The sequence below is a fragment of the Dama dama genome, chromosome 24 (genome assembly GCF_033118175.1).
Source record: "Dama dama isolate Ldn47 chromosome 24, ASM3311817v1, whole genome shotgun sequence".
NCBI classification, from domain to species: Eukaryota; Metazoa; Chordata; class Mammalia; order Artiodactyla; family Cervidae; genus Dama; species Dama dama.
This window is the reverse complement of record NC_083704.1, coordinates 63,079,527-63,147,975: the sequence shown is the minus strand read 5'-3', so window position 1 is coordinate 63,147,975 and position 68,449 is coordinate 63,079,527. Positions and strand designations below refer to the sequence as shown.

Sequence of the window (68,449 nt, the reverse complement as noted above, 5' to 3'; positions counted from 1 at the left end):
GTGGGGTGTTTTGGTTTCCTGGGACGAAATGAATAGAGAAGCATCCAGACAGAGGAATGGGAAGAGGGGACAAGGAGGCACAGAGGTGTCGGAGCGGGGACCCGCGTGAGCACGCAGCTCTGGCGGCTCACCGGCAGGTGAGTCTGTGACGCCCTGGTCCCCGGGGGCCACAGGCCCCACGGGTGCTGGGGGCACGGACTCCCGCCCGACCAAGGCCAGCAGGTGCCGACTGCACATCCTTGAAGGCAGCACCAGGGACGGCCGTGAGGACGGATGAGAGGTCACTGCTGGAGCGGCAGCAGGTCAGGTGTGCGCCAGCTGTCACCTGGCCAGAGGCCCGGAGAAGCCAGCCTCCAGGTGGGCCGGTCTCCACTGAGGCTGTGGACATTATGTATGTCTGTGTGTAGAGGGGAGGGCTGTCTTGCGAGAACACCAGCTGCTGTGGGCATCTACACGTGCACGTGTGTGTGTGTGTGTGTGTGTGTGCGTGTGCGCGTGTGTGTAGGCGGCAGGTACGTCTCCTGGCCGGGAGGAGAGGAGCCCAGGCTGCTCTGAGACCCCAGAGCCCGGAGACCGCGGTGGGGGCCGGCGGGACGGCGCCCTCGGCGGCTGCCCCAGGGCGGGGTGTCTGCACGGACCCTCACCGCAGAGCCGCCTCCAGAGCGGCCCTGCACAAGCGACCGCCACCGAGGGTCCAGATCGCCGGCTCTGGGCCAGTGCCTTTCCCAAAGCTGCTCCCTCAGCGGCCTCGCGAGCCCGCGTCGCCCGGGAGGCCCCCAGGCCCTTCCCCCGGCTGGCACCGCTCAGGGTGCGCGCGCTCGCGCGCCGCGCCGCGGGAGGCGCGCGCGGTCTCCATGGAGACGGCCGCGGGGGCGCGCGCCCAACGTCCGCCGGCGGCCCGGTTGGGAGGCGCGCGCGGTCTCCATGGAGACGGCCGCGGGAGCGCGCGCCCAACGCCCGCCGGCGGCCCGCGGCCCAGACGTCCGGCACTGCTGGACGAGGGCGGGCGGGCACGAAGGGCCGGGGGCACTTGGGGAAAACGCGGAGGCTGGGCGCCCGCTCCCTTGCCCCGGGGGCAGAGACGAGCGTCCCCACCCTGGGGACCCTTCCCCTCTGTACCCAGAGGCCTCCGCCGACCGACCCCGGCCGCGGCCGCTATCCTTTCGGGGGGTGAAGACTGTCCTTGCCGAGAACCTCCCCTTTGCCCACACAGAAGGCTGCCCCCAAGTCCTCGGAGCCCCCTTCCCAGGGCTCCAGGCCACAAGCGTCCCGTTGGAAATGCTCCTTCCTCCGCTTGAGCCCAATGCTGGCCCCTCGCAGGCCTAGGGGGGTGTGTGGCAGGGGGAGATGCCGCCTCGCTCTCCACTCTCCAGCAACCAGTCAGTACTGGGGGCCGAGAGGAGAGGCCACGTCTCCCAGCTGCTCCTAGTCAGGGCTCTTTCTCCTCATTCATTCACACAAATTTTTACTGAGCATCTACTGTGTGCCGCCTACGGAGGGTCCGGTGACCCACAAGCCAGAGAAGCAGAAGCTGGGTGGGGAAGAGAGACTTAGGCTACAAATGCAGAAGCTACAGTAGTGACAAGTGCTTTGAAGAAAAAACCTGGAAAAGTGAAAGACGGTGGGCGGTGTATGGTCCTACTTCAGATAGGGAGCTCAGGGAGGGCTTCCTGGATGAGGTGGTATTCACCTGATTGGCAAGAAGGGGAGGTGAAGGAGGGCTCTGCAGCACAAAAGCCCCAAGTGGAGCGGCGGGTGGGGGACACGGTGCAGGGCGGGGCAGCAGGGAGCACGCTTGGATTTTATTCTAAGTGCGATGGGAAACAGCCTGAGGGTTTAAGGAGGGATGGGCAGAATCTGATGGGGTCCAGGGCGGGGGGGGGGGGGGGGGGGGTGCCTCTGAGAAAACGGTGGCTTCTGTGAAGATCTGGCCACAGGGAGACCCACTCGGAGGCTTTCTCGATCTTCTGGGGCTGGTAGTGCCTGGCAGACAGGTCCAGGGTGAGCTCAGAGGCCAGGAGACAGCTCGGGCTCTCCCCCAGGTCCCCTCCCAATGTTCCCAGGCTCTGGGGCCTGGCCCCGGATAGCCTTCTCACCCAGACAAGGCGGGCACATGGCCAACGTCCATCCTCATCCAGGGTCCTGGCCTGGCCTCCCCATCCCTTCCCCATCCCCAGCTAACTGGCCAGATGAGAGGTCAGGAAGGGCAAGAGCACTGGACTGGGAATCAGACTTGGAACACAACCCAGAAGCCCTGGGTGGGATTGGCCCCTTCTCTGCACCTTGCACCTCAGCCTTTTCAGGTCCCAAGGGGGTCCCTTCCCCTGAACCTGTCGAGGACGCTCCCAAAGCATTCAGGGGGCCACCTCCTTCAAGAAGCAGTGGCTGATGAGAGGGGAGGAGCGGAGGGGAGCTCAGTTTTGGAGAGCTGTGTATGTCAGGCTCTCGAGTTAGGAGGAGGTGTTGTCTGGTGCGCTTTGCTGGCCTCATTTTCACAAGTGGGTCCCCATGCACCCATCTTCTGAAATAGCAGTTAGAGCCCCTTCTAGAGTCTCATATTCAAGGCTACACAAGACAGAGGGGCCTTGAGGGCAGATGTTAAAGCAGAAGATAATTTAGCTAGAGAAAACTTAACAGGAGAAGGAATTGGGATGACCAGGCTTGAAGGAGCTGGGGTGGGATGCGGGCTGTGGCAGGGAGGCCGGGTGACCTGGGGATATAAAGTCGAAGAGGTCAGCAGGGCCGGGATGCTGTGGCTGGTGGGGGGGGCCCTGAGTGGGAGAGCAAGAAGCTCCCAGCACTCTCTTCAAAGGCCTCTGGGGGGGGGGGGTGGAGGAAGCGGGGGATGGTGGGCAGGAGGAGGGGCACCCCCAGAAAGCAGCAGTTAGGGAGCTTTCAGGGGTGGCTGGGGTTGGTTCTAGACCAGGAAAGAAAGTCAGGACCCCCAGGACTGGGCAAGCCCAATCGCCCTGAGATGAGCTTCTGTGAGCCTGGCAGGCCCTCATGCTAACCCTAAGCCCGCCCGGCTTTGACTCCCATTTCATTGATTCAACAAATATTTATTGAGGGCCTACTATGTGTCAAGCCATGTGCAGCGTGGCTTGTGAGCATCCCTGCTCGCATGGGGGTGACAGGCACACGACAGGACAATCTCGGAGAGTGATTAATGGTATAAAACCAAGTGCTACTGCTGGGGCGGGGGGTGGTGCCGCTCCTTGAAATGAGGTAAATAGCAATGCTGTGCTATCTTCCCTGGCCGGGGGGACCTTGCCGGTAGGGCGACCCTGGAAGATGATTTCTCTGCTTGTCAGGCTCTGCCCTGGCCCCGGCACCCCTCCCAGAACAGTGTCTGGACGCGACCTTGCCCCAGCCCCTCGGCCTCGACCCCCGGGGCCCCATGGAGAAGAGATGTCAAGCTCTACCACGGCTGAGGCTGGACAACCCATTCCGGCCTTGGCCTCCCTGGCGCGTGGGCCAGCTCGCCCCCCAGGACACCCTGCCGGAGGAGCGAGGCAAATGGGCAAGGGGCCAGCCTCTCCTGGGCCTCCCTGTCCATGGAACATGGCTAGAAGGCCAGTCAGCACCACTGTCCCCTGAGCCTGCCCCCCTCTGCCAGGCAGTGATCCCCCTGCAGGGGAGGCCCCTCGGGGAGGCGGGGGCCAGCCGCTCCTGGGCCGCCCTGCCCACAGATCACGGCTCGAAGGCCACTCAGCCGCACTGTCTTCCCAGAGCCTGCCCACCCCTCCCTGCCCCTGGCCAGGTAGAGATCCCCGCAGGGGAGGCCCCTTGGGGAAGGCAGGGCTGTGGCTGTTTCAGAAGGAAGAAAAGGAGGTGGCGGGGGGGGGGGGTGCGCAGAGCCTGGCTGTGAAGGGGAAGGACGCCAGGCCATCCGAGCCCCCGAAAGGCTGAATTCGATGGGGGAGCCAGGAAGCGCCGAGGAGGCAGCCAGGTCACCGATGGCTGCGCCTGAAATGTGGGGCAGGGAGACACACACACAGGCCAGGCTGGGTGGACTCACAAGGCCCGGGATGGGTGCTCACTGGGACGTGGGTTGGAGGGGCGCACACTTGGAAGCCTGCTGGGTCACAGGGCAACACTTAAGTGGATTTGTAAGAGTGAATCTGGCGGCTCATTCTGGGCTGGTGAACAAAGGACAGTCAGGGAAACATCAGTAACTGCCCGGCCTGCCCCGAGGGCATGACAGGACGGGGCGGGGGGCGCCGAGGCTGCAGAGCACTGGCCCCCGTACACGGACCCGTGTCCAGAGCCCGAGACACGCCGCCGTAGTTTTCACTTCACACAGCCTTGTTCCTCCAGTCGGGTTTTCTACCACGAATAACTTCACTAAGAAAAAGGGACCCAGCTCTTAAAGGGAAAAAACTCTTAAAGTAAAAGGCCTGGAGAAGGTGGCGTGACCGAGAGGGTCCCCAGCTCTGGCAGAACCGGCCGCGGGAAGCTGGGGCGATGCCTCCCAGACACGGCGCCACCTGCCAGGCCCCGCGTCAGCCGTCGGCTCCCGGCGGGGGGAGGGGCTGTCACTTCGTGCTCCCGGTCTTCAGTCCCCCCCGCCCCGGGGAGCCTCCCTCACTGTGACCCCGACACGCAGCGCCCGGCAGCAGGGGGTCCTGCCAGGCTGAGTGGTGCCCGTCCCTTCTTTACACAGTCTTCTAAGCACAGCTGCACTTCGGGGGTGTCTGCAGCGGGGGGAGGCCCCCCAGGGGAAGCGGGGGTGGGTGGGCAGCCGGGGCCTCCGGGCTCACTCCACTGCCCCTGGGGACAGGGCGTGGTGGCCTCTCGATCCCGTGTCCTGCCTCCTCCAAGCCTCAGCAAGAGCCATCCGCTCTCCACGGGCGGCTCACCCGCCGCTGTAGGGGAGGGGGGAGACCAGAGACCTCCAGAGCACCCCGTTCAGGGCTTCACAATACACATTTGCATCTTAAAGGCGACCTTTCTCATACCTGGTGAATTCCATTTCCCCTTAGATACTAAAAAGCACCTAAGGTCTCTTACTTCCATTTTAAACCCCAAAGCGGGCCCAGGCTGGAGCCAGCCTCGCTGTCTAAAACACAGTGTGGGGAGACAGACCCTCCTGCCACCCCCGGAGCCCGCGGGGCCTTTCCCACAGGGGCTGCGACCCCTCAGGCCTGCCTCTTGCCTGGGGCCCCATCCTAGGCTGTCAGAAACTGTGTGTGGGGGCCCGCTCTGTTGGTCCTTTTGTGTGTGGACCCCTACAGAGCCGGCCCAAGGCCCAGGCAGGTGTGGGTCACACGGGGAGTGCATGGGGGAGCAGGGGTCCAGGCCAAACCACGTTTCTGCTGCAGGGTGTTCCCCAGGGAAGCTGGGCCCGTAGGGAACGGGGCCAGTCCAGCTGGCGCTCAGAGGGCCTCCCTTGCCCCCCGACAAATAGGCAGCATAGGGTCAGATAAGGATAAGTGCTATGAGGAAAATAAAGCGGGGCGGCGGGCCTGGAGGCAGCTCTGAATGGATTCTGGAGGAAAAGGGCCAGCCACGTGGCAAGTGCCAAGGCCCCGAGTGGGACTCCCAGGCGTGGTGGAGCCTCGGGCGCAAGGAACAAAAAGGCCAGAGCCAGAGGGTGGGGCGGCTGAGCGGGGAGCAGCCCCTGCTCTCTGCAAGTGTGGGGGAGAGCAGGATTGCAGGAGAAAATAGGAGACACAGAAGAGAGACTTCAGACACCCCGAAGGGAAGGTGGGCGGCTGCTGTCTGCTGCTTGGGAGAGACGTGGGTGTCACCAGTGTATGCACAGAATCTGAACCCTTAAGGTCCTAGGCCCTGGGCCAATTGCAGAGGCCCCTTTCCCCATTTCGTCCTTCTTTCATTGGCCACGGGAGGCCTTCGCCACCTGTCCTGTCCTTACAGGGGCGGCAGGCGGCTCCCCGCGAGTGTGGGGTTTGTGGGCCACGCGTTCCTGAAGGCGTGGGCCCAGTCCTGTTTCCTCATCTGTATGTTGAGGTCAGTGGGAAGAAACCACTCCATCCCACCAGCTTCCGGAGCCCAGAGTCGGTGTCCCCGAACCCCGGGGCCCACTGGGCTGGAGAGGCCTCTGGAGTGTGTCCACCGCATCCTCCCGGTGGTCTGGGCTACGCTGCCCGGCCTGCACGTGTCCACTCTCTGCTCTGAGTCCTATGTTCCTTCTGGTATGGCCAGCCCTCCCGCCCGGCCACAGAGCCTTTCCCCCACTCCCGCTGACCCCCTCCTCACCGACCAGGTGCTGGACATCAGCCCACTGTTACTCACCCCGCTTCTGCCCCGACCCCGGTCCAATCTGCAGATTTTTTAAAAAGTGAAATCTGAAATCTGGACTGCATTTTTGTGTGAAATTGCCTGATTTTTTAATTTCACCTTTTTAAATACACTGGGCTTGAACAGGCAAAGTCCAGGCAGAGTTCCTGAGAAGTCGGAAGCTGGCCAGTCGAGTCAAGTTCAACCAGTTTCCTGAGGGGCTGCCCTGAGCAGACAGGTCCTCTGTTCTAGAAAATCTCTCAACTAGCATGGCCCGGACTGTGCCTGGTCCTCTCCTCTCTGATGGTCCTTCCTCTGTCTCCAGTGGACAGCCGCACTCTCCTGCCAGCCCACACCCTCCTCTTCCGTCTGGTCTGATGTCAGGCCCGGGGGAGAGGGCCTTCACCCAGTCTTGCCTGCTGCTGCAACCAGCTCTAGATTCACATTCTCAGCCCATGCCCCGCCCCCACAGGATGAGCTGGTTTCAGTCTGGGGTCCCTCCGGGGGCCTCACTCTCTGTTCTCCCTTTGACCTGAGTCCCTCTCACCAGTCACCTGGTTGCCCTGGGCCAGCTGTCTCCCGGGTGCCCCTGCTCCCACTCCACCTCCGTGCACCCTGGTCCACCCTGGGAGGGGGACAAGGGCTCTCCCATCTTGCAGCTTCTCGCCCTGCAGACAACCTTGCATCTCTGGAACCCGAGGTCTTCGCTCAAGCCCTGTGTGTCTGCAGGCCCCTGACCACTGCTCCCCATTTCCCCCTGGACTCAGGGCTCCTGGCCGCTGTGCTGGAAGGGGCTCCAGGAGCCCACGCTGAGACCCATCTTCCTTCTCTCTCCTGCTGGGTGTACTCACTGCCCCCTTTTGTGGCTCCCAGTCCCTGACCTCCCCCGTCCCCCTGCAAATCCCACCAGCCTCACATTTCCCTGGCTTAAAGTCCTCCTCCCCTGGGGCTTATTATAACCGCAGCTTGTTGGAGAGCACGCGGGGCAGCGCAAGCGCTGTGGCAGGGGTGCGCACAGACCTCTGAGGGGCCCCGCGGTTCTGCTCTACGCCCCCACTCCGTCCCGCCCGCCCCTCCTCCATGCTTGGGCCTCAGGAGACTGCAGGGCGCAGGATCGGGCCTAAATCACTCATCCTAAAAGGGATCCACCCTCCTCCTGGAGCGTCTCCCCGTGTCTCAGCTTTCCCCAAGTGGGGGCTCCTTTGGCTTGGAGAAAGATGGTCCGACGCCTCCTGCTCACCCTCAGTACTGGACCCAGCGGCAGGGCCACCAACTTGCACAAGCTTCCGCCTGGTACCCAGAGAGTGTGTCCCCGCTCTCAACTGCGCTCCCCACACGAAGTGGGGTGGGGGGAGTGCAGAGAACAAGGAGCCGCTCCCCTCCCCCAGCCTCCTTGGGAAATCCTCCGGGGGCCAGCGCCTCCCCTCGTCCCCGCCGGAGCCGCCTTGTGGCGTTGGGGTAAGGGTAGAAGCTACTCACGCACCATAAAAGTGGGGCACTTGTAGTATCCGCGGCGGCGGTGGGGACTAAGGGAATGTCCCCAAAGAAGCACCTGCAGTCCTCCCCGCCGCCTCCCGCGTGGTGCCCTGGGCCCTCGAGGCCTAAGGAGGCCTCGGGTGCGCAAAGGAAGGCGCCTGCATCCGCCCTCCCCTTGCACTCAGGCGGAGACCCCCCTCGAAGCGTCCCGGCTCCTTCCACACTGCCCCAGCCGACCGCGCGAGGGCGTGCCCTGTGTTAGTTCGGACAAATTAAAGCCCGTCCAGCGGGCAGGCCCGGGGGCCTCTGGACGCGATCTGGGCTTGGGGGCCCGTGGAGCACTCTTGGCTGTCGGCTGCGGAGCTCCGGGCTGCGGGGCCTCCCTGGGGGCCCGCGCTATTCGGCCTCAAACGGGGTGCCCCCCTCCTCTCGCGCTCCCTCAGCCTAGGGTGCGCCCCTCCGTTCCCCTCTAGCGAGCCCTCCCTGGGCGCGGGCCGCCTCTCCATCGCGCCACGGGCTCGGGCCCTGTCCGGGGTGCACAGAGACGGGCACAGCGGCGCCGGGGAGGCCGGGTCTGGGAAGCCAGCGGCCGGAGAAGGGGCTTCAAGAAGCACAAGTTGGCGCCGGCCCCGGACCAGGCTGTTGTTGTTCTCAACGTGGTCCGCCGTGGAGCCATAAAAGGGGAGCGCGGCGCCCTCCCCCGCCAGAGCGCAGCGCGCACGCTCAGCAAGTTCCGGCGTAGGTAGCGGTGGCAGCTCCCTAGGCCGACTTCCCCGCTCCCGGACGATTACTGCTCCGACCATTTCGCGCCGGACTCCTGCGCTCCGATCGCTTCCGCGCCGGCCCCGCTTCCGGTCCCGATTCGGGACCCCCGCTCCGGCCGGCCCGGCCCCCACCCCAGCCCTGCCGCCCGGCCCCAGGCCCGGCCGCGGCCGCTCCCGCCTGGAGCCGCCGCGCGCCCCCAGCCCCCCGGCGCCCCCGCGGCCCCTCGCCTTTCTCTTCCCGGCGCGGCCCCCGGGTTTCCGCGCCCCGCCCGCTACCAACCCGCTCGCCACTATGTCTGTGGAGCTTGAAGAGGCCCTGCCGCTGACGACTGCCGAGGGGGCGGCCAAGAAGGCGGCGAAGGCTGGAGGCTCAACCTCATTGTCCCCATCCAAGAAGAGGAAGAATAGCAAAAAGAAGAATCAGCCGGGCAAGTACAGCCAGCTGGTGGTGGAAACCATCCGCCGGCTGGGCGAGCGCAACGGCTCATCGCTGGCCAAGATCTACGCCGAGGCCAAGAAGGTGGCGTGGTTCGACCAGCAAAACGGGCGCACCTACCTCAAGTACTCCATCAAGGCGTTGGTGCAGAACGACACGCTGCTGCAGGTGAAGGGCACTGGCGCCAACGGCTCGTTCAAGCTCAACCGCAAGAAGCTGGAGGGCGGCGGCGGCGAGCGGCGCGGAGCCCCGGCGCCCGCCTCTGCCTCGGCGCCCGCTGCGCACAAGGCCAAGAAGGCGGCCCCGGCTGCGGCCGCCCCGCGACGCGCGGACAAGAAGCCGGCCAAGGGCCCACAGCCCGAGAAGCGCTCGCACAAGAAGGGCGCCGCTTCCAAGAAGGACAAAGGCAGCAAGGCCAAGAAGGCGGCGGCTGCGGGGGGCAAGAAGGTGAAGAAAGCGGCAAAGCCCAGCGTCCCCAAAGTGCCCAAGGGCCGCAAGTGATCACAGGGCCCCGGCGCCTGCTTTTCCACCCCAGAGTGCACGTAGGTTTTGCGCGGAGCCCGAACCGCCGTGCGCGCCCCGACATCAGTGGGCCCGGGCCGCGCCGGCCTGCCCATCCCCCAACGTGGGAGCGTGTTTTTTTTTTTTTTTATCTTTTTTGCTTTTTGGTTATTTGCTTTAGATTTTTAAAACGGCCCTGGCGACGCCCTTATTGGCTCGCGCCCTTGGCCCGCGCTGTCGCCTTGGTTACCAGCTCCGGGGCGCCAATGGCCGGGCTGCGCCTGCCCGCCCTGGCCCTGTGCGCGAGGACGCCAGGGCGGTGCAGCCCTTCCCGCCCCCGCCCTCCCCGCCTCCGGGCGCGCGCCGGGTAATGACGCGGGAGCGCGCGTGGCTTTTCTCCCTCTGGTCTCCATTTTTGGGGCAAAATAAATTGTTTAAACCTTTCAACCGTTCTTGTTGTCTTCGCGTGGAGTAGGGAAGCGGGGGTTTGAGCTTGGGCTGGATGGGTAGCGGAGGGTCTCCGGCGCGCTAAGTCCGCTAGAGAGCTGGGCGGTGGGTCCCAGAAGGCATGGGTTTACGTGGGTAGAATGGCAGTTTAGTCCGGGGGCTGGGGGAGCAGGGCTTTGCGGGGGTCTGCCCTCGGTCACTGCAGGGTGGGCCTTCACAGCTTAGTTAACTCTAAGAGTTAAGTGAGGCTCCCTGTTGATGTGGTGGACAGCGGACCCAGGTTCCACCCACCGTGATGCAAGAAGTGGTCTGAGCAAGGCTGACCCTCCTGGAGCTTGTAATGTGGAGCATACGTGGGATCCAGAGTTAAGGATAAACTGAGGCCTATTTTAATATGTTCCTATGAAGGGACAACCCTGCAAAACGGGAGAACTCTGGAGCGGTGGAGAAGCCAGCGAACATTCCGGAATAGTGTGTATGTACAGACCAGGCTGAGCAAGTCTGGGCTGGAACTAGATGAGAGCCGCAGAGAATCTCCATTAGAGTCCTGGGCCAGCAAGTTACTTGACCGCTGCCTGGCAGCCACTGCCCTCTGGAACACAGGGAGGGGTGGCAGCATAGACCCTCCATACGGTGGGCAAGCGGCCACCCAGGCCTATTCGACCTCCTGTCCCTGCTGGGGGTCCGCACTGCCTCCTGCTGCAGTGCCAGCTGCCAGTGTTGGCACCCAGCTCAGTCTGGGGCCAAGCCCGCTCAGGTGCCGGCCCTGCCCACGCTTTGCTGGGGGTGGGAGGGAACCACGTCATCTCTGTAAAGTGACCAGGCCGCCATTGGGGCGGAGGAGGAATGCTGGACTTGGCAGTGGCTGTCTGGATTCTTGGGAAAAACACCCACCCTGCCAGCCCAGGTTTTGGCAACGGCTTCATCTCCTTTGCAGCTCTGATTGGGGGGCAGTGTGCCCAGTACCCTGCTGCAGGGCCACCGTGCCAGACCGGGCCAGTCCCAAGCTGTCTGCAGAGCCAGCCAATAGGCCACCAGCAGCTAGCAGCCCTGAGAGGCCTTGGCCTCTCCAGGGCCCAGGGGGTGGTGCTCCTGACCCACTAAAAGTGAGCCCTCAGATTCCATCCTCTCCCTGAGCAAGATGCCACCTGGGCTCACCCCAGCTGTCCAAGTACGCCTCGGGCTGGAGACTGATTCTCTGGCCCTCTCATAGGTGGCCCTGAGGTTGGGTTCGGGTGGGGTGGGCTGCAGGGACGGGGCAGTGATCTTTGCCTCTTCTGGCCAAGCTCTTCACATCAAGCAGCTTCCTCTTGCAGAGCTCCCCCTGACCCAAGCTCCTCCCCTTGCTAACTCCACCCTTTGACGACCACCCTGCAGCTCCACACCCTTAAGTGGCCTTGCAGGTCAGCCCTTCTGCATGGTCTTTCCAGACTTCCCCCCCCAGGTCGGCCCTGTGCTGCTCACCACCCAGTTCCAGTGGCCTCCAGCTCTGAGGCCGCCCCCACCTCTCCTGTCACCCTCTCCCCTCTGCTCTTTGAAGGCTTGGCCCCTGGCTTGTTGCCTTTTCCACGCCTAAGGCCTGTTTCTCCAGGAGCACTGGCGCGCCTCTTCTGATGATAAAAAGTACTTTCATTTTCTCCCAGGGACAAAGTCATGCCCCCTGTTCTCCAGCCACAATGCTCTGGGGTCTGACCCTTCCAGGCCCAAGGATGGTCACGTGACCAGAGACCTGGCTGATGATTCTTTTAACCTGTTGCCTGGCCACAATGATTGGTGAAATGAGTTCTTGACCTCAATGAGTCAATCGAAGTAGTGAGAAAGAGGTGCTCTTCCGCCCAGGACCACTAACGGAAGGGACACTGGGCCAGAGGTGCCGGTGGCCACCCTTGTCAACACATGGAGAGCGCCCAGCTGGAAAAGGAGCCAACACAGAAACAGAAAGCTGAGGATGCTCACGCAAGGCCCAGGTCCGGCTGGGCCTGAAGCTGCTTAGAGCCGGCTGTTTCAGGAGCCGATGCTTGCTTTCTACATAAGCTAGTTTGACTTGAGTTTCTGTCACCTGCAATCCAGTCTCACTTCTTCAGCTCATTTTATCCTCCCATGCCCACTTCCTGGACCTTGTAATCCATTCAAATTGCTCTTCCTGAAAACCACTCACCCAGGACTTCCCTGGTTGTCCAGTGATTAGGAACCCACCTGCCAATGCAGGAGACGCAGGTTCTATCGCTGGTCCAGGAAGATTCCGGGTGCCGTGGAGGAACGAAGCTCGTGGGCCACAGCCGCGGAGCCCGTACTCTGCAACAAGAAGCCGCCGCAGTGAGAACCTGGGCCCCGCACCACAGAGTTGCTCCTGCGAGGCCTCCAGTAAACCCGTGAAAATCGAACACACGCTCTCCCGGGGCCTTCACTCCACCCACAGGCCCCTCCTCAACTCTGCCTGAGTTGCCTTCAGCTGAGTGGCGCCTCTGTGGGTGGGTCCCACACCCTGAAGTTGAAGAAACACCCCTTGTGTGCCTGGCACCCCAAGGAAGGCTGCAGAGACCTCAGCCTCAAGACAGCCCGTGAGGGAGGTGTTCCAACACCCCCCTTACTGGTGTGGGAGGTCTATTTTCTGCTCTGACGCCACACTCAGCTCCTGCACAGAGCAGGGGGCAGGGGTGGAGAAGGGGGATCTACTTACTGTGTCTCTTGGACTTGGCCTCAAGGGCCCCCAATTCCAGATAAACACTGAAGGCACGTGACACCGCGAGGCCCTGGAGGAGGGCTTCCTGGATGAGGTGAGCACACTGCAGTAAGGAGGCAAGCGACCGGGGGCGCGGCCACGGCCCAGGCCTGCGTCCGCCGGGCAGGAGAGGGGCTGGGAGGGGCTGGGAGTGGGGGCCCGCAGTGGCAGGGCAGGGCTCTGGACCTGGCTCCATCACCGTCCGATGTCTGTGGCAAGACTGCTCTCTCCAAGCCTCGGTGTCCTCATCTATAAACAGAGCCGAAAGAGGTATCTTTTGCTCACTCATCTGCTGAGCAGGGCTGTCTGACCCTCTGGACAGGATCTCAGGTTTTCCACCACCTCTGGATGTGCAGTTCTCTCTCTCCTGCGAGGCCCACCTCTTTCCTCTCTCTGGGCTGGGACCTGCCTCTTTGGGAACCTCCTCAGATCTCAGGTCTGCTTCTGTGTTCTGGATCCTGCCTCTTCCTGGGCCCCAGATGGCTCCGCAGATGCTGCAAAGGCCCCTTTCGAGGCCAAACTGCCCGAGCAACCCATAGAATGGGGTCTTGACCCAGTCAACTCTGGCTCAAGCTGTCCTCCACCAGGACAGGGCCTGGTGCTGAGCACAGGACTGAAACCCAAGTACATGTTGCCTCTGACCCTGGCAACAGGGGTGTCCTTGTCCTGCAGAAGCTGAGACTCTTCGTCCAGAGGTGAACATGTCCACATCTGGCCCGGGAATCAGGAACCCTGAGAATCCTGAGAAAGTAGACTGCCAGCTCCTGTGCCGCTTCCCACCGAAGAGGTACGTGGGCAGCCCGGCAACCATGGCGGCGGCTTCCTCCCGAATCCGGCAAGAATCTGCCTGTGGCCACCCCGCAGGGAAACATACAAGTGAGGGTGGCCCCATGCGGCCCAGCCACAGCCGTGCAAAGAGATCGCGATTCTCCACCATCAGGTGGGTGGTTCCAGCCGGGACCAGGCTCTCAAACAGAGGTGCACAGGCCCCAGAGCCCTTCTGATGGGTCTCCAGGCAACAGCGGGGCAGAATGTAGCCAGAGCTCTCTTAGACACTGCAGAAGCACCTGCAAGTTTCTGAGCTGCCCTCTGGAGGCAGGGAGGGGAGTGGGTCATCCAGGGAGCCTGGCAGGAGGGTCCCCCAGCTGCCGGTGGTCCCACACGGGCCTCGGTCATCAGAGGCACCTCCTGAGAAGATTTTATGTGGAGACTATACATTTTGTGTGTGTGCATGTGAAACCTACTTTTAAAATGTGGAATTGAAACTGGAACTTTGTGCATTGATGGTAGGAATGTAAAATGATGCAGCTATTGGAAAACAGTATGGAGGTTACTCAAAAAATAATAGAATTGAGCCATCAATTTTACTTCTGGGGACACACCCAAAAGAATTGAAAATAGTGACTCAGAGATCCACGCAGCTGTGCTCATAGCAGCACTAACCACAACAGCCAATGGGTGGAAGCAACCCAGGGGTCCATCAGTGGCTGCTGGATGAACAAAGTGTGGCCTCAACACACCATGCAATATTATTCAGTCTTAAAAGGAAGGTCTGACACTGGCGACAATATGGATTAACCTGAAAAACAGTGCGCTCAGTCAAACAAGCCAGCCACAGAGGGAAAGGATTGCATGATCCCACTTACATGAGGGCCTACAGGAGTCAAGTTCACAAAGACAGGAAGTAGGATGATGGGTGTCAGAGGCTGGGACAGGGACGGGGTCAGAATCTCAGGTTTGCAAGGTGGAAAGACTTCTGGGGATGGATGCTGGTGATGGCTGCACAACAGTGTGAGCGTTGTTCATAGCAGAGGACTGTGCGCTGAAGAGCGGGTGCGATGGTAACCTCACGTCGTGTGGACTTTACCAAAACAAAATAAATTCTGTAACAAACAAAATCCATAGCAAACAATAAATTCCTAGGCCAAACAAAATCACATGTGATGTGGTGTGGCCTGTGGTCCCCACCTGTGTGATCACTCAGTTTGATCTTCTTTGAGAGTTGGGTGGTTCTGGCTGTTTCACGAGACAAATGGCTTTGGATGGTGGTGTCCTGATGGAGCAGGAGCCAGAGGAAAGCGCCGCGGTGATGACGAGCTCAGCCTGCCGCTGCTGAGCGCCCGCACCCCAGGTGACCACCTCCCCCCGGAGCCCTGCACTGTGCACCTCCGGGTATTGCTTCCCTGTTCTCACCCAACTCCTCTTGCCTCTCCTAAGTGTTCCCTTTCTCCTGGCTGCCTCCATCGGGGGCGAAAAGTTTGGCAGTGGGGCCCTGTCCCAGCCCCCACTCCCCGAACCTCCACTGGGAGTGGTGCCCATGAAGTCTGCAGCATGTCTCTTCCCTGGAGCCTGGGGATCCTTCTCCACAGGAGCAACACCTTGGCAGCGGTAGGTGTCGGCTCCCCAACAACCAGCACCTGTTGCTGTGGGCTCCTGGGAGTTCAACCGTGAGCACCCACTGTCCTGATTCAGAGATGGACAAACCACGTCTCAGGGCAGCTTTGTATGTACTGGGGACCACCCATGCAGCCCAATCCAGATCTCCTTCCGCAAGGACTGAGGCTCTACCCTCCTTCTGGCTGAGGTCAGCCATCACTCTCTGATTCCCATCACCAGCCTACCCTCTGGGCTTTCCCGGTAGAAAGCAGGGTCCTGCCCTCACCCTGCAAGCTGAGACCCAAGCCAGGAGCCCCTCCAACCTGCCCCTGTGGGCCAAGTCCCTCCCCCGCCTGGGTCTGTTCTCCTTGGATGCACAGGGCTTTTCAGGTACACAGCCTTACAGGAAGCGATGGAGCCAGGTGGGCTGCAGACAGGAGTTGGGGAGACATCTGTCCACTGCAACAGAATCTGGAGTCTAGGGGACCCTCTGCTCCCTCTGAGGCTTGGAGCCAAGCCGTGTGCCCACACGGCACGGGAGGGCTCAGAGAGCCCTGTGCAGGGACTGTCCCTCCTGCCGGGAGAATGGCTGGGGCCTGGTCTCCGTGGCCACCGGAGACGGGCAGGAGCAGGCTGCCCTTCTGAGACTTGATTCTTACAAGCAGGAGTAAGGATTGGCAGAGGGGAGAAAACGGCAGTCCAGTGAAAATCTGGGGCGCGACCTGGCAATGCCTAGAAACGCTGAAGCTTCAGACAGGGGTAAAACTGCAGAAGGAAATGCCCATGACGCCGTTAACGTAAACCTGAAAATCACAAAACCATGTTCTGACATGAGAATGCGCCTTTAAACATCACATTTATGTCGAGGTATAAAAACCAGAATGAAAAGCACACAGACTCTGGGAATGAGTGCGGAAAACCAAAGGAATTTCCCTTTTGCTGCTCTACTAAACGAAGTAAATACGACAAAAAAAGTCTTACAGTCGACATTCCTGTATATTCTCTGTATTTGTAAAATCTCTTACTCCAAGCAGAAGAGCACAGAGGAGACGGAAGCTGCAGGAAAGCGCCGCCCCTCCACGGGTCCGGCTCCAGCCCACCCTCCGCGGCCCCGGAAGAGGAACCGGGGAGCCCGGGCTGCGCGGGCCCCGCCCCCCGGCCCCGCCATTGGCAGGAGCAGCGCCGGGCCCCGCTCTGATTGGTGGCGTTGCGATCCCTGATTTGCATAGACCCGGGTCGGGCTGACGGTCCGCAGCTCGGATGCGGAGGCTCCAGTCTGCAGCAGCAGCCGCCGGGATGGCCGTGGGGCGGGGGCGGTCCTGCCCGGGCGGACGTCCTAGAGGCTTGCCCAGGAGCCGGGGACCCCTCCGCCTCGGCGGTCCCCCCAACCAAACGCGGCGCCCGGGTGAGCCTGCAGGGGTGCGCGCATCCTGCCTTCGCGGACGCAGGCATCTGGGCGGGGCGGAAGGACGGCCACAGCCACGCACACGGACATCTGCCTGCAGAGCAAACGCGGGGGCGCCGACCAGGCTGGGCGGGTGGCCGCCTCCCACCCGTGTCCCCGTCCGTGCCCTCCTGACCCCGGGAGCTGCGCACCTGAGCCGGGGCACGGCCTGCGCGCCGGCCCCCGCAGCCCCTCCTGCCCGGCAGGCACTCCGGTTGCTTTAAGTTAGTGGATTCAGACAATTCCCAGGTGTTAAGAGTGAAGAGAGACTCAATAAAGAGCCCCCTGCCAAGTCTTTTTATTGTTTCCAAAAAAGCAGTTTTGCCCGCAAAGACCCCAGTGCCCCCACGCTTGTGACAAAATCATCCCCCGGGACCGTGGCCAGGAGGAAACAGATCAGAGTTCCTCCCACCGGCAGCATTTTCTAAACAGGTTATCAAATACAGTTTATTCAGAGAAAAAGAAAAAGGTTACTCCCAAACACTGAAAGAGCCCACAGGCTGAGCAGAATACAGCGTCTGCTGAGAACCGCCAGCAGGGACGGGCTCTGAGGGAGGGCCCACCTGGCCACCCAGCCACCGGGCGAGGGCTGTGGGCCAGCGCTCCCTCCCCTTTCTCGGAGCTGATGGGGGCTGCCCGCCCATCCCATCCGGCAGTCCCGGTCACAGCCAGCACGCACTGCCTCGGGAGGCGGAAACCCTGAACTAACACTGAGCTATGATGGGAGCCACTCCACCACCAACCTCCCACCCCAAGTGCAACCTGTGATCACAGTAGGATTCAGCGCAGCACCTCTCGCCCTTGGAACTCCCAACACACACGCGTGCACACACACACACACACCCCTCAGCCTTGGAACTCCCAACACACACACCTCAGCCGTGACACACACACACACACACACCCCTCAGCCTTGGAACTCCCCCACCCCCCCCACACACACACACGACCTGTGGTCACGCGGTAGTTAGCACCGAGCACCTCGGCCGTGACACACACACGCGCTCGCGCACACACCCCTCAGCCTTGGAACTCCCCCCCCCCCCCCACACACACACGACCTGTGATCACGCGGTAGTTAGCACCGAGCACCTCGGCCGTGACACACACACACACACACACACACACACACACACGACCTGTGATCACGCGGTAGTTAGCACCGAGCGCCTCGGCCGTGACACACACACACACGCGCGCACACACAAACGCGCGCGCACACACACACACACACACACGACCTGTGATCACGCGGTAGTTAGCACCGAGCGCCTCGGCCGTGACACACACGCGCGCGCACACACACACACACACACACACACACGACCTGTGATCACGCGGTAGTTAGCACCGAGCGCCTCGGCCGTGACACACACACACACACACACACACACACACGACCTGTGGTCGCGCGGTAGTTAGCACCGAGCGCCTCGGCCGTGACACACGCACACACACACACGACCTGTGGTCGCGCGGTAGTTAGCACCGAGCGCCTCGGCTGTGACACACACACACACACGACCTGTGGTCGCGCGGTAGTTAGCACCGAGCGCCTCGGCCGTGACACACACACACACACACACACACACACACGACCTGTGGTCGCGCGGTAGTTAGCACCGAGCGCCTCGGCCGTGACACACACACACACACACACACACACACACACATGACCTGTGGTCGCGCGGTAGTTAGCACCGAGCGCCTCGGCCGTGACACACACACACACACACACACACACACACACGACCTGTGGTCGCGCGGTAGTTAGCACCGAGCGCCTCGGCTGTGACACACACACACACACACACACACACACACACACACACACACACACACACACGACCTGTGGTCACGCGGTAGTTAGCACCGAGCGCCTCGGCCGTGACACACACACACACACACACACACACACACACACACGACCTGTGGTCGCGCGGTAGTTAGCACCGAGCGCCTCGGCCGTGACACACACACACACACACACACACACACACACACACGACCTGTGGTCGCGCGGTAGTTAGCACCGAGCGCCTCGGCCGTGACACACACACACACACACACACACACACACACACACACACACACACACACACGACCTGTGGTCGCGCGGTAGTTAGCAGCGAGCGCCCGGGCCGCGGCCTCGGGAAGGCCGGTGCTACTGCGTGTGAGGCCGCTTGGCCGCAGGCTCTTCCCCCTGACCCCGCTTCAGCCACCGCTCCAGGAGGCCAGCGCTGCCTCGCTTGGGGGTTTGCGGGCTCTTCTGCAGGAACTGGCTGGACCACTGGGGCACATCTGACTCCGCCTTTTGGGGTGTTTTGGGCTCTTCCTTTTTGGGTGACTTCGTGGCCAGCCACTGCAGCATCTTCTGGCTGCTGGCGCTCGCCTTGAGCTCCTAGGAGAAAGCAGTGGCAGCTCAGACCGCCAGCTCGAGCTCCTGGGAAACCAGGGAAGAGGCACTGTGCGAGGGACCGACCTGGGCACGGAGATGTGACCAGGGGCACGAGGAGGGGAGCGGGGTGGGTTCCCAGGGCCGGAAGGGAGAGGGGGCAGCTCGTGCTGGGCGAGACCGGCCAGAGAAGACAGCGGGCAGGCTCTCCAAACCGGGGCAGAGAATGAAGCAAGCTCAGAGGAAGAGCGGCACTCAGCCTGAGCAGGCCGTGCGGGGAGCGACCTGGAGACGCAGCCCTCAGACAGAGGCCGGGCGAGAGGGGCCGGCTGCGCCCTGCACCCGAGCCCAGCACAGGACGCCAGCTCTCCAGAGCGTGAATTCTGCAGAGAAGACCGTGACAGACATGGGGCCATGTCTGGTGCAAAATGAATATCTACAGTTGCATTTTCTTAGAGACAGGTAATGAAAAGTGCTACCAGGGATATAAGGCTTTGAGAGAAACAACAGAAAAAGGATGACGCTGACTGTGAGTGTGAAAACGTAAGAGGCTTTAAGGGAAACGGCACAGGGGCCGTGGTCCCAGCTGTCGCCATCCTCTGGCCACCGAGGAGCAGCTGCCGCCCCCACGCCTCATCCCTGCTATCAGCAGGGCCAACTTCCGCTCTGGGCTTCCTTGTCACCGAGGCCTCTTGTCTGTCCACCTTACTTTCAAAACATACCCCTGTGACCTCCGCCAACTCTAAGAAGCTCGTGTTCCTAGCAGGAATGTTCTCCAGTCTCCTGAAGGAGAGTGAGGACTGAAATGCCCCATCTTGTAGTTGGAAAAGCAGAGAAAAGGGAGAGAAACACGCCTCCCTTTCGGTTGGCAGCAGAGACGGTTCTGGTCAGGGGCCCTCTGTCCTTTCCACAGTCACTCTCCAGATGAGTGCTCAAAGGTGGCTTCTTATCAGACCCACCCGAGCAGCTTCCCAGAGGTACAGAAGGCCCAGCCCAGCCTCAACACTGACAGGCGTGCACTGGGCCGACCCGCAGCCAGCTCTGAGAATCACGGCCCTGGGCCGCCTTGCTGCGCACAAGGAAGAATTGTGGGTGGTTTGGATTCAGTCTCTGGTTGTAAAGGTCCCAGCATGCACTAACAGGCCCTTCGGAGCAGACAGAGCGCCCGGCAGGGCCGGCGGGCGTCCAGGCCCCTACCTTTCCGGTCAGCAGGTGGAGCGGGAGCAGACACTCGGGAGCGTTGTTCCAGGATCTGTTCACCATGGACGACACTGGGTGGAAGGCGATGTTCTCCGTGGGGTGGATCAACTTCAGAGCTTCCTGAGCTGAGACCTCACCAAAGTCCAGCCACTTAGAGACTGCCTCCTCCCCATCCAGTATGGCAGGCATCCTGGGGGGTGAGACAGGGGTCGGGGGCAGCAGGGGGGGTGTCTAGTAAGCTGATGCACAGGCCGTGCCCCTCCACATCTGCGCCCCGCACGCTGTCCCGTGCCCCCGAGGACAACAGCGCACGGAGCTCAGCGTGGAGAGCCATCTCAGAGTGTGGTGGCAAAGACTGTGCCCGGCAGTACAACCGGGTGCCCTCCCGCGCACACGCTAGCGGACTAGTGACCTTTACGGCGCCGGCCTAGACGTCAAGGGGAGACAAAGCCCAGGACACCTGTCTGTCATTAAGACCCCAGCCTTCCCACCCAGGCAGGATTATGTAAAGGAGAGCTATTTATATAACTGTCAACGAGAGGGAACCACGGCTCAGAAAAGCGAAGAGGCCGCCCCAGACAACTCCTGGTACCCAGGAGACGTTAGGAAAAGAGCCCTTGTTTAGCTTCCAATTTTATGTTCTAGGCCAGTGCAAAGCATGTACATACTTCATTGGGGGGTGGTACAGTTGAATTTAGGAGATACATGCATGAATGTTACTTTTAATAATTATTGGTACTTCAACAAATTAAACACATATTAAACATCAAACACATATGTTTGTTATTTTATTCTTTGGCTGCACCACACAGCTTGCAGCATCTTAGTTTCCCAGGGATCAAATTCAGGCCCTCAGCAGTGGAGGCATGGAGTCCTAACCACTGGACTGCCAGGGAATCTTCCCAAGATATATATTTTTTTTTTTTTTGGATCAAGATATATTTTTAAATAGCGTTTTAAAATCTCTGAAATCTAGATTTACAATGAATGGCATCTTTGCACTGTATCACAACTTCATTGGCAGCAGTTTACTTTTCTTAACTGCATAAAACAGTGGAACAAAATCTTAGATTTGATGAAATAGAACTTTAAGGTGAATTAGCAAAACTAGAAATATTATATCCCAGAAAAGCATCATTTCAGACAGAATGCTTAGGACAAAGGGGTTAAAATAGATAATGCAATACGTGCCGTACTGGATTCTTTTCAGCAGAATATCATTGCCGAGGGCATTGAGACCTGGCAAAAATTGTGAGATCTTTACACAAGTACGTCAGTTCTGCTAGTGCTTGTTTTTAAAATGAAAATTTACTCCAGTGTGATTGACTAATAGAGAGAAATTTAAACATAATGCCAATTTTGTGTTTGCTTATACACTGTTTTATCTGTGAGGAAACAATGTGCACACAGCAAACCTCACCCCGCTGAACTGAACCCCGTAAGAGCACACGCAACACGCAGCTCGGACGCCGACGGCTACCTCAGCGCATCGCACGCTAGCCTCCAGAGTGGTGATCTGCTCTCACTTTGCACTTGTAAACTCTTCTGTTCAAAAAACTGCTCACTCAACACCTCAAACGTGTCTAAGCTTCCTGGTTCAGACATTCTAAGCAGTGCACGAAAACGGAAAACGTTTAAGTCTTGGGGAGAAGCTGAAATAATGATAAACCATCTTGAAAGCCAGACTTCCCAGGTGGCGCAGTGGTAAAGAATCCACCTGCCAATGCAGGAAACGTGGGTTCAATCCCTGGGGTGGGAAGATTCCCTGGAGGAGGAAATGGCAACCCACTCTGGTATTCTTGCCTGGGAAATCCCACGGACAGAGGAGCCTGGTGGGCTACAGTCCATGGAGTTGCAAAGAGCCAGACACAACTGAGCGACTAAATGACAATCTTGAAAGCAGAAGAGAACACGCGGACTCTCCTGGGCAACAGACATAAAGGCTCCACAGCAGCAAGGGGGCCGCAGGAAAGGGGCATCCGCGGCCGGGGCAACTGCAAGCAGCCAGGCTTGAAGGGACAGATGCAACAGGAAGACCTCTCAGGATGCTGACCGAAAGCCACACAGTAAAAAAAAGTGGGGGGGGGGGGGCTTTCTCACAAAGAGAACGCGCTGGCCGTACACAAAGACCGCAGACCGGCACGGAGGGGGCTCCATCAGGCTACGATGGCTGTCTGCCTGGCTCCAGGCACGCCGCTGAGGCATTTCCAGGGGTGACACTGAAGTTGGCTGGGGGGGGCGGTCCGTCGCATCAGAACGTCCGGTTCTGATTAAACATGTATCTACTATGAAGGCCAGCCTCGGAGGAACAACATTTCAAAGACAGGAGAACACGTCCCAGGATTTAAGACCGGAAAAGACAATCATTTCGCATCACCTTCCTTCCACCATGTCACAGTAAGTCACAAGCTGCGACCCGGCCAGCACAGGCTGATTTCAGGTCTTTTTAAGGTATGGTACTACATTTACTATAGTTTCTTTGTACTTCTTAGCTAGGGAATGCATGAAACTGTAGTATGGGTTTTATTAGATTCTTATTATTTTTTTAGCTGGGTCACTGACAAAATGTTTAAGTGTTGTCGCCTTATTCCCACTTTTCTGTAAGTTCTCTGGGTTTCACTGTACAGTTTTGCATAGCGTGGTAACTTTTAGGAATGCGTGTCATGTTACAGCCGCGCAGACTGTACCCGTATCTCGTGAAGCAACTGGCTTAGTTTCCGACTCTCTAAATCTGTGCATACAGAAACCCTGAGCTCCGAAAGCTGCTTGTTTGAGCCCAGAGACGACAAAGCCTGCGCTGAGCCCTCTGAACGCAGGCGGGGTGTGACTTGCCTGTTGTGGATGTCGGTCATGACCTTGCAGGAGTCCACCGTGATGATACTGTAGGAATAGAGGCAGTCTCCGCCCTCCGGGGGCTCCCAGCAGTCAAAGATGCCGGCCATCGTCAGCGGCCGCCAGTTGTCCCAGACCTTCTTCCAGTCCTCGGGGCTGGCCACAGCACCCACCTGCTCGGACTGGAAGCAAACCCACGGCAGGTCAGGCACCCCGCGGCAGCCCTGCCCTGCAGGCGGCAGCATGGCCATCATTGCCTGCAGCACAGAGGCCCCGGACGCGCCGTCAGAGGAGCACAGAGGCTGCTCCGCAGACCCTCCCCGAGGCAGATTTACGGCTCCCGAACGCTGTCTCGATACAGGCTAACACCTCCCCTGGGCATTCAGGCCTGCCGGGATCTGGAGCCTCATTCCAGCTTTCACGTACAAGGGAACTTGCCCGCCCAGCTGTCTGTAAACAAAGCCTCCAGTCTCGAGGAAGTAACTTTCCTCTTCTGCCCGAAAGGTCTTTTCTGCCCGCCCTCGACGGGCAAACTCCTACTGCCTTCAAGATTCAGTCCCCAGCTTCTAAAGGCTAGAGAGAGTGTGACCTCCACCCTCCCTCTCGACAAGAACAGGCAGAGACTCTCCATAACCATAACTCTCCTTAAACTCATCAGAGCACTCAGGTCATAGGGCAGCCACTTAGCCTGAACTGTAAAGCCAAGACAGGGTCACCCAAGGGAGAAAAGGCCCTACTGCAGGCTTCCCAGTGGTGGCAGAGGGCAAACGAGGCCTCCTTTATGCAGCAGCTAAGAATTCAGATAAGATGATCGCTGAATTGCCCTCTGCAGAGTGCGGGCTTGCCCAAGAGGGCTGCAGGCGTCCGGACCAGCCTCCACGGGTGCTCCCGAGAGAGACAGGGCCGGGGACGGCGAGAAGCCTCACCCCGCCGTTCTCCTCCGAGGAGCAGAAGGGGCCAGGGGAGAAGGGATAGATCCCGTCACTCCTAAGAGTCAAGGGAGGCCCCGCCGAGGCTGCAGAAGGATGACAGGAACAGCTCTCTGCTCCCCTGGGGAGGAGCAGGCCCACCGAGAAAGCCCGCCAGCCGGGGCTCCGTTCCGCTTAAGACAGGGCTAGACCCGGACAGCAGAGAGCGCGCTGCAGCCTCTGCGGCCAGCAGCCCCGGGTGACGGGCAGCAGCGGGTGCCTATGGAGAGCGTCCCGAGGGCTTCAAAGTGCGGGGAGCAGGGCTCCTCAGGAAAACCCTCTGGAAACCGAGCCCTCACCCTGAACACGGGGCGACACCAGACAAACAGTGAAAAGCGCCTGGTGCACGAGAAGACCCAAGTCCAGCCCAGCTCCTGACAAGATCAACTCAGCCTAAGGGAAGATACACATATCCACGTCCAGACACAAATATTATTGGTCTCAGTCTCTTTCCTACCTTCTATATCTGGCAACCAGTGAAAAAATTTCTAAGATATACAAAACAGCCAGATAACCAAGGAGCTGCTAAGATATGCAGAAATCAACAGGACCAGATTCAAGAGTAAATAAGAGAGAAGAGTGAACTTAAAAACACATCAGTAAAAATGGCCCAGACTGAAACGCAGAGAAAAAGAATGAAGTATATAAGACATCTGGAAGCTATGGGACGACACCACACTGTCTTAAAACATGTATAATGAGGATCCCAGAAAGAAGAGATAATGGCACAGAAGAAGAATCTGAATAGATAATTTATGGCTGAGAAAAAAAAAAAAAACAGGAACACTACCTAACCAAACATCCAAGAAGACCGGAGAGCCAAACAGAGACGGACACGCCACTGCTACTACCTTCTCGGTCTTGATCTGCGGGAAGTAGATGAAGTAGGGCTGCCGGTGGTTCGTGGCCTGACGTCGCTGCCACTCGTAGAATCCGTCCGCTAAGATGACACAGCGTCTCCCCTTAACCAGAGGCACCTGGGGGAAAGCACGGGCGACCTCAGAACGGTAATTCCTCTGCACGTTGCGTTTTATAGGTGTGAAGTCGCACATACACAAGTGTTGGAAAGATTAAATAATGTGCCTAAGAGGAAATAGGTGCTGTGGAGCCTCTCTCCAAAGCTGGCCTCCCCCGCAACGAGCCCCACCCAGAAGGATTCACATGCGATGAGGTCCCCTCTGTCGGTGACCTCGGGCCGGCTCGGAATAAACCAAGGAACACAGCAGAAGCGATGCTTGGGACTTCTGAGGTGGGGCCGTAAAGCCCCGTGGCTGTGCCCGCTCCCTGAAGGGTGCGCAGGGTGCCGCGTGAGATGCCTGACTGCCCCCGCCCACCACGAGACATGTGGGCGGGCCTCCCTCTGTCCCCGCATCCCGGCTGAGGGCGGGACACGTGGGTTAGACGCCACCTGGACGTCCAGCCGTCCTGCGACGCGAGTGCTACATGAGAACCTCTGGCTGGGTGCCACGTGTCCAGCCGGGCCCGGCAGCCCACAGTTGAGTGGGAGAAAAAGACGCCGTGGTCCTGGTGAGACCCGGTCTGTCTCACCGGGGTACGGTGAACAGCACTCTACAGCGGTGAGCGGGACAGCCTGGGGCTATCCGCAGGTGTCCAAGGCGCCAGCAGTTAGACCGGGAACCTGCCCGCGCCCGCGCCTACCTTGAAGGACCGCTTCTCCATTATGGTGTCACTGCGGCAGTTGCTGGTGTTGATCTGCAGCTTGGAAAGATCCGCTTCTTTGAACCAGTAGGGAACCAAGCCCCACCGCATGGGCGCAATGATCCGCTCGGACGAGTCTGCGTCCTGCCAGGGGAAAGGGTAAGGTGCAGTGAGGAGATGGGAAGGAACCTGCAAAACCCTATGGAGGACACGCACCGCACTACTTGGAGGAGGAAATGGCAACCCCTCCCGTGTTCCTGCCTGGAGAATCCCGTGGACAGAGGAGCCCGGCGGGCCACAGTCCAACGGGTCGCAAGAGTCTGACACGACTGAGTGGCTAAACCCCACCACCACCAGTGTCAAAACGCAGAGAGTAGATGATTGTGAAAAGGGAGAGCTCCTGCATGCCAACAGATCTAATGACTTCTCACGATGTGAGTGGTTGGCGTTCTCAGGCAACCGTGTTTATCAGACGGATGACATTCTGCCTGGGGGGTTGGGGGTGCAAAGAGATTTAGCTCCTGTAAACTGTGACTCAGTGCCGGCCACAGAGAGACAGGCTCCGAGGCCCTGCACCTCACAGGGCCTAGCTCTCACCAGGCACGCAGGACAGGCAGTCACCCTACGGAAGGTCCGTGCTACGACCGGGGGACACACGGAAGGACCTGCACCATCCTCGTGAGGCCATACAGACACTGAGCAACATGACGTGATACGATGTAAGTGGCTCGTAAGGCGGGCCGGGAAAGTTCGGCAGACAGTGATCTGTGAGGGGGGCCTGCGGAAGCGATCAGCTCCTTGGGAGGGGCAGAAGGGGGAGCATTGGGTGAGGGGCTTCTCAGATTGGACCCCACAAGAGGAACAGGACTGGGACACAAAAGAGATGGGAGGAGGGACCAAAGGTGAAATCAGAGGCGGTGCCAAGGCTGGGCAGGAAGTGGCTTCGGGCAGCAAGCTACAGCAAGCCTGAGGATGCTGTTTTTAGGAGGGCCTGCTCACAGGGCTGGCGCTCAGGCAGCATCTGAGAACTTGGCTCCTGAGGGCGTGCCCCTGCCCCTAACTGATCGGGATGGCACCCTAGGCCCGCTTCAGGCAGGACGACGTTCTTGCTGAGCGCCGGCTTTCCCTCTGGGCGTCTGGGATGCTGCTGCTTGCTGGGCAGAGTGCCTCCGTGACCAGCCCCCAGCAAACCTGGGCCTGTGTCTGATGGGTTTCTCTGGGCGGAAACACTGCACACGAGTTACTCCCTTTCTCACTGCTGCAGAAAGAACTTGCTTGGTGTGTCCCTCCCAGGGAGGGAGGAGAGACCGTAAGGAAGCCTGGGCACGGATTTCTCCAGATCTCCACTTGCGCCTGCTCCCCTTGCTGACTCCACTGTGCATCCCCTCACTGTAATGAACCGCAGCCACGCTACATGCTGTCTTCTAACCAACCTCCAAACGCGAGGGGAGTTTTGGGGCCCCGCCCTGAACATATGGTTGCTAAACTTTCTTGGGGTACCTGGCCCCTTGAGAATTTGATGAGACCGACAGATTAAAATGCACACACTTTTCTCTCGGTACAGACACTGGGCTGGCAGATTGAGCAGAGTACATTCTGGGCTCTGCTGCAGTGGTACGGTGGGTCTGGTGGGAGCAGTGATAATAAAGGACATCCAAGAGGCAGGAGACCAGAGAACTGGACACAGAAGACGGGGTGACTGGGTTTTCAGGCCGGAAGACTGAAGTACTGATGGCACTACCGAGCAAAAGAGAAACATCCCCAGAGGGGTGTGATTTGGGGAAAGACCACAGGCCGAATTTCAGGTTAACAGTGGGAAGTCTGTGGCAGCTCAGAAGAAGGGGGTCCCCAAGCGTTTGAGACTTCCCCTGTCGAGAGCTGGGGGGTAGGGGAGGTCCATGCTCCATGTCCTTGACTCTGGATGGGTCTGCGACTTGACTGTATCCAACAGAATGTGGCACCGGAGACGCTGTAAGCTCTCTAAGGCCAGGTCACAAGGGGTTTTCAGCCTCCTCTGTGCTGGCCGAGACCCTGCCTTCGCTGCCTCGAGCCACCGTGTAAGAAATCCAGCGATGCTAAGACCACCACGCGTGAGAAAGCCCAGACTTTGGGGACCGGCCACGAGTCTGTGCCCAGGTAGGAGCCAAGAGCCGGCAGCTGAGAGCGGGGAGATGCTCGCAGACTGTTCTCTGAAAGGCTGAATAGTAAGTATTGCAGACTCTGCAGACCCTAGTCTCTGGTATGTTAATAAACACTATTACAGGAACAGAGCAGCCAGAGGCAACAGATAAACGGATGCTGCTCTGTCCCAGAAAATTTCACGTACAGAAATGATCAGAGGACCCTGGCTTTCTGCCTCTGGAGACCCCAGACTCCAGGGAAGAGACAAACTGTACCTGCAAGGCCTTGCCCTAATTCCTCACTGTGAACAAAACAGAAAGGTTTTCTGAGTCACCAGAATGAAATCCGAAGAGAGACGCTTCCTATGTCCCACAAGCATGTGGAGTTTAAACTGAAGAGACAGGCGGCATGGTACGGAGAAGGGGTCAGCACTTTCTCTGTAATGGAGCAGACAGCGGGTGTTTGTGGCTTTCCGGGCCCATGCGGTCTCTGCTGCCACTCAGCTCTGGCACCCTGGGCATGTCAGAGCAGCCGGGGAGCGAGCGAGCAGGGCTGAACTCTAATGAACTGTATTTGTAAACACAGGCAGTCTACCAGACTGGATCTGAAGACCACGGTTTGCCAATCTCCGGAATAAAGGCAAGAATTAGGCCTTCATACGAAGACCCTAGTTAGATGTGTGGCATGGAGGAGGTACACATGTGGTAGTTTAATATTTTTCGAGGTTATGACTAAAAAGAAACCGCAAAGTCTACATAAAGGTGACTGGTGAAGCCATGAGGATGAAATTTCTTAGAAAGTAAATCAACCACAGGATGAAACCTGCTGGAGGTGGGGGGGGGGGGGGAGGGGGGCGGCCAGGGGAGAAAAAAGAAAAAATAAGAAATGAGGGAAAAGTGCAGTTCAAGAAAAAGTATCTAGAGAGGTAAAAGCCGAATGAAAAGAGCTGAGAGCAAAGGATTCCGAGAGCATGGGAAACCGTCAGTGATAGGATCTTGGAAGGGCTTCCCTTTTTTGTTCCAAGCTAATGCATCACTGACTCCATAGACATGAGTTTGAGCAAGCTCTGGGAGTTGGTGATGAACAGCGAGGCCTGGCGTGCTGCAGTCCACGGGGTCGCAGAGTCGGACACGACTGAGAGACTGAATTGAACTGAATGCCTCAACTGTGCTCTTCACAAGAGCCTGTCTCAATTCTTTGCAAACCTTGCCTGTGTTAATGAGCTAACCCTCCCCCACACCACAGAGTCCATGCTTGTTCCACATGCAGTCAGGTTCCGCAAAGTCACTGCACACAGGGGGTTAGGGAAACCCAAGAGCAGCTCTGGGGGAAATACAGAGTTAGGAGGCCAGGCGCCTATAGCCATCTTTTCATTAACTGGTCCATATACAACCATGCCTTCTCTGTGTTTCTGTTCAGCATATTTACTGTTTTATGTTAGACTTTATTTAACATATATTGTCAGTTCATTAATTCATGACCACAGCCACAGTAACTCATGCCCGAGTGAAGCGTCTCTGACACATGCATGTTCTCTGTAAGGCACGTTACCGCCTCCTTGCTTTTAGGAATTCTAGCCTGCGCTTTACCACTACACCTGGGGACAATTTTAAACAGTGAGATCGCCAGCCAAAAGCACAGAAATACAAAAAAAAAAAAAAAAAATTAGCAATAAATAGATCTCAAAAAAGACACTTGTTTATAGTATAAAAGCCGAAACAAGAAGGTGGAGCTTTGATCTCAGCTGGGATGTGTATTTGGGACTCATATTTCACTACTCTGTACGTCCATAAGTGACTCGAAAGCAACATGAGTATTATTTTGGGGGGTTTCAAAGTAGGCCAGTGATGCTGCTAAACATTCCACAGTGCAAAGAGGTCAGCTTCCTGCAACAAATATCTCACTCAAGGTGTCAGCGGTGCCGAGACTGGGAGATCGTCCTCTTACAAGTTCCATGTAGCACGTTTAACTTGAGTGCGTTCACTCGACAACTGTAAACCAAACCCAGGTAAGGGGCTGCCCCATAGCGGGGCATGATAAATAGAAAGTACTTCTAAGCCAAAATACTGAGAATACTGCTCAGTATTACTCATCTTCTCCTCTGCCCTCTCGGACTTGTGATCAGAGCAGCTGGTAGCACTGGGGTTGCATAAGCAGAAGCGGAAGTAGGGTGCAAATCGGTGGTTTCAAATGCAAATATCACAATCTGCACACAGGCGCTGGTCTTGATGATGTGGATGAACGAGCCGAAACGGTTCTGTTTTGGCTTTACAATTTCACAATTTCTCATTTTCAGATAAATGAAAACTCAACTATTTATCAAAATCAGGAAATCCTAGCGATCTTTATAAAATTTGTGAGAGATGTGGAGTCAAAACATTACATCAGCAAATGCACAGCGCTGACAGAGAGGAGGGCTCTGTGTGTTCAGGAGCCCCACCTTCCCATTCCTAGTTCCAGGAAGCATCACCGGAGTGGAAGGGTGGACTGGACCTTGGTACCAGCTGTCCCTCACCGACCGGTAACCTGGGACCACCCACAGTCTTCCTGCACGTCTGTCTTCACACCTGTTTTCTTCCAGCTAACATTCATTCTATAATGAGGTGGTACAAAGAGAAACAGGGCCAAGCACTAAGAAACTGCAGTCAGTCCTCGTCTCCAGATCATGCTTTCCTCTGAAACGTTTTATTTTTTCTTTTCCCAGTCAAGGTTTCCCATAGTATTTATTTTATTTTTATTTTCTGCTCATTAAAAGGCTTTTTTTTTAGTTTGAGTAGGGAAGTATGCACCGACTAAAAATGGCTCAAGTAAACCTTCATGTAAATGGCCTCACTCAACCAAGAGAATCAGTTATCTCGTGCGCCGATTTCAAAATATGATCTTCCTAACGTAAAGATGAATCTTTTGACTACCATATAAACACAACGCTTCTAAAGAGCACGCAACAGGGACTTCCCTGGGGGTCCAGTGGTGAAGACTCTGTGCTTCCACTACCGGGGGCACAGGTTTCAATCCCTGGTGAGCAAACAAGATCCCTACATGCTGCATGGTGGGGCCAAAACTTAAAAAAGAAAAAGTGTGCAACAGGGGTTCAAGCAACTTCATAAAGTGACTCATGCATTACGGACCAAACAGAACAAAAATCCAAGATGGACACAATCAAGATTTTAAAAAACATATCGAAAATATTTAAAATATCTAAGACATGGAGAAACTATTATTCTCTGGAATGAAGCATTTTTTACTACACTGCATGTATACATACACTCCCCCCCTCTCTCTTTCAGGAGATAAAGCAAGGAAGCAAAACATTATAAATTATTGACCACTCCAACACTACAGAGGTAGATTCTATAAACACAAAGAAAGCAATTAAACTTTAGAATACCACACCAAACACCTCTGTTCCTAGCTTCAATTAAAGATAAAACAAGCAGAAAGGGTAGAAACTGCAGCGTTCAAGAAACATCAGAGGTGTTGCAGACTAGTTTTAACCCTGCCCTAAGCCTAGAGATTCTGATAAGCTGGACTCCTAAGGGGCAGAGCGATTCCCCCGCCCCTCTTTTCTTTAAGATGCCCAAATGACCCAGGTCAGGTCGGCGCTCACCTTCTCCAGGTGCAGCCGGGACAGGAGCACCGGGCTGCTGGACCGCGGGCTCTTGTTGTACGAGGGTAAGTACCGGTCGGGGTCCCTCCACTCCGGGAGCCGCTGGCGGCCCTGCCGGTCCCGGTAGGCGCAGGCCCGGGCCAGGACCTCCACAGGCAGGTGGCAGGACGTCCGGCCGCACATCCTCGGCGCCCAGACCGCTGGCCCTGCGCGCGGGGACGGGGGGAGTCGGACTCGGGCCTCGCCCCACGCGGCCCGCCCCTCCCCAGCCCCAACCCCCGCCCGCGCGCCCGGCTCCCGGGGACGCCGCCCGCCTCGCGGCCCGGCCCGGCCCGGCCCGGGGACGGAAGGGACCCTCCCCGTCTGGGCCGCCTCCCGCCCCGCCGCCCGCAGCCCCGCTCCGCCCGCTTCAGGACCGCTGACCCAGAGGGCCGAGCCCCGCCGCTGCCCGCGCCCGCCGCGTCTCACCCGCAGCTCACCCGTCACTCTCTGCGCGCCAGCGGGCACCGCGCCGGACCCCGCCCCTCGGGCCAGGCCCCGCCCCCAGAGGCCGCATGGCCCCACCCACACAAGGCCCCGCCCCCAGCGCCCGCCTGGCCCCGCCCCGTGACAGGCCTCGCCCCCAGCGCGCCGGCTGTTCGGCCCGGGCCCGCGCTGCACCCACTCCCGCAGGGTGCCCAGGGACTACCCGGGAACGTAGCTCTCCCGGGGAGAACGTTCTCCCCGGGAACGTAGGGCCCGACAAGGAGACGGACAGCCTAGGGGTCCACGTCCTCCGTGTTGGCCGTGCCCCTGCGGGGTGAGCTGCCCCCATGGCTAACCTCGGGCAGGGGCCGGGAAGGGCCCGAGGGTCCAGGCTGTCCTTGAGAGGCCAGCGATGCCACCCAGGGGCCTGCGGGCCCTGCTCCGCACAGCGGGAACCAGGGCTCCAGGTCATTGTGGGGGTGAAATCAGAAAACATTGTCTTTACTTGGCAGTCATACTAACTGCCCACGGTTTGGGGCAAGACTTGAAAAACCATCAGGAAAATTCCACGAACCACAGGTCACTCGAACTTCAGTGGGCACCAGAACACTTCCCAAGGCCCCCACCTTCCCCCCAAGCCCCAGTACGAATCTTTAACGGTTGACGCCAATGTTTTTAACAGTAGGCAAGACAGATGTATTGGCAAAACCGCCAGGCCTGGGTTTAAAAGTCCAGCTGCAGAAACCAGGGGCTTCTGCTCCGTGGGGCTGTTCCTCCAGCAGCAGGAGTGCACCCCCACCTCAGACCCAGCACTAGGCCTGGTGACCCACCCAGACCCCCAGACCTCACTGATCTCCTACAGAAGGAGGGTGGTTTTGCCCGCCCGCTGCTGTCATCCCCTCAGCAAAGGGTGAGGGACCGGGGCAGAGGCCCGTGAGAGGGTCCTGCCTCCTGTAGGTACAGTGGCAGTGAAGCCGGACCCCTAAGCTCGAGTCTGCAAAAGTAGCAGTCGTTCAATAAATACATGCTGATTTATTTGTAGGGATAAGATGATGGTTCCGAAGGGGATAAACTCAGGTGGTGCAAGCACTTTATTCATTTGCAATGCCCCTTCCCTGGCAGGCAAGGCAGCAAGTTCTAGGACGAGCTAAAATCATGCCAGGTTTAGAGAGTCACTGTCAGCAGGGGGGTTTGGGGCAGGGGGTCAATTTAAGAAAACAAAAAATACAACAAAAAACCCTCAGTGATTCCTAATTGCTTTTCAATACAAGGCTTGGAAAGGAGCTTCCACTGGGTTCAGGAGGAAGGCGCAACTCTTGCGTAGTGTTCGGGGAAAGGGGAGGATGTGGCCCGATGCAAGCTGGCCTCTTAGCCCACAGACGCCAAGACGATGTCCACGGGCAGCTCCTCCGAACTTCTGGCTGTCACCTGCATAGTGACCGTGTCCAAAAGCAGCAGCCGGGAGCGCACCAGGATGTCATGGCCGCCCCGGAACACACCTGCAAGGGAGAGAAGGCAGGCGCGTAAGACCGAAGCAGGCTGCGGGGCTGGGCTGAGGGGGGCGTGCCACAGCCGGCAGAGGCAGCTCTGGGGGGAGACGGGAGCCGCGGGAGGCGCTGGGCACGTCGCTGCACCTCTCTGCGCTGCAGCATCATCAGTGACCTCGGCAGAGGTCAGCCTGCACGTCACGCTGCTGCCGACCCAGATGAATTACTGGACATGTATGGTTCTGTCTGACATCACCGGGGCTCTCACACGCCCTGACCGCATCAAAGCACAAAGAGCGAGGGACAGCCCCACCGTGGCAAGACTGCAGTGCAGGTGTCTGCAAGCCCAGGGGACAGCGCTGCCTCGCTGTGGCCTGGGTGCGGCCAGCTGTGAGCAGGGCACTGAAGCAGAGCCACTTCCTAACTCTGTTTATAAACACTCAGAAAAAAGAATTTCCCTCCGTTCATTGTTTCAGGTGCGATACGCCTATTGGATCATGAGCTTTTAGAGAACCAACGGATCAGAAACATTTACATGTGAAATGTCTATGTATGGAGTTTGCTCTAAAATAATCTGGGGGTGGAGAACGCATCTGGGTAGAGATGCTCGTTGCTACAGTTGGAGGAGTACATGGGGGTTCCGTGTGTTTACGTTTGAAAATTTCCCGAAGTGCTTAAAAATCCCATTCCTAGTAGAAAAGAATAACCAACCCAGTGGGAAAATATATATGATATAAATAAAACTACATGAAATGTTTCATATCAAAGGATATGAAAACGATTCACAGGAAATGGAATGCAAATGGCACTCTGCATTTGAGGAGATGCTGAATGTCATTGAGTACATAAGAAATGTAAAGTGAAACCACATGAGACACCATTAAGACGCCTGGCAAAGACCATACAGATTGAGAACACGCTGTTTGGTCGGAAGTGTGGGACAGAAGGCATACGATTCCTATGGCAGGCAACTGGAAATATTTACTGAGATGAAAAATGCACTTTGACCTGGTAGAGCCTTGAGAATCTTACCCTACAAATACCCGAGTGCACACATCCAAAGTAAAGTGCCTAAGTGTACATGTATGTATGGGATTATTCCTTGCAGCACGCTCTGTAATAGCAGAACATTAGAACAATCCAGGTGTTCATCAGTACATGTACTGGTTCTGTGAGACAGTGGTCAGCCACAAGAAACTATGAAAGCTCAGTCTGGGATGAGGAGAAAGTTCTGGAGGTGGTTGGTGGTGATAGCTGCAAAACAGCAGGAATGTACTTAATGCCTCTGAACTGAACATCTAAAAACTGCTACACTGGTAAATTTCATGTTGTTAAAAAAAAAAAAGAAAAAGAGGAAGCTCTTCAAGATGTACTGTCAAGTGCAAACCCAAGTGCAGAGCAACGTACCCACCACCTGTACACAAATGTTTGCGTCTGCAAAGGGCAATGTGTATGCTAGCTCTCACGTCCTGTGGTCACAGGGAGGTGCGTGGTGTCCTGCGCAGTAGCTTACTGGCTGCCCGTGGGAGGGGACACTGAGAGACTGGCAGCAGGCGCTGGGGGAAGACGTCTCTGGCAGGTCTTCTTACGCCTTGTGATGTTTGGCGCTGCGAGCTCTGGGTGCCCGGGCCCCCCAGCGGCACCCAGGCCCTTCCCACGAGAAAGGCCACTTACCGGCCAGGAGCAGCGTGTGCGTATTCTTGTTGTCCGGCACTTTGTCAGACCGCTCACAAGGGTGCATTCCTAAGAACCTGACGATGTTGCCCACAGCCTCTGCGGGGAGAAGTCCCGGAGTTATTAACCCACTTATCCCACCTCCGATTTGAGCCATCACCACTCCCCCAGCCCCAAATCCCACTGTGCACAGCTTTTAATGAAGCAGCATCTGAACTTTCCTTGGTGGCCCAGCTGGTAAAGAATCCACCTGCAATGTGGGAGACCTAGGTCTGATCCCTGGGTTGGGAAGACCCACTGGAGAAGGGAAAGGCTACCCACTCCAGTATTCTGATCTGGAGAATTCCATGGACTCTCATTCATGGGGTTGTAAAGAGTTGGACACAACTGAGCGACTCTTTTTTATTATTTTATGTATCTGAACTGTGTGTCCTGGATCTTTGGGGGATGGGGGCGGGGACAGTGGCCAAGGGTCTTGAAAGGCAGGCAAACCAGAACTGGCACCCCCAGCGCTTACCTTCAAGGGTCTTGATGGTAGACAAGGTGAATGTTTCCTCCTTCTCAAACTCATCCCCCACCTCGTCCCAGGCTGCCTCGAAGTTTACCTTCATGACCTTCTGGATGTGATCTGCTATCGTGACTTCCAGATCCTCCAGCTGGGGGAGGCAGGGGGGCCTGAGTTACAGCTCCAGGGACAGGCGGCCGAGAGCCTCTGCTGCGCTCTGCCCACCTGCCCCCTCCTGCCGTGCAGGCTCCGAGTGCCGCGCTCCGGGGCCGGGCCCCACTGGACCAGCGGCCTGTCCTCAGCTGCTCACGGCCAGGTGGTGGCCCCTCAGCGGGACGCGCCCTCAGACACCGAACTCCTGGAGGCTCCAGTCCTTTATGTAAAGCAGTGCCGTATCTGTGTTTAAGCTACACACGTTTTCCTTACACTCTGCGCTACCTCTCGATTATTTATAATACCTGATACGATGTAAATATTGCAGAAACAGTTGTAAATACAGTGCAAACACTATGTAAACAGTTGCCTCGTGTAACAAGCTCAAGTTGTGCTTCTGGGAATTTTCTGGAACCCACTCTGATTATTTGCATCTGTCGGTTGGATGCATGGAGGCAGAACCCACAGATGTGGAGGGCCCGCCGTCCTCTCTCGGGGTGTCGGCTGTGAGAGCGCACCCTCCGAAGCCGCCAGTGCCTGAGTGGACGGGGCAGGGGGCGAGGGCTGCTCAGAGTCCGCCTCCTGTGACTCGGCCAGGCCGCTCTGGGCACCCACCCACTCGTTTGCCAGCAGCTCTCCGCTGAGCCCCTGCTCCCGTGCACAGGAAGGGTGTTCACAGGTCAGACGCAGCCCCTGTGGCAGAAGCCGGGCCTCATACGCAGCCTCCTGTCCATGGCTTAGCTCACTGCTGGCTCCACCGTGGGCCCGGGAGGACACATGTGCCCATTGGCTGTGTTCCAGCGGCTGCCCCTCTGTCCACGAGGGCTCTGGCAGTCTCTATCCCAGGCTGCCTATCCGGGTCTGCACTCAGATGGCATGGAGCCACAGCGCCCTGGGCAAAGCGAGAATGACCCTGCCCTCGGGTTCTAGGCTAGCCCACGAGCTGGAGCCGGAAGGGCCACCGCACTGCATCAGAGGCTTGCCAGCAGATACAAACTGACCCCGCTTCTCTAGAAAGCAACTGACAGCATGAACCAACAAGCCTTAAAATTGTCCTGAGTCTTTGACCCAATTATCCTACTTATAGAAAATAATTGTTTAAAAAAATTCTTTTTTAAATTATTCTACTTCTAGTCCCAAGAAGATAGATCTGAAACACAGATTTATACTGAAAGGGGTGTTTAATGTAGCGCTTAAAAATAGTAGAACTTGGAATCACAAATGCCCAGTGTTAACGGAATACAAACTGAAGTGAATTAGGATATATCAACAGAAGAGAGTATTTTAAAGTCATTAAAAATTGTGTTTATGAAGTATTTGTACTGACGGGAAATTATACCCCGGTTCTGAGTAAACCCAACAAGATCTGTAACGTACATAATAACCTCAGTCATACGATTCCTCTCCCCCCAGCCATTCCCAAGGACTATGGTTAACGTTTTCCTGTCTGTGTGTACTTTGTTTTTGTATTTCCCAGGTTTTCTTGTTACACTTGAACATGTATTTCTTTTTTAAGTTAAAAACAAAAATTCTTGCATGATGGCTAAACGGAAACCAGCGAGCACACGCATGCAGACTGGCTGTGAGCCCCGCGGGCCCCGGCTGCCGCTTACCACGTACTCATCCTCGTAGCCCTCCTCATCCGCCTCCCCGGTGGTGGGGTCGCAGTCCTTGACGGTGAACTTCATCATGCAGCTGAACGTGCAGGCCACTGCGGGAGGGAAGGCGCGCCGTCAGGGCAGGCGCTCTGCGTGTGGGCGTCCACAGCCTGCCCTCCAGGCCTCGGCTGCGCCAGCGGCCCGTGCCAGCCTGCCCACGAGTCGGGACCGAGGGCATGGGCGTGGGGAGGCAGGAGCGCCCGCTTGCAGCCTGAGGAGCTGCCCTCACGAGGAAAGAGAAGCAAGGCGGGCAGAGATGCTTCAGGTGGCCACGTCCACGTGCCGTCCGGGCCCACCATCCCAGGCCTGGAAAAGCCCGCTTCTTTGGGAGGAGTGGACTTGGATGGTCATGTGTGTGCCTCTCTGGCTCCTTCACGGTCAAGACAGAATCCTGCCTGAGGACCCGGGCTCGGCCTCTCACCAGCCTCGTGAATTCAGGCATGCTGTTTACCCCGATCTCGGGTACCCTCTCGGACAGACAGCAGTGCTGCCCCGAAGGGTGTGTGAGGAGGAAATGAGCTGCTGTGTGCAAAGCTCCAGGGCAGGCTGGGCTTCCTCTCTGGACCGACCTCCAGGAGCTGAAGCTCTGACCGGAGACAGACGGCTGGTGCACAGGCTGCCCGCCCCCACCCGACCCAGGGGCTCCCAGGAGGCCGGAGGGCTCACCCGCTGTGGGGTCTTCCTTGGGCAGGGCCACCAGCGTGTAGCAGGTCCCGGGCTGGTTGTAGGGCAGGCTGCGGGCGGGCACGTAACCCAGCACCTCGTAGGCCTCTGTGGGCTCCATCTGCACCGTGACGTTCTCCAGGGTCTGGTCGTTGAGTGTGTTCGTGCAGTCAAACTGGACCAGGGAGCAGAGGGGCTGAGATGCTGAGCTGGGGGGTGGGGAGGCCCGAGCTGCAGAGGCGGCGTCGGGAACCCCGCCTCTCACCCCACGGCCACCCCTACTCCCGACCCAGGCCCCCTGCCCAGGCCCCCCATCTCCATGTGGGCAATTGGGAGCCACACAGGCCCCGAGTCAAGGACTGAACACACAGCAGAGGGAGGCAGGGCTGGCATCGAGCTGGGCTCCAGCCACTTGGCTGAGGGCGCCCGGCCCCCCGGGAGGCCCTCGGCTTGTCTGGAAGACCATGTGCTCAGTGGGGGCGCCCGGCCCCCCGGGAGGCCCTCAGCTCGCCTGGAAGACCATGTGCTCAGTGGGGGCGCCCGGCCCCCCGGGAGGCCCCCGGCTCACCTGGAAGACCATGTGCTCAGTGAAGGTGTGCTTCGTACAGCGGATGACGTACTCCGTCTCCGACTCAGTGAGGGCCACGGGCTCAGGCGAGGACTTGAAGAGGGGCCCCAGCCCCTGGAACTCGGGCACGGCCGCCAGCTGCTCTGAAACCCACAGGCCGCGCATTCACCCGGCGGCTCAGCGAGGTCTCTGATCAGGCCTCAGGCTGCGGGCCCTCAGGGCTCCCCGAATGAAGGGCTCACAGCCGATTCCCGACACCCCTGAGCACGCCCTCCCGCCTTCACGCTGCTCGGCTGGTGCCACTCCGTGAAGCCGCCTCCCCGCCGTCCCACACGGGACGCCAGACCAACCATGGACGTCAGGCCCACGGCCTGGCCTCGTCCATCCAGAGACCCCCTTCAATCTCAGAAGCTCAGCAAGGGTGCTCAGAAGAGGGAGACGGGGAAAGACAAGGAGACGATCGCGCTGCTGGCCACTGAATCAGGCAGGACAGGCTGCTCTCAGACATGTGGCTGTCGGGACAAGTGGCCCCAGAGGAGAGGGAGCAGATTCTGAATGTTACAGAAAGCCCAGCTCAGAGAGGCCGGTGGGCGTCTGGTGCAGGCCAGCTTCACGTGCCCGGGAGAACGGGGCACTGAGCAGCTGGTAGTGCTCCCCGAGCTGTGCTCAGGAGTCACCGCGCCAGAAACACCCGGGGGTGCGGGCATGGCAACAGTGCAGATCCTCAGGCCTCCCCAGACCTGCCCGTCAGAGACTCCGCAGCAAGAGCCCCCATCCTGCATCTAGAACAAGCTTCCCCTCGTGACTGACGCACACCGATGTCTGAGGACCACTAGTCAAGATCCGTCGCTGGTCTTCCCGGTTACACTGACCTCCACGTGGAAAAGAACTCTGCCCGAGGCAGTAGGATATGCTGCCCTACACTTAGCAGGATTTCGGGGACAGGGAGAGAAGGCAGGCAGTATTATTATTCTGCTCTTCCCCCCATAAAGAGGCTGAACTCAGACCTCAGGACAAGAGGTGAAGCAGTGTTGAGTGAAACCACTAAGTTCGTGCTGAGCTCTGCCGGCAGCAAGAGGGAAGGAACACACAGGGAAAACCTGCGGTGAGAGCGACGCCAGCCAGCTCAGGGTTCCGGTTCAGCCACATCTGAGAGACGGCATGTTGGTGGAAGACAGGTTCAGGAGTGGAATGGAAAAGGTGGACTTGAATCCAACAGTTATCGGGAGCCTGCTATGAGGAAGGCAAGCACTGGTGCAGTGACGGACAGAAAACAGAGAAGACAGAAGCCATGCAGAGCACGCAGGATGACAGAAGACGAGTCGGGGAGTCGGCATGGCAGTCACCCAGGATGAGAGGCAAGTGCTGGGCCTCGAAGGCAGGGATCTAGTGGACAATGTGGTCTGCCAACTAGACACACAGCCTCTCCCCTTAGAAATGCAGGAGCAGGGGGACAGACAGGCTCCTCACCAGACCCTGCCAGACAAGGTGGAAGGAGCAGAGGTGGAGCCGAGACACGGGCCCGCGTCGTGTCCTCGACTCTGCTGAGAGGCGTCAGACACCCTGAACCGACTGGGCCCAGGGCCTGCAGTGCTGAGAACAAGGCCTGGGCGGCTCTGGGCCAGCTGGAGCTGTCTTTAATTCTGGCCGCCCTCCCCTTGGTGCTGTGCAAACTGGGCAAATCACCGAGTCTCTCTGAACATCCAAATCCTCAGATACCAAATGGATGCGACAACCTCCACCTGAGGGTCAAGCATGCTGTCTAAACACTCTCAGAGCCAGCACGCAGGGGAGACCTGATCTCGGCTCCTGGGGGAAGAGCTGCCACCCCAGCCATGGCCCGAGAGCCCCATGAGCCCCCTCACTCACCCTGGAAGATCTCCTGCCGGGTGGCGGCCACCTTCTCGGGCTGCTTGGCGGCAGTGACTGGGGTGTTCTCTGCAGAACAAGCACGCATGGTGACCCACAGCTCAGAGACAGCCGGGCACGTCGACCTCAGCGCTGTTACTCAGGAAGTGTAACTTCCACCCCTCAGTGTGAAGTTCGGAGCACGGGAGACAGCATGCGACTGTCTGTGTGAAGGTGGCTTCCTCCCCCAGGGCCAGAGGCAGGCGGGCTAACTCCCTCCGCCCAGCATGGCGCCTTCCACCCTGGGCAGCTGTGGTGGCCTTTCGGGCAAGGCAGACCCTCCAGAGGAGGCCTAGACCCAAGGGCCGCTGAAGGACACAGGTGTGCCTCACCTGTCCTCTGCTCTGCCATGGGCGCGGTGGCCAGGGGCACAGACTTGAGGTCAAAGGGCTTCTCCGACGGCTCCAGAGTGTACTGCTGCAGCGCCCTCTCCAGACCCGGGATGGACACCGTCAGACCTAGAGACCAGAGCGAGATGCGGGTCCGGGGGTCAAGGCTGTAGGACCCTGGGAAAACCAGCGCGGCCGCCGAACCCCCACTTCTCAGGACACCCTCCTCTGCAGGACTGCTGCAAAGAGCAGACGGGCGCAGGAAGGGGCTTGGATAGAGTGGGAGGACTCGGCATGTGGAGGTCAGCTCTCTGGGCTGCTAGATGACAGAGAAGCCCTGCAGTTGCGAGGGGAGTCCAGCGGAGGGCGCCCCGCCCGGGAAGGCCACAGCTCGGGGAGGGCCTAGGGCGGTGGCCGGGCGGGGAGGACTCACCGTTCAGGATATAGCCTGCGTTGAGGGCCTTCTGCTTCTGCTCCAGGACGTTGAGATAGAAGGTGGCCCGGTCTCTGACCTCGTTGTCGTCGTCCATCACACACCTGTGGCCAGAACACAGGGCGCTCCTGACGGGGCCGCGGGGCGCAGGCGGCGCTGCGGGGCTCCTGCGCCCCGATCACTAGATGCGGTGCCCGGGTGTCAGAGGCACAGGGGCGGCGGTATTCACTCTCCTGGGACCCTCGCCCAGAGCCCACCCAGGGAGGGAGCCGCGCGCCTGTATCCTGCAGCACACGTCACAAAGGACTCGAACATGACTCCGCAATCCCGCTCCTGGGCGCACACCCAAGAGAGCTGAACGCACAGAGACTCGTGCAAGAACATTCACAGCAGCGCGAGTCACGCCAGCCGCGGACCGGGAGCGGGCCAAACGCCCACCGACTGAACGGGTTATCAAACGAGGGCCCTTCACGCCACGCAGGAGTATCTGCCCATAGAAAGGCACGAAGCGCTGGCACGTGTGACTGCACGGGCGAAGCCTGGAAACCCGTGAAGGAGCCACACACGTGAGAGGCGACACGCTGAACGCCAGCGGTCGCATGGCAGGTCCGGACAGGCAGACCCGGAGCCGAAGGCGGGGGCGGGGCTCGTGGGGCGGGGGCGGGGCTCGCGGGGACTACTCGCTAACAGGGCTTCTCTGGAGTGGTAGAACTGTTTTCGAGAATTCCCTGGTGGTCCAGTGGCTAGGACTCTGCGCTTCCACTGCAGAGGGTCCAGGTTCGATCCCTGGTCAGGGAACTAAGATCCCAGAAGCCGCACAGCGCGGTGAAGAGAAAAGTTTCAACTTAGATGGGGGTGATGGGTAAACAACTCTGAATGTAACAAACCCGCTGTATCATGCATTGAAGATGGGGACACTGTGTGGGTTGCGAGTTCTCTCTCGATAAAGCTGTTTTTAAAACAGAGAACACCACGGTGACAGCCAGGCGGAGGGTTTTTGTGCGCACAGCGTCACGCTTTGCTGTGCTTCCACTGTTTCAACAGCTGTGCATCTTTCTCCCCCTTCCCAGCTACAGAGACGAGGAGCAGCCGCCGGCCGCGGGGACGCCACACGCACCTCTTCAGCAGCACCAGGATACTGGGCAGCATCTCTTCGTTCTGCGCCCCGAACTTGGCCAGAGCACTCACGGCGCCTGCGTGCACGAGGCAAACACGACTCTTGAGCACCAGGGCTCAGAGCGGGCCGGCCGCAGCCCAGCGGCCCCGAGCCGCAGGCCCAACCCGACACCCCATGACAAGCAGCGTCCAGGCCTCGCTTCCCCAGGGGGAGGCGGCCCTGTCCTCGGGCCCAGCAGCCCTTCTCAGCTCGAACTGCAAAGGGGCCACGAGAGCTGCCCTCAATTTCTGTATCCTAAGGGCCTCAGGTGCAGTGAAGCCTTACCTAACGGTAAGTGAGAGAAAATGAACTACAACTGAGGAAGTAATCGCTACTTGGGGAGCGTCTGTCCAGAGCAGGCGCGAGCGGGAAACGGCAGTAAGTCAAAGAAAAGTGCAGACTAGGGTGGCTGTATATGGAAGCGCACACTCATTTAAGAGAGTATGCTATGTGAATTATATCTCAAGAAAGCTATTGTTAAAAAGAAAAACCTAAACACCACGAAGAAAGAAAGGAGAAAGGTGAAAAAAGGAGAAAGGAAAACGACTACATACAGTGAAACAGAAAAACTGCTGAGGTGAGCGTTCACCGAGCGACGCCCACGCCCCTGGGCCGCCGGGAGCCCGGGTGCCCACGCCCCTGGGCCGTCCTCCGGCCGCTGGGAGCCCGGGTGCCCCGCCCCTGGGCCGTCCTCAGGCCGCTGGGAGCCCGGGTGCCCCGCCCCTGGGCCGCCGGGAGCCCGGTGCCCCGCCCCTGGGCCGTCCTCAGGCCCCCGGGAGCCCGGTGCCCCGCCCCTGGGCCGTCCTCAGGCCGCCGGGAGCCCGGTGCCCCGCCCCTGGGCCGTCCTCAGGCCCCCGGGAGCCCGGTGCCCCGCCCCTGGGCCGTCCTCAGGCCCCCGGGAGCCCGGGTGCCTACGCCCCTGGGCCGCCGGGAGCCCGGTGCCCCGCCCCTGGGCCGTCCTCCCGCCGCTGGGAGCCCGGGTGCCCCGCCCCTGGGCCGTCCTCAGGCCGCCGGGAGCCCGGTGCCCCGCCCCTGGGCCGTCCTCAGGCCCCCGGGAGCCCGGGTGCCCACGCCCCTGGGCCGCCGGGAGCCCGGTGCCCCGCCCCTGGGCCGTCCTCCCGCCGCTGGGGGCCCGGGTGCCCCGCCCCTGGGCCGTCCTCAGGCCGCCGGGAGCCCGGTGCCCCGCCCCTGGGCCGTCCTCAGGCCCCCGGGAGCCCGGTGCCCCGCCCCTGGGCCGTCCTCAGGCCGCCGGGAGCCCGGTGCCCCGCCCCTGGGCCGTCCTCAGGCCGCCGGGAGCCCGGTGCCCCGCCCCTGGGCCGTCCTCAGGCCCCCGGGAGCCCGGTGCCCCGCCCGTGGGCCGTCCTCAGGCCCCGGGAGCCCGGTGCCCCGCCCCGGCGCAGCCCCCGCCCCAGCGCACCTGCGCGGACCTCTGCGTGCTCCAGCACCACGCGGTTGTAGATGAAGCGGATGTACTTGGAGGGGTTGCTGGTCCTGGGCCCCTCCTGGCCCAGCAGGTGCAGGATGCGGGTGGCCAGCACGGTGAACTCGCAGTCCTCGATGAACTCGCACAGGTGGGACAGCCCCGTCTCCTTGCTCTCCGCGTTCTCCTCGATGATGCTGATGATGCAGTCCACGATGGCCCGCTTGTACTCGAAGCCGCCCTGCGGGCCAGCGCGACGGGAGCTGAGCCCCAGCTGGCTCTGCGCAGCCCAGCTGCAGCCTGGCCCCGCGGCCCAGCCGGAGCCCTCAGGCGAGGGCCTGGCTCCCCCGCCTCGACCTCCCTTTTGTGTAAAAACCAAAGGCTCAGGCTGAATGCTCGCCGGGGCCGTTCCCAGTCTAACCGCAGATGCTTTAATAGAAACATCTGGGACTTGATTTTCTTCCCACCTTTGAGACAAAGGCAGAATGGGTGGTGTAGAGGCCGGAGGGGTGTCAAGTAGGGGATTATCGTTAAATGGGAACAGAGTTCAGTTTTGCAGGATGAGAAAGTTCTGGAGATTAACTGCACTCCTATGTGAAGGTATTTAACAATATTGAACAATATAGACTTACAAACAGTTAAAGTGATGAACTCTGGTGTGAAAGTCGCTTAGTCTTTGCGACCCCATGGACTATACCATCTGTGGAATTCTCCAAACCAGAATACTGGAGTGGGAGCCTTTCCCTTCTCCAGGGGATCTTCCCAACCCAGGGCTCGAATCCAGGTCTCCTTCATCAGAGGCAGATTCTTTACTGGGGAAGCCCTCGATGAATTCTGTGTCATGTCTATTTTATGACAGCGGTCTCCAACCTTTTCGGCATCAGGGACCGATTTTTCTGGGAGAAAATTTTTCTATGAAAAACTGCAATGGCTAGAATATTTCTATACCAGATAATACTAGACAGACCGTGAGCCATCTTCTGCTTAAGCATTGCCTTGGGGCATCTGCTGGGTCTTTATGGCCAGGGTGGCACTTTGTCAGTTACGACTGTAACCACAGTGACTGGGGCGTGTTTGCACGGCCTGCGCACGAGGAGCCGAAAGGGAAGCCAGCCAGCTAACAGGTGGATCCAGGCCCGCCCGCCCGGGAGCCAGCAGCCAGGCCACCCGCTCTTACCTCTTCCCGCAGCATGGAGAACAGGAAGTTCATGAGCACGGCGTGCTTGCGGGGGTACTTCTGACACAGCGCGCTGATGGCCTGCACAACCACCACCTGTGCCAGGGACAGGCGTGAGCCGCGGCCCGGCCCCGCGGGCGGCTCCTTCAGTCCCCGGGGCCAGCAGAGCCCCTCCTCGGGTGAGGCCGGGCCGAGGCGTGGCAGGCCGACCCTCTGGGCAGGGCAGCAAGCACAGTGGTCCAAGGCCCCTATCCACACTGCAAGTCCCCCCAGGCTGCTCTTCTACTCAGACCTCAAGGCAAGCGCACAAGCGCTCCTACTGGCCCTTCCCAGGTCCTTCCTGGGCGGCTCCCCCAGGAACTGCTACCCTGAGGGTTTCCTCACTGCACCAGTGTGTGGAATGATCCCGTCCACACAAGTGTTGGCTTCCATCTTCCCACCCCAAAAAGCGAGCTCTGAGGGCAAGACGGCGTGTATACTGCTCCCCTCTCTCCGGACTCTGCCCAGCACAGGACACAGCGCCCACAGAAACACTTAAGGGCTTAACCGGCCAGCCTGGAAGCGCCCGGCCTTGCTGACAAAGGCCAGATGCAGCGCCTCGCACATCTCCACCAGCAAGGTCCCCCGTCCGCCCCCCAGCCCACCCCGCTCCGGGCGCAGACTATGGACCTTGAACTCGTCCGAGATCTCGGACATGAAGGAGGAGATCTGCTTCATGAGGCGGTCGATGCTGCCCTCACTGCCCGTCTTGAGCAGGGTGGTGATGGCCAGCGTGGCGATGCTGCGGTTAGAGTCCGTCACCAGGTTCTCCAGGTCCAGGTTACAGGCTGTCACCGCGGATGGGTGCTTCATGGCCACCTGTCCGGGAGCAAAGAGATGAGGACAGGGACGGGCCATAGAAGGCCTCCTGCCGTTCTGCTGGCCCTTCAGGTGGGCTCACGCCAGCACCTGGAGGACAGAGACCAGCCAGAGCTGCACCTCCTGCCGTGGGGGACCAGACGGGTCCCCTGGGCCCAGGCCCCCTCCCCCAGCCCTGTAGGAAGGCCAGCCCCAGTCCCTCCACCGCAAACTCACCTTGTTGAGGGTGCGGACCGCAGCATAACGGAGGGCGGCCTTGGGGGAGCTGCAGAAAAGCTGGAGCACTGTGAGGAGACAGACGCTGGTGACGGGCTGCCCTCTTTGGGGCAGCCAGGAAACCCAGGGGCCCCTGGGAGGGGCAGGGACAGGGCACAGGGCACAGTTGTGGGGCAAGGGCTCGGAGACTGTTCAGACCCAAAGCCCCCGCTCAGCTATTCCCCAACCAGCACGGCCACCCCCACCGAGGAGCCGTGCACCTGCCCACCGCCGGGCAGGGCCTCGCCCCGGGAGACCCAGCTGCAGGGGGCTGGCGGGGGGGCGGGGCCTGAGCAGCTGAGCCCGCGGGGGGCGGGGCCTGGGCACCTGAGACGGCGGGGGCCAGCTCCTTGGCGCTGCACCCGGGCAGGTTGACGATGGCTGAGGCGGCCTCGTACACCACCATCTCGTGCTTGTTGCGCAGGCAGCTCTCGATGAAGTCGAACAGCGGGCTGTCGCGGCTGCAACGAAACAGGCAACAGGCGGCAAGAGGACGCTGAGGGGCCGCCCCGGGGCCGGGCGAGGGCTGGGGGGGCGCGGCAGGGTGCGGTGCCGCTACCTGCCGTCCTCGTCCTCCAGCTGCCGGCTGGCCACGCGGATCATCATGCAGTAGGCGAAGGGGGACTTGAGGCCGTGCCGCGTGAACTTGCTGATCATCTTGCTGACGGCCAGGCGGTCGTTCTTCCGCACGTGGTACAGAAGCCCCAGCGCGTGGTACTGGGAGGGTGGGGCGGGCACAGAGCAGGGCGAGTGAGGCCTGAGGCCACGCGGCCGCTCCTGCCTCTGGGGTGGGCACCATGGGCGCTTCCGGAGCCCAGGTGTGGGCCACGCCGGCCAAGCCACCGGGACTCTGCAGGCCTCCTTCCCCCGACCCCGCCAGGCGCCACCCAGATGGAGGAACTGGAGACCAGGTGTCTCCAACCAGAAAGAGGAAGCCAGAGCCGGCCTGGTTTGAGGACACGTGTCGTCAGGGGCCGTGCAGACTGGCGCCCTCACAGCAGACCCTCGGCCCGGCCCCGCCCCAGGATGCATGGCTGCTGCTGCAAAGCCAGCAGGGGGAGGGGAGGCAAACAGACCATCCCCGTCCCCTCTGCCCTCCAGAGTCCTCACTAGGGCGGCGCTCAGGGCTTTCTACGTGGGAAGAAGCCCCTGTGATCCTGGAGGGTTTGAGGGGCCAGAGCGGGCCCTGGAAACGAGACCAAGCACTAAGACACGGGGCGGGAGAGGGAACAGCTGTCCACATGGGGGGCCTGCAGGTCTGGGCAGGAGGGCAGAGGCTCCCACTGAACCCTCACCAGGAACCAGGCAGATGGCATCACACACCCAAAGCAATACTCGCTGGTTATCAAAACTATCAAATATTTTAGCATGAGCCCATCAAGTCTGTAAGCCAACTCCCCCTGCAAGAGGTGCCCTAGATTCTTTTCCCCAAATCCCCAAGCCTCCCCACCACGAGAAAAGAGTTAAAGACTGCTTCAGCCAGGGGCCGCCAGGACCTCCGTGGTGCAAGTCCATCCTGCTGGCCAGCGCTTGAGCATTTTCAGCATCCCTGCCCCCATTCACGGCTCACCTGGACCATGATGTTGTCACTGGACGCTGCCTCCTGGGCCTCATTCACCCAGCGCTTGACCACGTCGAAGCTGCACTTGAGCAGGTGCTGCGGGGCACAGGGCATGATGCTGAGCGGGGCGGGCAGGACGCCCTGCCGTCAGGGTCCTCCGAGAGGGTGCAGACTCGGCACGGCTCCCACCCTCGCTCCCCTTGCCCTGGCGGACTTCCTGCCAGGCTCAAATCCCCAAAACCTGTCACCCCAGGGCATGGGTCAAGGCCACCAACCCGGCCCTCAACCCACCCAGAGTCCCCTGGGCGCTTTTCACCGAGCAGGGGTGGGACTCTCAGAACCGGGGCCACACAGCTTTGGTTTTCCTTTGGAAAGCCATCTTTGATGCTTCCTCAGTCTCCCGACCAGCCCCAGCCCCGGCCCCAGCCCGGGTCCCGGCCAAGGCCACACACCAGCGAAGACACGAGGGCGGAGCTGGAGACGCTGGGCACCTTGTCCACGATGGCCTGCTTCATGTAGCGCTCGATGGCCTGTAGCATGGTGCTCTGTGGGGCGCAGGTGGGGAGCAGTGAGGACCGGAGGGGCGCAGGCGTGAGCCCCGGGGCCCCGCGCCCCTCCCCAGAGCGGGGCACTCACATCGGTGATCTGGCAGAGGGCGCGCACGGCCGGGCCCCGGTAGCTGTCCTCCTTGCCGGTCATGTCCTTGGTCAGGCTGCGGGGACAAGGCGTGGGTCTCACGCAGGGCCGGGCCTGCTCCCACGCCCCACTCACCCCACCCGGGTCAGCAGGCCCGTCTCCTGACGGGTGTCCGCTCTGGGCTCTTAACCCTTCATCAAGGGGTCTCCGTGAAACTCCACACTGCCCGGGTCACTGCCCTGCTCTGACGGCAATCTTCCTGGGCAGGGCTTCCTGCTGCCGTCCCTGTTGAGTGCTTGTGGAGAAGTCCCCGGACTCCCCCCAGGTCCTGGCAGCTGTGCTCCACCCACCCCACCTCTGTCCTGCTCTGCCCACCTCGCCCCGCAGGACTCCACTCCCCCTGTTCCAGGAGGCCTTTCCTGACCCAGATTCAAGCCAGCAGTCCTCCTGGCCTGCTCTCACAGCCGCCACACCCCCCTAATGCCTGTCTGTGGGGTTACCTCCCTGGAAGCTCTGGGGCTGCAGACGCCGTGTCTGCCACATTCTCTAAGTGAACCTATACATGCGTGTGTGGCAGCCCCCCAAACCGCGTCAAGAAGTACAAGAGTGGAGCCCAGGGATGACGCCAGAGCTGAACGCTTCCTGAGTACGTCCTCCATGGGCCAGTCTGCCTGTGGGTGAGTCTGCCTGTGGCCTTCGTGCACCCCACCACCCCCCATCCCGGTCGCTTCTTCCCAGGCTCTCCTGGCAAGAGCTGGAGTCGCTGTGGAAGCTCCAGGCTGCCTCAGCGGACCAAGAGGAAGCAGGGAAGAGAGAAGGCTTGTGCCTAAGCCCAGACCAGAGAATTACAAGAGGAACTGCCCACCCTGGAGGCTGCCATGGCTGGGCAGAGTAACTGAAGGGGAGGGGGAGTGGAGAGGAGAGGCCACGAGGGCGCTGGCAACACGTGACCAAGGAGGACTGAGGGGTGGGAGCTCGGGAGAAGACGGGAGAGAGAAGACAGGCTGGGCGTGGGTGCGGCCATCAGGGGCCCAGGACTCGCCTGCTGGTCACGATGATGACGTCCTCTGCGATGCAGGACATCTCCTTGATGGTCAAGTAGCACATCCGACGGAGGGTGGGCTGGGCAGGAGAGGCGAAAAGCCCTGTGACCCCTGGCTCAGCCTGACACAGGGGCAGCCACGCACGGGGGCCCTCCCACCACCCGGAGGAGGGCTGGGGTGGCGGCACTTACGTCATTGGACTGAAAGAGTTTGGTCATGGCAAAGAAGGCCTCGGTCGCTTCCGTGGTCCCCAGGTGCTCCCCCTGTTTCAGTTAAGAAGGAAGCCTCAGCTTGGGACAGAAAGGCCGGAAGGCTCTGCCTGCTATGTCAGCCCAGGTCGGAGCCTCAGACCCGCAGAGGCTGCATCAAGGACGACACCTCAGAGTGGGACCCTGAGGGCACCCAGAGATGGGCCGCTGGCTGCCACCACCCAGGGGCTGTGCCCCTGCCCCCAGCACACCCCAGTACCGTTTTCCACACCCCCAAGCCTCACCCTGTTACCTGGTTTATGAGGTAAAGGATCTTGGTGAGGATGTGGGCACATTTCCGAGGGTTGATGGGCGTTTCGTTAAACACACGGGCCTGAGAAGAAGCAACCAAGGATATTTACCTTCTGGCTGAGTTTATTTCCCTTCCATGACTGTCCTCAAGCACATCAGAGATCTGAGAAGGCTCAAGGTAAAGAAATACACTTGTCCTACTTTATTTTCACATGGAAGGAACTTTGTTTTCCTTTTTTTAAAGTTCATCTATTAGCAACTCCTGAAATCCTCCCTAAATATTACCTGGAGATGTGCTGACTTAGAGACTAATGAATACTTAGTAAAGGCTCTTTTTTGGGGGGGGGGGGGGAGCCACACTGCGTGGCCTGCATGCCGGATCTTAGTTCCGCAACCAAGGCTGGAGCCAGTGTCCCCTGCAGTGCAAGCGCAGAGCCCTACCCACTGGACCACCAGAGAAACCCTCAAAGCTTATTAATTAAATGGAAGGAGAAACAAAGACGAAGAAAAGGATCAGCATAATGAATTCCCCGTCTTTCCAAGAACAGATTCCTCCCCTAATGTCGTATAAACCAGCACTTTGAATCTGCCAGCGTTTTGATCACACTGACTGTGAACATTCTCCATGGAAGACCTAGGGGAGCAAATGACACTTGCCTCCTGCAGCACCGCACTCTTCTCGAGGTGCTGGAACGGGTTGGAGCTTCCACCTTCCGTGAGAGAAGAGAAGGGACTGAGCACAGGTTGTGACCCTGAATTTCAAAACTCTCCCAGATGTAGACAATGGAGAAAGACATCCCGATGGCCCGGAGATTCAAACTCCAACTCCTTTCAACGGCACTCAGAGCTCTACAGGCTGCCAATAGGCCCAGCCACCCGCCTCCAGGGAGCTCCCCTGACCCCAAACCACTAACTCGCAGTCACCCAGCAGCCCTGGTACAGTCCTCGTGTGCCTCTTAGAGTGTCATGTCTTTCATTCATTTATGCAACTGGTACCTAACTGAGCTCCTACTGCGTGAGGGACCACCATTTCCAGTGACTGTGGTTTCTGCACATAGCAGAAGTCACACTCGTAATTAATGACACACCTATGTGACTGATGTCTATTGCCTCCACTCCGCTGCGACCAGTCTTATATTCCTAGCTTGCTCACGAGCAAGTCTCACTAGCTCTGCTGCAGAGTCTGGGAGCAGTGCAACCTGGCATGCACCGGGCGCTCGATACGTTTGCCGGATAAATGAATCGGAGTCAGGGTTCTCAACCACCGATCCGGGCACCACCGCCTAGGACTCCCCAGCACGGGCGCAGCCCCGGCGAATCCCCAGAGGACCACCGGGTCTGGCCCCCTCCGCTGACAGGCGGGGAAGCAGAGGCCCGGAGGCGCAGACCCGCTCAAGGTCACCCAGCGAATCGCGGCCCGAGCTGCCGGGTGAGGGGCAGCAGAGCCCGCTCGGGCTCTCCGGGGCCGGCCGCGGATGGGCGCCGCACCTTCGCGCAAGTCCCCGGGGCCTCCCGAGGCCTCGCATCCAGACGGAGGTCCGGTAGGAGGCCTCAAAGGGAGGGCGCGGAGGGCTAGCGCGGGGATCTGGCCTCCCCCAAGGCCTCGGCCCTCTCACCCGATTCCTCGTCCTTCTTGTCGAATTTCTTCAGCATGGCGATGTCCCTGCGGGAGCCAAGCTGCAGCCAAGGATGGACGCAGCGGCCGGCGGCGGCGGTTCCGCACTGCCCACTTCCGGCCGGCCACGTCGCCCGGCACTGTGCGCAGGCGCACTGCGCGCTCTGCGCAGGCGCACAGCCGGGCCGCGCCGCCGCGTCAGGCGTCAACCCGGTCCCGGCTCCGGGCGGCCGGACCTCCGCTTCCAAGCCCCACGCCCTCCTGTCAGTGCCGACGTCCCCGCCTCGCTGACTCCCGGCGGGAGTCTAAGCGGGCGTTTCGGAGGCGAGGCAGAATGTGGCACGCTGGCCCGCGCAAGCGCGCGCTTCCCAGTGCCCCCTGTTCTGATCAGCCCCTCCGGGAGGCCCGCCGGCCTTCCCTGCCCGCTGGAGGCGCCCCTGACACCTGTCACACACACTCACTACCGCGGTGACTGTCTCTCATTTCCCGCGCCGGACACTGTCGGCATACAGTAGGCGCTCTATACGCGGCTGCGTGACCGGACTCCTGCCGCTCGCCTCAGCCCGGCCGCCTCACGGCCGCGCCCGGCGCGCGAACAATGTCGGGGGCGCGGTTCACTGGCGGGGACCTGTCTGAAGTGACTGAAGGCCGGCGTGGCTGCGGCAGCCGGCTCTTTAAACCCGCGGGCACTGGCCAAGCGCCCACTGCATGCGCCGCCGGGCGCTGGGGGCGGGCAGGGACGCGAAGGGGAGACAGGCGTCGCCCAGGGCCATCCCCGCGGAGCCGGGAGGACACCGCGAGGCTGAGGCGAGGACGCGCGCTGGCCAGAGGGCGGGAGCCCAGGTGAGTCCGGGCGCCGGCAGGGCCCCAGGGGCGGCGGGGGCGTGGCCCGCGGGCGCGGGGACCGGGGAAAGCGCGAGGCCGCGCCCCCGGGGGCTGGCTCTGCGGAGGCTGAGGCCGCAGTCGGGGGCCGCAGGGAACCCGGGCCGTGGGTCTTGCGCCGTCGGGAAATAAGTCAGGAGTCAGATGCGCAAAGTCTTTAACCAGTAACTCCACCCCTTGCCAGGAGGAAATCATCCAAAAGAAGAAATTAAGTTGCTCGCTGCAGTAGTTTGCCGCAAGAAAATTGGAAACATGGAAACATCCTAAACGTCCAGCAATAAGGGGATGGTTAACGGAATTATGGTCCATCCATCGGATGAAAGATTCCACATCCCTATATAAAGGGATATTTCTGATGGCTTGGGAGTCAGTAATCCAAACTTCTTAAAATGAGACATTAACAGGGAGAAACAGACTGTAAAAGTCTCCTTAATTCAGTTGAAATAAGTACGCCTCTTGGTTAAAAACCAGGAAAGAACCCCAGAGATTTGCATTGTTGGGTTAAGACCGTGAAATACAGATAAGTTATGTTGAGTAAAATGCAAACAAATATTAAATACCATTTTAGTTATTATATTAATTCTATAGAATTATATACCAAGGGTAAATTTTATAACACCTCATTTTTACAATGAGAATCGTGGGTTGTGACTCCGAGTATGAGGTCGTATATAATTGTGGGAGTTTTACTGCTTTAAACAGTAATGTACATTCTTTGGATACTTGCTAAATCCTTTATAGAAACACAGGGTATGGGGAAGTACAGGGGACATTAGGGAAATCTGAGTAAGATTTGTAGATTGAACCAATATCAATGTTATCCTGGTTGTGGTATTCTCTCTCTCTTTTTTTAATTTATTATTTATTAATTAATAATAATTTTGCTAGTTTTAAAAAATTTAGATATAATCCACATGCCTTAAAATTCATTCTTTTGGGACTTCCATGGTGGTCCAGTGACCAAGACTCCCAGCTCCCAATGCAGGGGGCCCAGATTTGATCCCTGATCAGGGAACTAGATCCCACGTGCTGAAGCTAGGAATTCGCACATTGCAACTAAAAGACTGCATGCTGCAGTGAAGATGGAAGATCCTGCATGCTTCAGCTACGAGTCACGAAGCAAAATAAATAAACATAAACATTTAAAAAAAAAAACAATTCACTCTTCTGTAAGTGTACAATTTGATGGGTTGTAATATATTTTTAAAAATTGTGCCTCCATTACCACTAATTCCAGAACATTCTCATCATCCCTAAAAGAAATCGATCTCCAATAGCAGTCATTCTCCATTTCTCATTCCCTTCTCCCCAACCATTACTCTCCTTTCTGTTTCTGTGGATTTGCATGTCTGGATATTTCATGTAAATAGAATCATACAACATGTGGCCTTTTGTGTGTCTGGCTTCTTAGCATAATATTTTCAAGGTTCATGTCATAGCATGAATCAATATTTCATTCTTGTTTATTGCTGAATAATAGTCCATTTAGGGATACACACACATATACATTTTGTTTATTTAACTTTTACCAGTTAGTGAACACTTGGGTTGTTTGCACTTTTTGGCTCCTCGATAATGCTGCTGTGAAGGTTTCTGTACAAGTCTTTGTGTGACATATGTTTCCATTTCTCTTGAGTACAAATGCTGTGGAGCAACTGTAACATTTTCCCTAACTGCCTGATTTCCAAAGTATTTGCTCCCCTGTATTTTCCCGCCAGCAATGTACTAAAGGTTTCAATTTCTCCACATCCTTACTAACACTTACTATCTTTTTTATTAATAGTCACCTTAGTGAATGTGAACTGGTATCTCATTGTGGTTTTTATTTGCATTTCCCTGATGTTTAATGATGTTAAGCATCACTTCAGGTACTTTTGGCTGTTTATACATCTTCTTTGAACAAATGTCTATTCAAATACCTTGTCCATTTTTAAGTTGAGTTTTTAAATCTCATTTTTAAGTCTATCTTTTTATCATAGACTTATGAGTTCTTTATAACCCTAGTTAGACTCTTATCAGGTATATGACTGACAAATACTTTCTTTCATTCTGTGGGTTGTCTTTTCACTGTCTTTATAGTGTACTTGAAAGCACAAAAATTTTTACTGTGATGAGATCCAATTTATTCATTTGTTGCTGTTGCTTACGTTTTTACTGTCTTTCTTATATATAAGAAATCATTGCTTGATCCAAGGTCATGAAGATTTACCCATATGCTGTCTTTTAAGAATTTTATAGTTTTACCTCTTGCAATTATGTCTTTGACCCATTTTGAGTTAGTTTGTGTATAAGGTGTAAGGCTCATACACCTTATGAGGCGTCCGACCTCATTCTTTTGCATGCGACCATCCAGATGTCCCAGCACCATTTGTTGAAGATCATTATTTCTCCCATTGACTTGTGTTGGCACTTTTGTCACAAAACAATTGACCACAAATGTATGGATTTATTTCTGGACTCTCATTTCTATTCAATTGATCTTTGTTTTGCAAGGTCTAACCATTGGGGGAAATTGGGCAAAGGGTATGAAAGATCTTTCTGTATTATTTCTTACAACTGCCCGTGAGCATACAATTATCTTAACAAAAATTTACTTTAAAAAGTCAGATATTATTTTAATAATACCTTCTCACAAGCACCACCACCCTAACACCGCACCCCACCCCAAATAAAATAACTTTTGTGTTAAGAATTTCCCTAGCCTTCCTCTGTGGTCCCTGTTCTTTACCGCTAGGTGGCGCCAACTTTCTCTTTTCTCAGAAGCTGCTGCAGGAAGCAGCTGTTCCAGGACTTCTTGCGAAGAGCAGCGCCCCTTGCCAGGCCCTGGCTGCCACCATCATGATTCAGGGCAGAGTCCTGGCCACCCTGACTGTGCCAAGATAACAGGGAGACTCAAGGCTGCCTTTGCTTTAGGGACTGCTTGTAGCCTCGCTCCACGTCTCCTCTGCTCAGGCTTTGAGAGCATTCCTTCATTCACTCGTTTGTCGTTGCTGGGTCGGTCACTCATGTCCAGCTCTTTGCAACACCGTGGACTGCAGTATGCCAGGCTTCCCTGTCCTTGACTGTGTCCCAGAGTTTGCTCAAACTCATGTCCACCCACGATTACCTAATGTTTATAAACACAGCTGGTGCTCTATCCAGGTAAGTCATTATTAGTAATAAAAATTAGACATTTGGGGAATTTCCTGAGAGTCCAGTGGTTAAGACTTGGCAAAATCACTGCTGAGGGCCCAGGTTCAATTCCTGGTCGGGAGACTAAGGTCCCACAAGCTTCGTGGTGTGGGGGAAAAAAGAAAAGCTCCAAAATAACTTTAAAATATTGGACTTTTAAAAGATGTGATAAAGAAAAAACCACCCCACACACCTTTGCAGACTATAAGGGACTACTCTTTAATAAGCTGTGATCATTACTGGGGCTGGGAGATCCCAAAGAAAGTTCAAAGTAAGTATCATTGTGCCTTTATGGTCATAAAAACAAATCTCATAAAAATATTGAAGAGAAAAAAAAAAAAAAAAACGAATCTCAGAGAGGATTGTGTACAGGACTGAAGTTCACGGTAAAGAATCCCCCTGCAGTGCAGGAGACCCTGGTTTGATCCCTGGTTTGGAAGATCCCCTGGAGGAGGCATGGCAAACCACTCCAGTATTCTTGCCTGGAGAATCCCATGGACAGAGGAGCCTGGCGAGCTATTGTTCATGGGGTCTCAAAGAGTTGGGCAACTGAGCAACTAACATATAGGACATCTGGAGGTTATGTGGCTGTAGTTCCTCATTTCCACTGCTATATAATACCCCGTTGTGAATAAACCAGAGCATACCTATCTGTTTTCTTATTGCTGGGCATTTACATTGTTTCCACCTTTTTTTTCCCCTAATCATCAAAAAAAAAAAAAAAAAACACCACTACTGTGAACATTCTTGTGCCTGTCTTCTGATGCCTATGTTTACAGGAATGCCTCTTGCATAGACACATCCAGGAGAGGAATAGCCTTGTAGGGGCATTCAACCTTATAAAATAGTGCCAATTGCTGCCCAGAGTCCTTGTACCAATTGACCCCTCCCACCGTGGAGCCACACCTTCTCCAGCTCAGTGTTATTAAATCCACTTTCTGCCAACCCAGCGGGTATAGATGGAATCTCACTGAGATCTAATCTGCTTTCCCCTGAAGTTCTAAACCTTCTACTTGCTTATTGAACAGCCATGATCTTCTCTGAAACACCCGTTCGTTTCTTTTGGGGACCAGAATGTAGGAGTTCTCTGTATAGTGTGGGCGCTGTTCTCTGTCAATTGTGTTTATTGCAGTTCTCTTCTCCCAGTCTGTGACTGGTGTTTTCATTTTCTTTATGGTGCATTTGATCAAGGTAAGCTTAAGAATTTAATATTTTTAAATGATCAGTGTTTTCTTTTGTTTAAAGTGTATAGTGTGTCTTTTATTTTTTATTTTGAATTGGCGTGTAATTGATTACCAATGTTAATTTCAGGTATCAGCACAGTGATTCAGTTATACACAGACATGTATCTATTCTGTTGTGAATTCTTTTCCAATTTAGGTTGTCACAGAACATTGAGTGGAGTCCCCTGTGCTTGGCAGTCGGTCCTCGTTGATTATTGTATATAGTATGAGTGTGTACATCAGCCCCAAACTCCCAACTTACCCCTCCCCCACCTCTCCCCTTTGGTGACCACTAGTCTGTATTTGAAGTCTGTGAATCTGTTCCTGTTTTGTAAATAAATTCATTTGTGTAATTTTTATTTATATTCTATGTAAATGATACCCTATGATATTTGTCTTTATTTGACTTAGTTCACTTAGTATGATAATCTCTAGGTCAGTCATGTTGCTGCAAATGGCATGATTTTGTTCTTCTAGTGACTGAGTAATATTCCATTGTATGTATGTATGGACCACACCTTTTCTATCCCTTCACCTGTTGACGGACAGTTAGGTTGCTTCTGTGTTTTGGCTGTTGTAAACAGTCCTGCTGTGAACATTGGTGCATGTATCTTTTTGAAGAAGAGTTTTCATCTTTTCCTGATATATACCCAGGAGTGGGATTGCTGGATCATATGGTAGTTGTATTTTTTGTTTTTCCTTTTCCTCAGGAACCTGCATACTGTTCTCTATAATGGCCATATCAATCTCCATTCCCACCAACAGCGTTAGGAGGGTTCCTTTTGCTCCACACCCTCTCCGGCATTCATTATTTGTAAACTTTGTGGTGATGGACATTCTGACTGGTATAAAGTGATGCCTCGCTGTAGTTTTAACTTGCGTTTCTCTAAGGATTAGTGACTTTGAGCATCTTTTCAGGTACCTGTTGGTCATCCAGGCGTCTTCTTTGGAGAATGTCTGTTTAGACCTTCTGCCCATATTTTGATTGAGTTGTCTGGGTTTGTTGTTGTTACGCTGTATTGAACAACACAGTTTTATGTTTTCTTCCAAAGATTTTAAATTTTGCGTTTCACATTTACCTTCTGACTTCATCGTAAGTTTTTTATGGTGTGAGGTAAGGAGTTGATTTCATTTTTTTCCCACTTGGATAGTCAGTTGCCCAGCACAGTTCATTGAATAGTCCTTTCCTTCCACACTGACTTGCGATGCCATTTCTACCCCATATCAGACTCCCATCTATAGTCTGTGCAGTCCATGGTCTGTTTCTGAGCTCCCCACACTGTATCATTGTCAGTGTGTCTATCCCTCTGTCGGTTTTGCACTGTCTTAATCATCAGAGTCTTAGGGTAAGTGTTCACATTAGTATCTTGGAGGGTGAGTCCTTCCATCTTATTTTTGGAGCATGGCTTGCCTTTTTTTTTTTTTTTTTTTGCCTTTATTCCTCCATAGAAATCCTCCAAATAAAGCTTATTTCATAGACAAACCTGTGGGATTTTAATTAGAGTTGAATTAAATCTGTAGATCAGCTTAAACAATTTTTAGCCTAACCATTGCTATATGCACATGTATATAACTTTCTACTTTTTTAAAGTTACCCTTGGCACTTGTGTGTCCTCCCGGTGGCTCTGATGGGTATCAGGTAGTTATAGTCTGCACAAGCTGTCTAATTTAATTCTCACAGTCCCCATTTCCCGAGTTCACCAAGCCTTGCGGGATTTGATGATTTGCCAAAACTTGCCTGGGGGAGGCAGCGGAAGAGCCAGAGTTTGAGCCCAAGTCTATCTGACCCCACAGCTCTGGCTTTACCGCTCAGGATTTAACTGGCTCCAGTCTCTTCACGTGTAGACAGCACATGATGAGTGTCTCTGGTATACATTTTGCCCCTGTTCCCAGAAAGTTCATGTCAGTTTTACTTGCCCAGCTTGTTCCAGCATCCATATTTACAGTCGGAACCCACAGTGAACAGCAAGCCAGAGAAAGTGACATTTCCTCGGCCGCTTCTTACCACCAGACCAAGCACTAAGCCATTCCCTCCTGTTATCTCATCTGGTCCTCACAGCACCGCCAGGAAACCGGAGCGCAGAGAGGCACGTTCACCCGCTCAAGGCCACACAGCAGACTGGGGACACAGAGGGGCCGAGGGGCAGCATCTTCTTAAGAGCTTCCAGAGGATGCCCCTCGCCTGGGAATAAAATGCACAGTCCTCCCTGTAGCCTGTGAGGCCCCAGCACCCTGCATCCTGCCTCCCTCCTGCCTCCCTGGGATTCTCCGTTTCTCCAGCTCTCTGTGACCCTGCCCTGCGGGAAGGCCTCTGCCCAGCCAGCGCCCACAGCGTCTAAGTGGCTGTGCTCTCCTGCTGCAGTCAGCTGAGAGGGCGCCTCTTCAGAGAGGCGTTCCTAACCCTTACAGCTGAAGTCCCGTCTCCTCTCTTTTCCATGGTCTTGTCCTGTTTCCTTCATGGCAACTTATCACTGTCTGGATTGATCATTTGTAGTAAAAGTTCTCCAAAAAGGTTGAAATGATAGGATTTGTTAGTGTGTGTGTGTGTATGGACAGAGAGGGAGGTTGAGATTTATTGTACGGAATTGGCTCATGCAGTTATGGGAGTGGGCGGGTCCCAAGACCTGAAAGGTGCTCAGCAGTCTGGAGCCCCAGGGGAGCCGATGACTTAGTTCCAGCCCAAGTCCAAAGGTCTGAGGAGCAGGGGAGCTGATGGTGTGGTTTCTGTCTGAACACTGGCAGCCTCAAGACTCAGGAAGAGCTGACATTTCAGTTTAAGGACAAAGGCAGAAAAAAAGCCGATATCTTAGTTTGAAAGGCCATCAGGCTGGTGTAGCTCCCTCTTATTCAGTGAATTTTTTTTTTTTTTTTTTTTAAACACAGCCTTCAACTGATTGGGCGAGGTCCACCCACATTGAGGAGAGCAACCTGCTTTACCCAATCTAGTATTAAATGTAATCTCATCCAAAGCACCATCACAGACACACCAAGGATAACGAGTGAGCAGATATCCAGGTGCCCCATGGCCAATCAAGTTGACATATAAAGTTAACCATCACACTTGTTGACTGTATCTCTCTACCTTCAGCTGCTAAGGCAAGTCTGGCATGTTTCTGGCACATAGTAGGGGCTCAGTAAATAGCAGTGAAATGAATGAATGACAGAGCCCAGATTCCAGCCCCTCTCTGAGCAACTCTGTGTTGATTCTTTCTCTGCAATAAGACACTCCTTCAGACTGATCACTTGGTTGACTGAAAAGAAAAAAAAAATAACATCTGAAGTCAAATGAATGTCCATGTGCAAATGCTTGGTATTCGTTTTATGTGATGAAAGCGCCCAGGACTGGGAGTGTCAGGCAGTTCAGCTTCTCCTGGACCTTGGTGCCCAGGAAAACAGAATTAACACCCACCCTGCTTTTCTCTGGATGCGTGGCTGTAAGCCTGAGAGGCCTACATCATGGCTTCAGGCTTCCCGAGAGACAGTTTTCCTGTCACTGCAAGGTAGGAGGAGAAGCAGCCCTCTGCAGGCTCACCCTCGTGGAGGGGCGGCAGGGCTGGGTTGTTCTGTGACTCACCAGGAGCTGGTGACAGTGCCTTTGCGTGAACTGCTCAAACAGTCACGTGTGGTATCCTGGAGTGTATACAAGTCACATTTGTGCACAGGGATTCAGTGCAGGCACCTCTTTGGAGGGTGACCCTACTGCGGCTTGTGAAGGGCCTGGGACTTGGAAACCCCAGGAAGTTCAGCCACTGGGGCTGCTGTGTCTTCCTAACCGTCGTTAGGGAGCTGCTAGACATTGTGCTCTGCTCAAAAAAGACGTGACCAAAGGCTGGTGGCCGAGGAGGAAGGGCCTGGGCTGGATCGCCTGGGACACGGACAGCTGCCCCAGGCCTGCTGCAGAGCCACAGTGACTTCCGCATGACCGATGCTTTCCCACGCTAAACACGCGAAGGGAGTGCGCCCTCCCTGGACCACTCTTCCCAACATGTCTCTCTGCTCCAGGGAAGAACATAGACAACCTACAGAAAGCGCACGGTGACGCCAATTGGAAAGATTATAGACAACCTACAGAAAGCGCACGGTGACTCCAACTGGGGAGAATATAGACAACCTACAGAAAGCGCACAGTGACTCCAACTGGGGAGAACATAAACAACCTACGGAAAGCGCACGGTGACTCCAACTGGGGAGATTATAGACAACCTACAGAAAGCGCACGGTGACTCCAACTGGGGAGATTATAGACAACCTACAGAAAGCGCACGGTGACTCCAACTGGGGAGATTATAGACAACCTACAGAAAGCGCACGGTGACTCCAACTGGGGAGATTATAGACAACCTACAGAAAGCGCACGGTGACTCCTTACAGACTTGCCCTTGCTCCGGTCTCCACCTCTTTGCCGCCAGCCTTGCCACTGCTCCCCTTTCACAGGGTCTTGTTCTGCCCGTGGTCCCCAGCTTTGGCTCTCTGATGACCCGAGGACCCTTGTGTTTCAGTCTTTCAACACCACTAGAAACCAATAACCAGTCTGTTCTTGGAAATCACAAAATGAGATGGTGTATTACTTAACACTACACAAAAGTCACCCCAAAACTTAGCTGCCTAAAATAACACAATTTAATGAGATACCAGCTCATGCCCTTACGATGACCAATATCGAAAGAATAAAACAACTAGCATTGGTGAGGATGTGGAGAAATTGGAACCCTTGTGCTCCTTTGGTGGAAATATGAGAAGGAAGACATACAGAGGTTCCCCCAAAATTCAACATAGAATCACCATATGATCCAGCAATTCCATCTCTAGGTTACACTGAGAAGAATGGAAAAGCAGGGTCTCAGAGATGTTTGGAGATGGGTCAAATTCTTGTCCATTGAGTTGGTGATGCCATCCAGCCATCTCATGCTTTGTTGCCCCCTTCTCTTCCTACCCTCAATCTTTCCCAGCATCAGGCAATATTACTCAGCCTTAAAAAGGAGGAAATTCTGATACACCCTGCCACTTGGATAAGCCTGGAGGACCTCTCACTCACTGAAATGAAGCAGTCTGAAAGGACGTCTGATTCCACATCCATAGGCACCTAAAGCCATCACAGTCACTGAGACACAAAATGGGACAGTGTGTTTCTTCAGGGTCTGGGGAGAGGTGGGAGGGAGTTACTGTTCAGTGTTTGTAGGATTCCAGTTGCAAAAAGACGACGTCCCAGGCAGCTGTCATGTAGCACTGAGCCAGTAGTTACCAGTGCTGAACAGGACGCGTCAGATAGCTAGGATGGTCCATCTTGTGCTACGTACTTTTTACCACAATAATCTTTTTTTAAATCCCTTTCCTATCTCACAGTTTCTGTGGCTAGGAATCCGGACCTAGCTCAGCCGGCTCCTCTGCCTCAGGGTTTCTGACGAGGCTGCACAGGGGCAGGGGTCTCATCTGAAGGCTGAGGAAAGGTCTTTATTGCCAGAATTCAGTCCGTCATCTGCTGTTGGCTCGAGGGTGTCCGTCACTCGTTGGCTTTGGCCAGAGGCTGCCCTCAGCCCCTTGCCACACGGGCCTCTCCATGTGTCGGCACGCTTCTTCAGAGTGTGCACACGAGGAGGGCAGTGTAGCAAGATGGCTCGTGAGGCGGAAGTCAGAATGTGTATAACCCGACGACAGATGGGACGTTACCTCGCCTCGTCATGTCCTACTAGGGAGGATCGAGTAAGCAGGTCCAGCCCACATTCAGAGTGTTTGCACAGCAGCTGGCCCGGCCGACCTCTGCTCCTGTGTTTATCACTCGTGCGTTCATGCTAAGTCGCTTCAGTTCTGTTGGACTCTGCGACCCTGTGGACTTGTAGCCCACCAGGCTCCTCTGTCCATGGGATTCTCCAGGCAAGAATACTGGAGTGGGTTGCCTTGCCATGCCCTTCTCCAGGGAGTCTTCCCGACCCAGGGATCCTGCCTGCTTCTCCTATGTCACCTGCGCTGGCCGGCGGGTTCTTTACCACTGGCACCACCCCGGAAGCCCTACCTCTGTCCATGGTACCACCCAGTTGCATCACCTAGAGACCGAGATCCAGCCTTGATTCCTTCCTTCTCCTTCTCCACACCCAGGCTCTCTGCAGGCTTCTGTTCTCTCCAGCAAATACACCAGAGCTCCTGTTTATGGGCCGGACTGCATGCCTGGCTTCTGGCTCAGCAATAACCCAGACAGGCTCCCTGCCCTCCTCATGCCCCAGGCTTGTCAAGGCAGTAGTTTTAAACTTGTTTCCTTAGCTGTAAAGTCAGAATTGTGTAAATGATCACCAGGTGAGCCAATATGAAGTCACACGCTTTGAGCAGCGTCTTAGCACACAGTAAGTGCCCAACAAGTCTTAGCTGTGATTGTCGGAGAAAGTGGGGAAACCTGTAAATGAGAACAAAGGCGGACGCCATGGAAGGGGACAACGAGGCGGGTGGCCTCCTCTCCTTAGGCTGGCGGGGAAGGCTTCTCTGAGGAGCACGTCTTACATGAAACTGGAGGGAGTGGAGGCGACCGGCAGGCGAGCGCCCAGGCGAGCACGAGCGGTGCAGGGGCAAAGGTGGCGCTGGGGTGGGCTTGGGCGGGCCAGGTGGGCAGAGGAAAGAGGGCCTTCGCAGATGGATTTCGGAAGCAGACTTGGGTAAAGAATTCACCTGCCAGTGCAGGAGACACAAGAGACTCGGGTTCAACCCCTGTGGAGGGAAGATCCCCTGGAGGAGGAAATGGCAGCCCACTCCAGTATCGCTGCCTGGAGAAGCCCATGGACAGAGGAGCCTGGCGGGCTGCAAACCATGGGGTCAAGCAGAGTTGGACCTGGCTGAGCGACTGGGTGCACACACTTGGCCATGGGGGGTGAAGCAAGGGGAAGGAAGGAACCGGAGGATGCTATGTTTCTGGCTCCAATTAGCTCAGTTGGTAAAGAATCCACCTGCAACATGGGACACCCCGGTTTGATGCCTGGGTCAGGAAGATCTGCTGGAGAAGGGATAGGCTACCTACTCCAGAATTCTTGGGCTTCCCTGTGGCTCAGCTGGTAAAGAATCCACCTACAATGTGGGAGGTTTGATCTCTGGGTTGGGAAGATCCCCTGGAGAGAGAAAGGCTACCCACTCCAGTATTCTGGCCTGCAGAATTCCATGGACTGTATAGTCAGTGGGGTTGCAGAGAGTCAGACACGGCTGAGCGACTTTCACTTTCACTTTTCACCACTGACATGTGGAAGCCAGGACACACCCGATCTGGGCGAGATGCCCAGTGAAGATGCTACCAGCTTCTTGCTGTGTGGTTGGTCAGTCAACCCTGTCCATCGCTCCTGGTCTCCCTCTCTCTGCAGGAGAGTGGCTTCACCCCCAGCAGCCCTCTCCAGTCCCTCCCTGGCATGCAAGTGGTTGCCTAGTCAAAGAGGCCGGAGATCAGTAGATGCCTGTTGACGCAGGGAGCCACGAGGGGCCCCAGCAGGCCCTACTCTGGCTCCTCGTCAAGCAGTCTTCCTGCGTCCACGCCTCTCACCCTGCTCTTCCTTACAAGAGGCAGTCCATGGTGCGTGGTGATGGGGGCCAGGCCTTTGGAGTCAGGTGGAACCTGCATCCAGTTCAGATACGTTACTTAAGTTCTTGGACCCTAGACACTTTGTGGGAAAAATGTTTCCTGTTTATTTGGTGTGTTGGAGGTCTCCAGGACTACCCTCAGCTTCCGTGACTTGGTAGAAGGACTCATAATTCAGGAAAGCTGTTCAACTCATGGTTGCAGTTCACTCCATGGAAGAATAGAGATTAAAATCAGGAGAGGAGAGAGTGTACAGAGCGGAGCGCAGGAGCTCCCAGGTGTGAGTGTCCGGCGTCCCAACCACAGGAGACCTGCAGACGGCGCTTAGTTCTCCCGGAGACCGCGTGTGACAGCACGCACAGGTGCGGCCAGCCAGGGCTCTCGTCGGTCCGCAGTGTTCAGGGCCTGTGTGGGAGGGCAGCCTCGTAAGCAGAGAGCACCCCATGGCTGACCACAGATATACGGGCTCCACTGCGTGCATGCGTGCTAAATCGCTTCAGACGTGTATGACTGCGACTGTGGCCCGCCAGGCTCCTCTGTCCATGGAATTCTCCAGGCAAGAATATTGGAATGGGTTGCTGTGCCTCCTCCAGGGGATCTTCTCAAACCAGGGATTGGACCCAGGCCTCCTGCATCTCCTGCATTGCAGGCGGGTTCTTTGCCGCTGAGCCACCACGGTCTCCATTACCATCCCCCAACCTCGGCCCCAGGCAGGTAAAAATAGGCATTTACCATACATGATATGGTTAGCATCAGCTGTCTGGGGTGGCTCCAGGCCCCAGGTGCACAAAGGCACTCTTACCATGTGGGACATTGCGAGGGTCTGCATGTTACCTCCCAGGAGCCAGTCAGGGGCCAGTCCTCGCAGTGGGGTGTGCAGGGGTTGGACCTCCCAAGGCTGCTGAGTTCTCCCTCTACTGCACACTTGATCTGAACACTTAACACATGTGCCCGCCAGGGTCCAGCCAGGAAAACTGAAACCACTGTAGGTATTTAGAACAGACAGAATTTAATACAAGGAGGTTGTCTCACAGGTGATTGAAGAGCTGGAAAGTGACGCAGGAGGCAGGGAGCCCAGGAACCATCAGCGGCAACCGCAGGCCTCTGCCGCCCAGGGACAAGGGGTGGTGTGGCTGAGCCCGCAGACTGACCCAGGCCTGGGGCTGCCTGGTGGGCCCTGGGGCACGCAGGGAGAGCTGTCGGCTCACACCGCCCCCCCAGCAGAGGGAGAGGGGGAAAAGAACCCAGGTTCTCCCTCCTCCTGCCTACCCCGCCCACTGGCACCTCCCAGGGCGGAGGCTCCCCAGGAAATGACTCAGACTCCATTTACTTAGGGCCTGTTTCAAGATGCCTGACAGCGCGCCAGCCACGGTCACCCACCCCACCCCGGGTGGCCCTGCCCGAGAGCTGCCCTGCAAGCAGATACCGCCTCTGCTTTATAAGGATGACAGTGATGAGGGGCAGATAAAGAAAAAGTCTGTCAGGGGAGACGCAGCCAGGGGGTGGAGGAAAGGAGGCAGGGTTGCAGGGACGGCAGAGAGATTATGCAAAAGCCTCCCTGGCCAGGAAGTGTCTGCAGCCAGCAGAGGTGGGGACTGCGGGGTGCTCCTTCAGCACACTGGATCCATCCAGGAATTCCCTGCCTGAGCCCCACTTCCTGTCTCAGTCCAGCTGTCCCCACCCACACCGCCCCCTGGGAAGGCCTGGGTTCCTTCACAGCAGAAGTTGTTTGCACTGAATCTTTTGTTTCCCCCTCTTGCTTGACTTGTGGCTACAGTTTGTTTCGTCTCTCAAAGACCTGCTCGATTCTCAAAGACCTGCTCTATTCGGTTTTTCACGCTGTTTCCACGCTGCTGAGGGGCACGTCGGCCTGGGGCTTGCTCACGCACAGGCAGTCCGTCACTGGCGCTCAGAATCCAGGAGCCAGGGCGCTCCCATAAATGGTTTTAAACCCGATGCTGAGGCCCAGCAGCTCCATGCCTTTGCCTGGCCTCGGGGATCAGAAAGCCCTCCCGTCCCCTCCTCCCACACTTGGCCTCGCACCCTGCCAACTATCCTGTGCTCCCAGATAAGTGCAAAGGCGTGCTCTCTTTCCCCCAAGTCCCATGTTCGAAGGCTGTGTCTCATGATGGTTGGTTTTTTAGGTGTGACAGCGCTGTGGTGGTTGGGTAGGAGAACCGAAACTACCTCCAAATCTTTGAGGAAACACACACATTCACATATAAAGTGAATGTGGCAACTTAACAATTATTAGATCTTTTTAGTCTGTGTATTTGACTTTTTTAATAATGAAAAGAATCCCCCTTCCTTCCTTAAAAAATTTTAATGTATTCATTTTTAACTGTACAATTAATCGACTTTTTTTGCTTTCAAACCACCAAACATAACTTCTAATCTAACTGAGATAAACTGTTGTCAATTTGGATTCTTAATTCTGTCCATAAGGGAAAATTAAGGGAAGAAATAAGGCTTTCTACTTAAACGTAGGTTTAAGGCAGTAGAGAGTAGGGTTTGTCTCTTGTCTTTTTTTTTTTCTGTCTCTTGTCTTTTAAGACGTGAGTGAACGTCAAGGTTAGGCAGACCTACCCTTTTCTCTTGCTCTGTCTCCTAGAGAGCAGCTGGTGCCGAGGGAAAGGTCTGGGAGGGAAGGCCCAGGGAGAGGGCAGTGTCCTGGCTGCAGCGTCTGCGGGAAGCTCACCCCTGCAGGCCCAGCTGCCCAGCCCTGCACAAGCTGCGGTGGGGAACAGGGCGTGCAATGGGCCCGCTGACACCTCTGCATGACCTTAGAGATCGTGCAGAAAATGACCGGCACCCTCTCCATCACACACATATGAGATCAGCAGGGAGAGTTCAATAAACTGCTCAACGAACTATTGAGTAACTTGTGTGGGATGCGGGGCAAAGTGCAAAAGCAAAGCTAACCGTGTTGCAGCCCTTTGCCACCTCGGTTTCTGAGTTGTGGACTCACACAGCCATTCAAAATGGAAAGTAAACTGGTGTTTCAGCTACTTATTGCTGAAGTCAGCATGTCAAACTTATTTAAAACGTGACTTCATGTTTCCCCTGGCTTTGCAGTCTGGGCTGGGCTCAGCTGGGTGGTTCTTCCACCCTGCCAGGTGTCTCCTGGGGTGGAAGTTTCTGAAGAGCATCTTCACTCAGATTTCTAGGGCTTCAGCTGAGGTGGCTGGAACAGGGGAATGACCAGAACACCTGTGCCTCCATGTCGTCACAGTAGCTGGACCTCTTTACAGAGCAACTCAGGACTTCAAGAGACAGCATCCCAAGAGGACAGACCCCAGCATTCAAATCTTTATTAAGGCTGTGTGCCCAGCACACCTGCTACCATCCCATTGGCCAAAGCAAGTGATATGTCCAATCCCGGAATTTACGTGTGAGGAAGAGGGCTGATGGTCAGCAGAGACCACTGATGCATGGACCCACCACAACCAGGAAAAGCCTTGCATACAGCAGTCAATAAGCTGCCACGGATCACCCAGGATGAAGTGCTCCTTTCAGTTAGGGAGACGCCGTGAAGGATCTCAGTCATTCATTCATTTAACAAGTATTTCTCGAGAGTGCAGATGCTGGGGATTTGGTATGGACGAGACAGCTGAGCTCTTGCTTCTGAGGGCTATCATAGTCCATATGCAGATAAGACAGTTTCAGATGATGACCAGCACTATAAGGAAAACCAAACAACCCAACAGGGCAGAGAGTCAGTAGGGGTTGGGTACTTTAGATACAGGGATCAGGAGAGGCCTTCCTTGAATCAGGAAGCTTAGCTGAGACTTAGCAGAGGGCACCAACCTCACGTGGAGATCCAGTTGCAAATGTTCTAGGAGGAGGGAACCGACGGTGGAGGAAGAGGGCAGGAATGCACCTTGACCAAATCTCAGCTCGACGTGTTTCAGGGACAGTAGACTGAAACTGTCTAGACTAGGGCGTCTGGAGTATCGGAAAAAGGAGGAAAGGTCCGAGGGAGCAGGCCGGGCCTCGCTGCGCCTCTGAATGCGCCTGGAAGTATGACGCGCCTTGGGAGCCGTGACCTGTAGTTCCTTGCCCATCGTCCTGCCCCTTCTCGGCCCTCCTCTGCATTTCCAGAACCATTCTGAGAAGCTGTCAAGTTCTGGGGGCTGTCAAAAGGTGGGGCGCGGGGCTCAGAAGGAAGTTAAAAAATATCCTAGTGTTGGAGGCTAACTCCCCTGCGCTGGACATTGGGAGGCAGTGCGCAAACCTCCCACCGCCACCATCTTAAACACAGACAAGCCGTCTTGACACGGACTCCAGGGCGCTGTTGCCCATTTCTAATTATAGCCAACATTTGTTTTCACATACATCATCCCACATAATCCCCTCGTCCAGCCAGGGAGAGTCC

The 68,449-nt window shown here is 56.8% G+C and overlaps 3 protein-coding genes and 1 non-coding gene across 22 annotated transcripts; 2 read left to right on the top strand and 2 right to left on the bottom strand.

The window, feature by feature from the left end:
- The first annotated feature begins 8,413 nt into the window (after positions 1-8,413).
- Positions 8,414-9,864, top strand: LOC133046101 (histone H1.10). Its single transcript, XM_061129012.1, has one exon. It carries the CDS (start codon positions 8,773-8,775, stop codon positions 9,415-9,417), a length of 645 nt encoding a protein of 214 aa, XP_060984995.1. The 5' UTR covers positions 8,414-8,772; the 3' UTR covers positions 9,418-9,864.
- Positions 9,865-16,658: 6,794 nt separating this feature from the next.
- HMCES (5-hydroxymethylcytosine binding, ES cell specific) lies at positions 16,659-31,701 on the bottom strand. 19 transcript variants are annotated; one of them, XM_061129011.1, is made up of 10 exons: positions 31,657-31,701; positions 31,189-31,394; positions 25,461-25,604; positions 24,653-24,778; positions 22,834-23,015; positions 19,999-20,191; positions 17,872-18,807; positions 17,457-17,807; positions 17,344-17,425; positions 16,659-17,312 (listed from the first exon to the last, which is right to left on the bottom strand). In XM_061129011.1, exons 2-7 carry the CDS (start codon positions 31,369-31,371, stop codon positions 18,571-18,573), a joined length of 1,065 nt encoding a protein of 354 aa, XP_060984994.1. In that variant the 5' UTR covers positions 31,372-31,394; positions 31,657-31,701; the 3' UTR covers positions 16,659-17,312; positions 17,344-17,425; positions 17,457-17,807; positions 17,872-18,570. The 19 variants fall into 19 exon arrangements, with proteins under 19 accessions (XP_060984994.1, XP_060984988.1, XP_060984993.1 ...); XM_061129005.1 differs by having other exon boundaries at positions 17,457-17,931; positions 18,160-18,807; XM_061129010.1 differs by having other exon boundaries at positions 17,457-17,871; positions 18,160-18,807.
- A 964-nt stretch (positions 31,702-32,665) lies between these two features.
- On the bottom strand, positions 32,666-51,406 carry COPG1 (COPI coat complex subunit gamma 1). The gene is made up of 24 exons (XM_061128991.1): positions 51,254-51,406; positions 50,295-50,347; positions 49,639-49,719; positions 49,329-49,400; positions 49,137-49,216; positions 48,095-48,170; positions 47,911-48,003; positions 47,468-47,554; positions 46,457-46,614; positions 46,225-46,358; positions 45,859-45,926; positions 45,454-45,642; positions 44,785-44,880; positions 43,605-43,848; positions 42,149-42,224; positions 41,032-41,135; positions 40,602-40,727; positions 40,231-40,299; positions 38,362-38,504; positions 37,797-37,968; positions 37,086-37,183; positions 35,332-35,470; positions 34,815-34,913; positions 32,666-33,152 (listed from the first exon to the last, which is right to left on the bottom strand). Exons 1-24 carry the CDS (start codon positions 51,288-51,290, stop codon positions 33,022-33,024), a joined length of 2,625 nt encoding a protein of 874 aa, XP_060984974.1. The 5' UTR covers positions 51,291-51,406; the 3' UTR covers positions 32,666-33,021.
- On the top strand, positions 41,757-41,829 carry TRNAG-UCC (transfer RNA glycine (anticodon UCC)). Its single transcript has one exon. It is a non-coding gene; the product is annotated as a tRNA-Gly (tRNA).
- Positions 51,407-68,449: the final 17,043 nt, after the last annotated feature.

Bases quoted from the DNA above. Each gene is read 5' to 3' on its own strand.
- LOC133046101 (XM_061129012.1), top strand. From the start codon at position 8,773: ATGTCTGTGGAGCTTGAAGAGGCCCTGCCGCTGACGACTGCCGAGGGG.
- HMCES (XM_061128992.1), bottom strand. From the start codon at position 31,371: ATGTGCGGCCGGACGTCCTGCCACCTGCCTGTGGAGGTCCTGGCCCGG. The intron at 25,605-31,188 runs GTGAGCGCCGAC...TTCCCCTGGCAG, and splicing joins CCCGGCTGCACCTGGAGAAG to GACGCAGACTCGTCCGAGCG. The intron at 18,808-19,998 runs GTAGGGGCCTGG...GCTTTCTCCTAG, and splicing joins TCCACCTGCTGACCGGAAAG to GAGCTCAAGGCGAGCGCCAG.
- COPG1 (XM_061128991.1), bottom strand. From the start codon at position 51,290: ATGCTGAAGAAATTCGACAAGAAGGACGAGGAATCGG. The intron at 45,927-46,224 runs GTGCCCAGGCCC...GTCTCCTCACAG, and splicing joins GCTGGCCCCCGCCGTCTCAG to TGCTCCAGCTTTTCTGCAGC. The intron at 45,643-45,858 runs GTGAGTTTGCGG...GCTCCCGGACAG, and splicing joins CGGTCCGCACCCTCAACAAG to GTGGCCATGAAGCACCCATC.